Source organism: Erigeron canadensis, chromosome 1, assembly GCF_010389155.1.
Source record: "Erigeron canadensis isolate Cc75 chromosome 1, C_canadensis_v1, whole genome shotgun sequence".
Classification (NCBI taxonomy): domain Eukaryota; kingdom Viridiplantae; phylum Streptophyta; class Magnoliopsida; order Asterales; family Asteraceae; genus Erigeron; species Erigeron canadensis.
The window spans coordinates 28,441,117-28,513,205 of NC_057761.1; the positions used below are offsets into that span (position 1 = coordinate 28,441,117).

Below are 72,089 nucleotides of genomic sequence, written 5' to 3' on the forward strand. Positions count from 1 at the left end.
GAGCCAAACGGTAAGGAGCCTTAGCAATGGGGTTAGCCCCCGAAATGAGATCAATAGAAAACTCAACTTGCCGTTCAGGAGGAATGCCTGGCAAGTCTTCGGGAAAAACATCGGCGAAATCATTAACAATAGGAATGTCTTGGATTATCAAGGGTTTCTTCTCAACATCAACGATGTGAGCAAGGTAAGCATGGCACCCATGCGATATGTAACGCTTGGCACGAGCAAAAGTGCACACGTGTATTGAACGCTCTTTCCTATCACCATAAACTACCAAGTTTTCACCCTTAAAGGTCTTCAAATATATCGCTTTTTCATCACACGCGATCTTGGCGTTGCAAGAGCTCAACCAATCCATGCCCAAAATTATGTCAAACTCTCCCATTGGGAAAGGAATTAGATTAGCTTGAAAGAGTTCCGACGAAATTTTGATCTCACACCCCTCATACACATCCTTCACTAATTCTATCCTACCATTACCAACCTCAACTTGCAAAGTACTTTCTAAACATGATTTAGACACGGGAATAACGTGAATTACTCTAGTTGCAACAAATGATCTATTCGCTCCCGAATCAAAGAGAATACGCATAGGCACATTATATACAAGGAATGTACCTGTGACAACATCATCGGTGTTTCTTGCTTGCTCCACGGAAAGTTGAAAGGACCTTCCCCTTTTATTCCCATGGGTTTGAGCACTCTTCCTCTCCGCCTCCCTTCTTCTTTCTTCTAACCTCTCCTCCTCTGTCAATTTTGGGCATGAGCTTCTCATGTGGCCCTCTTCAAAGCACTTAAAGCATATAATAGGTCTTTGAGGTTTAGACCTACATTCCCGGCTTGTGTGCCCCGGCTTCCCACAAGTGTAACAGCCCTTGTCCGCCGCTCTACAAACCCTCGGATGATTCTTCTTGCATTGGCGACAAAATGGGACATTTCTTTTATTGGGGTGGTTCCCGGGACTGCCCTCTTGTCTAGGCCGCTTGCTTGGAGAATTTACATCTTCATACCTTCTTTTCAAAACACCTTCATCAACTCTTGACACCTCAATCTCATGATCCCGAGCCACATCCGCCAACATGGAGAAAGACTCCATTTGGCGCAAACTAATTTTCTCCCGGAGATTCTTCCTCAGCTTCAAGTAAAATTGCTCTTTGAGCAACTGGTCGTTTTCAAGGAATTCTTGACAAAATTGAGCCTTGTCCAAGAATTGAGCTCGGAATTCATTCAAGGTCATGTTGCCTTGACAATCATTGAGGAATTCACTCCTCAATTTGGTTACCTCTGCCTCCGACCGAAATTCTTTGAAGAACATATCTTTAAATTCGGGCCACTCAACATCATCTAGTGCCCCCTTCTTAATAGCCAACAATCCATCCCACCACCTCTTTCCACTATTCCTCAACATACCAACCGCAAAGATCACCTTCAAATGTGAGGGACATTGGCTAGTACGGAATGCCCCTTCAATTTCTGAGATCCACCGAGTACAAACAATAGGATCCCGATCACCGTGACACTCGGGTGGGTGACATACCTCAAAATCCCGAAAAGTGAACTTTTTCTTGTAGGCTCTTTCCCCCGTAAATTCCACCTCCTTTTCATCTTCGGTTTTCTTGCCTTTATCTTTGGCATCACGCTTCTCAAATTCCTGTTGCACATTGATTGCAACTTCTTCTTTAATCATTTGAGCGATGTGATCATTCACCGCTCCCTCCAAGGTTTGATTCAATCTATTGAGTAAGATAGGAGTATATTTTTCTAATGCTCTCCCTATTTGATCCGATATATCCATGCTAGCCTCATCAAATACGGGCTCCTCCTCTTCATTGTGCTCGATTTCTTCATGACGGTGTTGCTCTTCCATGCTATAATAAGAAAAAAAACAGAACTAATTTAAGCACACGACCTATTTCTCCTCACGAGCTATGGTCGAAACCTATAACTTTATACTAGACCGTTCCAAAGTTTGATGCGGTTGGTTTATAAATTTGTTAGTACTTCAATCACAATAAGGCCGACTTCTTATTGTGCTTTAATACTAGCAAGTTCATAAGCTAACATCATCAAACACATATTCGGGTCCCATATAAAATTTCTAATACCTAAGGTTGAGTCTCAACTACGGTTTAAGTCTAGGCACTCTCCATATGAGGAAATACCTAAATCCCTTAAACCTTGGCTTTGATACCACTTGTAACGACACGACTCGATAACTCGAAAACACAAAAGTTTTTTTTTTTTTTTTTTATATATATGCCCCACTGCGCCGCAGTGAGGTCGAGTGCTCCCACTGCGCCGCAGTGGAAATTCTCGGGCCAAAACTGGAAGAACCCCCACCGCGCCGCAGTGGGCTTGGCAAACTCCCACTGCGCCGCAGTGGGAAGAAAAGAAATTTTGGCAGTGGGATTCCACTGTGCCGCAGTGGGCTCGGCACGCTCCCACTGCGCCTCAGTGGCCCACAACCCAACAACATCAAACTTTGCCCACTTTAAGACTTAACCAAAACCCTTGAACCACAACCAAAATTATAAGAAATTACATTCCAGAATTGAAAGTAAGAGAGTTAACCCGAAAACATTCATATTTGTCAAATTAGTTTGATCCATGATCAACCACGCAACCATATGGGTCGATTACCCATTTGACATGCTACAACCAAACCAACTATCCTTATCAACTACAAAAGACATGAACATGACCATTTACAAAACATATCAAAATATGGCCAATAACAACCAAAATGTACCATGAGCCAATGTCAAGAGGGACAACTAGGTTTCTAACCAAATCATCGTCATTCGCCGGGAATGACCTAATTACCTTCAAGACGTCCAAAGATCGCTTCAAACTCTAAATCAACTATCTTCAAACAACACTCACTAGTTCCTTCCTCCGGAACTACCTATATAAGAGGGTAAACATCTAAAATATAAGCAAAGGCTTAGTGAATATACTTGCATACATTTACGAATACGAAGGAGGGCATAGTACAAGGACTTTCACATGTAACCTATGGCATCGTCATGTCACATTTACATATTCACCTTGCACACAAACAATACATATATGGATCCATATAAGCTAAACGATCATAACAAATCATATCTATCGGGATTCTTAGGCCCCGGAGGTTCTTAGGCCTCATATCACATCAACTATCGGGATTCTTAGGCCCCGGAGGTTCTTAGGCCTCATAAACAATGCCCCACATGGGCTTAACGCCGAACCAATTACCATGCTTGGAACATTCACAACTTGACTAGTTCAACCTAGCCATTCACAATCACTAGCCTTTTCTAAACCCAAAACCCAACCCATTTGTCATTGAGTTACTTTCATCTTTAACTATAACATTAGGTAGTTCAACCTACTATTTTCATTCACACAACAATAACTAGTAATGTTCATCTTTTCTTACAACTCAATTCATCACATGAATTTATCAATTTCATAATCAAACACATCTTATAACTCAATGACAACTAGGTTAACTAAGGAATTAGAGAAAATGAACCTTACTTCATTTTCTCGCAAAATCCCCCAATTTGGTTCATCCATGAACCCTAATTTCAGAAGGAAGATAAAACTAAATTAAGGGAATTCAATACCTCAAGATTCAAAGAGCTAAATCAAGACTATAGGCTACAATTCCTTTTTCTCCCCTTTTTCCTCTTGATTTTCAGCCACCACCCAAAATCACCAAAACCCTAGCTTGTAAATTCCTAATATAGGTGGAGATGATTAATGATTTTGTTCTTGATGAACTACTCTTTGATTTTGAAAGAATATGAGAAGGAATGCATGAAGGGAAGAAGAAAATGAGAGTGGAAGTATGATTCATACTCAAAAGAAGATGTCTGGCACTTCCTATGGGTGCCACGACCCACTCTTCAATTTGGTGGGTGTTTTACCCGTCATCCGCTAAAGTTCCAACTAAATTAATCCCATATCCAAAAATAAAATACTATGAAGTTAATTTAATGTCAAAACTAAGAGAAGGGGTTAATTTCTTTTACCTTAAAATATTTGGGGTGTTACAACATATTTGGAGTCTCAATCATTGCTAGATGCGTTAATATCTTATATTTTGTATAAATCATCAATATAACATTAAACTTTACCAAAGAATTTCAATTGGATACATCATTGTAGTTTTTTAGAAAAAAAATTTTATGTTATAAATAATTAAAAAATATTTACAGTCAATACGAATTTTCTTATCGTGAAGGTATAATACTTAGTGAATTTATCGACTATAATTTTAGCGCGGACCCGGTTAAGACAACGTAAGCTAGATCTCCTGTTGCGAGCAATTGATCTACACCTTAAAAAGAAAAAAGATGGTTACTGAATATAGGGTTTGTTTGAGAACGTGTTAATAAAAGTTTTTCTTAGGTTTAGCTTCTTTTTTAATAGCAGTTTAAGGTTATAGGCTTATAGCTATGTTTGGTCTACCATTTGTTTAGAGCTGATTTAAACAATAAGCTCCAAAAGTAAGCAACTTGGAGTAGCTAATATGCTAAAATTAAATATGCTTGTATAAATAGTCATAAAAAGTTTCAATATTTTATTGTCCGTTTGTGGTCAAATGTAAATTTGAAACAGGACTCCCGAAAACCCAACGCAATTCACGGTTGTAAGTTTATGGCGGATTGGAAATTTACGTTCTTGGACCGTGTCACCGTGAAGTTATGAATTGCTGAATATATCCATTTTGTATTTGATGTTAGGATTTAAATTGGGTATTTATGACCTCCTTTGTTCGCAAGTACCTGACACCTTTCAAAAAATTATATATAGTTGAGTGTAATATGTTTATGTATTTGTATGGTGGCGTATAAGTGTATAGTATTTGAATGAGTAATGGTATTCGTATTATGTATTTTGATACATTTACTATTACTGTGTATTAGTCAGTTGTATAGTATGCATAAATTATTGTATCTTATAGTAAATTTAACAAAGTTGTTGGTATTAATATCACTAACTTAGCTATTTGAATATGTACACAGTACACGTATATTATAATCTACACATGCGTATAAAAAGAAATTTATCAATTTTTTGGGTCGTTACGTATTAAGTATATGTAATGATCACACAACGTGTTTTCACTAGAGGAACTTCGATAAATATAAAGCCCATACATCCAGTTTCTTGAATATTCAATTTGTTTTAAACATTTTTAGTATAATAAGCTATATATAAAAATTTAAAGAGAAAATTACATTTTTGGTACCTTAAATTGGCAGTTTTTGCACTTATAGTCTCCAACTCAAAAAATTGTAGTTTTCATACCTAAAGTTTTGTGTTTTTTTCAGTTTTGGTACCACGTACAGACGGCGTTAATTTTTTCTGTTGACACTCTCACGTGACATACACTTGAGGGGTATTTTAGTCTTTTGACCCCCCATCTTTTTGAGAAAATTACACTTTTGATACCTCAAATTGTCAATTTTTTCCACTTTTGGTACCTCAAGTAGACAACATTTTTTTATTATACTCTCCAATTTTCATCTCACACATTAGCATCTATCAAACAACACACACTAAAAAATCAACACACATTGCGATCATCCATATATCCATGTATACCTATATCTCTATACCATACCAAATCCAATACATAAACATGCGTAAATAAATTCAAATCTCTTATATGAATCATACACCACCAGAAAGGGTTACCGACTATCTCCTTCCCCACCAGGCACCACGACCTCCACCTTAGCTAGATATTCCGATCTAATCTCGTTTGTAGCAAATATATTCATCTGTAACAGATTCCGTTTAGATCTTGTTTGTTCCAGATTCCAATCAAATTTTTTTTGTAGCATATTCCGATCGAAGAATAGGGTAATTTAGGGATGAGAGGGTTTTCAATAATATGAAGAAAAGAGATCGATGGTGGGTGCGTATTCCGGCGACATGAGTTTTTTTCCGGCCATCGATCCACCAATGCATTCAGTTCTTCCACCATCACCCGTAATTACACCAACAACATATAATATTTCAAGAATGGATACACACCATTGGGTGTTTTTTTAAGAGCCGTAAAAAAAAATAAAAAAATCATGTGTGTTGATTTTTGAGTGTGTGTTGTTTGATAGATGATAATATGTGAGATGGAAATTGGAGAGTGTATTAAATATATGTTTGTCAAAAGTGAAAAAATTGACAACTTAAGGTACCGAAAGTGAAAAAATTGACAACTTGAGGTATCAAAAGTGTAAATTTCTCAAAAAGAAGGGGCCAAAAGATTAAAATACCCCTCACGTGTTTGTCACGTGAAAGCGTTAACGGCAAAAATTAACGCCGTATGAACGTGGTACCAAAACTCAAAAAAAACAAAACTTTAGGTATGAACTTTGCAATTTTTTGAGTTAGAGACTAAAAGTGCAAAAGTTGCCAACTTGAGGTACCAAAAGTGTAATTTTCTCAAATTTAAATATTAAGCAAAAAATTATGATTAAAAAACTACGACATATGCTGATTTTCATAACTCAAACTGACCTTGCTGTGTATATACATCTAAAACATGCGATTCATTTTCATATGTACACTAAAAACTGAAAATAAAATAATAATAATAATATTAACATATTTACTAATCCTCCTGAGGAGAAGTTTGGTTTCAAACCCCGGTTCGAACAGGAGGAGTACGCCATGCTAATGTGCCTTGGATGATCCACATCTCAGGGTAATAAAATAATAATAATAATATTAACATATTTACTAAGTTTAACAGTATAACTGTATAAGTATTAAACAAATAAGTTGAAATATGTATAGTTTGGTTTGGTTTGGTTACAATATACGGAAGCATCTAGATTGGTGTGAGAACTTCTAGAATTTTACTTTCTTCATTTTGACTCTTAAGTTTCTTAATGATTTAAATTCCAAACTTTATGGTTTCTTTGTCATGAATTTTCATTATAAATAGGGATCAAAATCATGTTAGTAAGTAGTTTTATGATGATATGAAAGTTTTTATTTTCCTCCCTATCACAAGTGTGTGTTAGTGTGTAAAATTTCCTAATTATCAGTATTCTATCGAATCAACGATTATTAGAAGAATTGTTTCTGATATTTTTAAGAATCAACAAGTTTTAATTATTTAACCATTTTTCTGCGTCATAACCAAAAACCAAAAAAAAAATTATTCGTTCGGTTTTTTGGTTTGTGCTTTATCGGGGTTTTTTTTTTGGTAATTTGGTTTGATTATGACATAATAGTGTGCATTAAATAGTTAAGTTTCTGCACGGAGAGCCGTGAAAAAGCCCGCCTATTATTAAACCCATGATCAAAAATAGGCCTTAAAATTTTGGCCCAATCCATTGAATATCATTTACAAATTACAATTCCGGTTCAAACTTTCCTAGAAAATATTCTTTACCTTTCATTTTTTTTCCCTTTCAGATGCATTTAGACACAAACCCAAAAACAAACACTATATATATATCAAGGATAAAAGAGCTTAGCAAATAAGAGCTCATTCCATGTATCTTGAAGCCCAGGTAAACACCAATGCACACAATCGGCGTAGCTCTTGGGGTTGGCTATTTGTTCGGGTGTCAATGGAATATATTGTTTCTTATAGATCGAAGTGTGGGCATCTTTTCGGTAAAGTGAGAGTTGTGTGATATTTAGTAATGTTACCGGAAAATTTGATTTCCTGAATTCGTCTCCGAGTATTCCCATCATGCTTTTGCTTGAGTCTGTTCCCCAATAGTATGGATCCGCAATCATTTTGGTTTGGTTGTAACAATTGTCACCTGCTTCGGCTCCCCAATCTTGGCTCCTACACAAATTTTAGCATTAAGAAACCATTGGGAATGAAGTTTTCATGTAAAATCTTTGTCTAAAAAGAAAAATGCAATCGCATCCTTGTTTTTGTAATCGAAGAAATGTAGAAACAAACAACAATTCTTTCTATAGAGTAATTTTACAACTTGTGTAATGTATTATTTATGCTCGTTATATAAAACATTAAACTATGAGGAAAATTTATTTTATATTATTTTATTTTTTTAACAATGAATAAGTAGTTGATAGTTAGCAGTTAGCATTCAATACACCACATTAACATCTAAGTAGGCGGTATGCGGAGCTCGAACCACGCATGTCTGAGATGAAACTCAGGATTTTCGAAAAACACTCTTAATAATTCACTTCTATAAATGTAAGAACTGAGATTCGATATGCAATTTTTTGTTTTTATATAGAGGGAGAAGGAAAAGAAAACTAACTTTAGATGGAGAGGAGACGTGCTAGTGAAGAATAGACGTGTTTTTTTAGGATCCATATTTTTTTTTGCCCATCTTAACATACTCTTAATCCCCATTCTATAAGCATCCTCCGTCGACATTTCTACTATCTCTTTCTCTTTGTCATCAAACGATCCTTTCCTACATTCACAAAATTAACTTATTACGGTTTTATCCAATTCAAAATTAACTTCTGCTTCAGAAAAAGATTAGTAATTACAAAATCTTCATATCGTGGCCAGTCATCCACCATAGGTAAGTATTGAAGACCATTATATCAGCTCCTTTCCAATGCTTCCCATGCTTGTTAATGGATCCTTTTCGTACAACTTTATCAATAACACGATGTATGATTGGATCATCGGAGTTTGATTCAAGCAAAAATGGAGCCCAATAGAATTCAATCGTAGCATTGTAATCCTACAAATAACAATGAATAATCATGATAAATGTCATATTTTAAAGTAGTTAAACCCGCCAAACATTGAGAGTTTAATCCATCTCTACGTGTATTCGGTGTTACCTTCATTGTAAAAACGGACAAGGAACCCAAAGTTTCCATGGATTTAGCATTGTCAGGGATGAGCGAATGGAGAAGGCACACCATCGATACATATTGGCCCCGATTTAAGGAGTCCCCAACGAACATCATCTTCTTATTTCGTAAATTTTCCAACATTAGCGATGCATTGAAGCTGGGTCATGAATCGTCATAAAATCAAATAATTAAGATAACAGGCCCATGCGATGCATGAGTTTCTTAGTTTGTTATCATAAAAACGCGATGTAATTTTATTGTTTCTTCTAGCTTAGAACCATTGATCGTCGTTATTATTCTCTCTTTTTTTTTTTTTTATTTAAAAATTTTAAGACTGTCTGAAATGAGACGATATCGTCTAAAAGTTGCCCTAAGTTGCTCTCTATATTAACTTAGCAAAAAAAAAAAAGCCCATTCTCATCCAAAATATTTCATCTTCTTTTTTCTTGTTTGTTTGAGTCAAACGGCCAGGTGGGAGCATGGTTGTAAAACTCGTCCGATACAGCCGGGTCTTGAGAATCAACTTGTGTATCGGCCTTCTGGCGATACGAGTTTGTGAGACTCGGACTGAAAATCGGCCAAGGTGTAAGACTCGGGTCAACTTGGTCAAAAATCGGCCGGATCGGTCAAGACTCGGCTGGATCGGATCGGTCAACCAAAGTCAAACCTTTTTTTTTTTAATTTTTGTTATATGTAATTTCAAAAACTTTTATTTTATACATAAAAAACTCACTATCCACCGATCCGATTTTAAAAAAATCATGTCTTCCCCCTCGCTAATCCAATCGCCTGGTTCCCAAGTTCCGCAACCTTGGCGGGGATACAACACAATTGACCAACTTTCAAGGGGGCTACTTCCAAAAAGTCTCACTCCATCATTTTGAGGGGACTTCCTTTTAGGCGAGGGGACCACATAGGAGTTGTTTCTTTAAGGGGTTGTTTAACTTCAAACAGTTTAAATTTGTTTATATATGTTAACAAAGGCTAGTTATTGTAAAACGTATAAGTTTAAAAATAAAATAAATATTATATTGCATCATGATAAAATTTATACATGAATAATTTCATGATATTTGTTTTATTTAAACTATAACCATCTAGTATCAATCATCGTAAACGTGTACACTATGAAAAGTATGCAAATTGGATAATTAACATACGGAACCAAAATACATTTTGTAAGAGATATCTTATGTTTGTCATACTCTTAAAGGACATAACTTATGTTTGTCATACTTTAGAAGGTTCAAACAGAAAATAACGAGTAATACAGAAAAGAGACCGATGATCGATCATTTCATAATATTTTATTTAACGAGCAAAAAAATTAAAAATAACAAACATGAGTCCTAATAAAAACATATATCTACAGAACAACCTTTCTATATATATAAACTTTAAATTATTCTTAGGGAGATTTTACCTTGGTAGAGAACAACCATGGGGTTGCCATCTCCAAAATTGGTAGTCCTGGTCAGGTCGGCCGTGCTCCTGACACGTAAACTGTGGCAGTATGTACGGACATTCCGATTCTTGATACAACGGCCGATTCAATGGATCCCAAACCCACTGTCCACTGAAATAATCACATCCATTCTCCCTCTCTTCGATTTTTGTAAATGGTAGCTTCTTGTAATGCTTCTCTAGTTATCACCAAATATATAATGAACCCCAAAAACTTAATAAATTAGAAGGGAAAAAAAAAACTAAACAATTAATTGTAACTTAATTAACTAACTACTTGATTGAAAAATCATTAATATATGTGCCACACAGCCACAGTGACATTTTCTTAGGGGAAGTGATATTCATATGATTGAATTATTAGCTATCTACAACAAACGTATAATTAACTATAATGCACAGAATACAACTGAATAATGCAGGTATTGTTGTAGATGTCTAATTTTTGTTGTAGCACTATCATTTCCCTTTTCTTAGCAAAGTTTATTGGTTTTTTGTTATACGAAACATACGAATGTCAACATGTTGTTATGGACGTGAAAGAACATATTTGCCTGTCCATGACATGTAATTGGAGACGTAAACTAACACACACTTTTCGCATTAGATATGTTGCAAATGCATTTATACCTTTCAAATGCTGACAAAAACTTGGTTTTTTTCTTAGAGATGCATAACTTTGAGAAGAAGAAATTAAACATACTTGGAGTTGAAAGTGGTTGATTTGGGCTAATATCAAGATCACATTGTCTGAGGATGCAATTGAGGTCGTCTCGACCATAGAGAGTAGTGACGATAAATAGAAAGAAGGCTAACGAAGTAAAAAGATATGGAGATAACCGAGCTTTTCTTACAAGATCGGAGGTTGGAGAAGATGAAGATGTAGGAGGTGGCTTCATATTACCTTCTTTTTCTTGAATTATAGATTGTGATCGATGTCTAAATTTTATTGGTGATTAACTCTTGGTATCATGAAACAAATGCATGTTTAAATGATAGATGTTGCATGTCCTTAACAATATATACAAACCACATCTTTTAATAATACTGTAGTAGTTATGACAATGATATATATAGTGGATTAAGTTTTGTTTGTTAATTTATATCAATTTTCTTCATTTAAAATCAAAAAGGACCCATAGTTCATTTGTCATACTTCAATAATTCGTGTAAATTGTAAAGTGTAAAGCGATTATTTATAGCTTTATAGGTATATTTGACAAAAGTAATCAAACTGAAGTTGTTGTTGGAAAGCAGGTTCATGACTAAAGTTAAGGCTTAATTTTATTTTATTTTTCAATATTCCTTTTAAAGGATAAGAGTTTTTTGAGTCTAAAGCTTACATTCGCAATATAGTATATCTAAAATGAGACTAGTTTTTTTTGTAAGTGCTATTTCTTTTTAAGTAAAATTGTTGCCGATTAAACAATAGTACTACTTACTAAATTTCATGTACAAATCAATCCAACCTCTTGATATCAAAACATTAGTCCTTCAAGATTGATCTTGTGTACGTAATTAAGTTGGTGTTGGATATTCAATAATAATTAATCGTATTAGTTGAATAATGATATCTTTATGAATCACAGCTTGTTTGGCATAGATAATTGATGGTGAATGGCGAGCTAAATTTAAATGCTTCCCCTTTAGAGTAGTATAAAGAAACTGCTCATTGCCACCTTATACAGGTTTTAAGCCCAATACATCGACGGTATATGAGGAGGTTATGATGTATGCAGCCTACCAAGGTAGAGATGTTGCTTCCAAGTTCTACCTAAATGATAGAAAGGACTTTCAGCCTTTTGCATAGGATGATAATTGAACCCTTGACCTCGATCTGTCACCAGAGATCAGAATGTTGACCTCTCTAAAACGGAGTAGTATTACTTCAAAATCTTACTCTGTATTATTTTCATTCTTTTTGCTATAGAGCAGAATGGTTGGATTATTTCGACTTAATTAAGTATCATATATATTATATTAATGTTGGTGTTAATAAATAATTATGTGTTAGTTGGATAATGATTTCTTAATGATCACATTTTATCTGTCATTTGATATTAGTTGGCCAAAGGCCTCGGTAGCTATTGAAGTATACTAACTGGAAAGAATATATAATAATGGATGATCATTCGTTCGGTCATAACTTCATAACTTTGAATTAAAGTGCATCCTCATTGAACAAACTTATACGGCTGATGGGTCAAAAAATCTTTGAACCAAACAACCCCTTAAAAATTTTGAACCAAACGGCCCTTAAAAAATGCTATTGTTTGGAGTCCAGCTATTTTTCTTGGACTTTTTAAATTCGACTACACAAAAGTACCTTCAAATTAAGACATCAATAATATGTGCAACAAAGAATATGAATGAATTTTATACTAATTTGGCTTATCAAGGAGAAAAGAGCTTTGCAAATAAGAGCTCATTCCATGTATCTTGAAGCCCAGGCAAACACCAATGTGTACAATCTGCATAGCTAACTGGGTTGGCTATTTGTTCAGGTGTCAAAGGGCTCCATTGCTTCTTGTAGATTGACGTATGGGCATCTTTTCGGTATAGAGAGAGTTGTGTGATATTTAGAAATGTTATGGGAAAGTTCTGTTTCGTGAACACGTCTACGATTACTTTCATTATGCTTTTACTTGAGTCTGAACCCCAGTAGTTTGGATCCTCAATTGGTCGTGTTTGGTTGTAGCAATTCTCATTTGGTTTTCCTCCCCATTCAATGCCCCTGTACATAAAACCAAATAACATTCAGAATACAATTTCAATACTAATTTCTTTTATCAAAATTTAAAGTGAATTTTTTTTTTTACATTTAATCTAGGGAAAAAAAAAAAAAAAACTAACTTTTGATGAGATGGAGACATGCTGGTGAAGAAGACCTTTGTTTTCTTAGGATCCATATTCTTCTTTGTCCATTTCAACATGCTGTTCATTGCCATTCTATAAGCATCCTCTGTCGACATTTGTACTATTTTTTTCTCTTTGTCGTTAAACGATCCATGCCTGCAGTTTCCCCCAAAACAGTTATTGACTAACCGTAAATACTAATAGATCACATGACTTTGTGCTAATGATCACTACTTTTACAAGACTAATGAAAGCTGATTTAAGTCTAAGAGTAGTTAAAGAGAAAGAAAATTACAGGATCTTGAAGTCAACGCCTGTCATCCACCATAGGTAAGTATTGAAAACAATAATATCAACCCCTTGCCAGTGTTTTCCATGCTTGTTAATGGAACCTTTTCGTACAACCCTATCTGAAATACGATGTACGACAGCATCATCTGAGTTTGATTCAAGTAAAAACGGCGCCCAGTAGAATTCTATGGTTGCATTGTAATCCTATAATTAATAAGAAACTCAATCTTTAACCGACCATATAAATCACAAATATTGAAATCCTTGATACTAGTTAACATTTTCGTTAAATGATGAGGCCAATTCTGGTGTAATGATGTTTACCTTGGCAGTAAAGACGGTGAGAGACCCAAAAGTTTCCATGGATTTAGCATGATCGGGAATGAGGGAATGGAGAAGGCACACCATCGATACATATTGACCCCGATTTAAGGAATCTCCAACGTACATCATCCTTTTATTTCTTAATGTTTCCAGCATCAGTGATGCATTGAATCTGTATCATTAATAGTTGTCACAGATACAAGTATAAGCACATAGTATTAATTTGTATTTGCATAATTTAAGTACTATATACTCGTATAATATAATTTGAAAAGATTTTACAAACATCTCAAAAAGTACCAATCATTCTAATGGCATGATTAACGACCTAATCTGTTGTTACAGCTTAATTTGGGGCTCGATAAACTACGGGGACAATTCCTGATAATCAAACTTTTGATGCAAGCTAAGTTCAGTTAAGCCTAAAAATAAGGTTACATAAGTTTGTAGCATTTTATTTATTTGAGAATGGGCCGCCTATATGGCTATATCTCATTCAAAACTACCAATGGTGAGGAAGATTTTACCATTTACTAGGGCCTTTACTTTTTAATGACCCAACCAATTTTAAACTGAATGGAATTGGCCTTTCTTTCCATGCCCCATTTAGCTATACCAAAGACGACCACTATTGGGCTTAAAGGACTTAAACAATTGACCCAGGCCAAGTTCATTTGTTATTTGTGCACTTTGTGGTTCGTCACAGGCCTCTGAAACCTTTAATTAACTTTTATATTATTCATTCATATTATGTATTTTAAATTCATGTCTTTTTTAATTAGGATAATGTTTTTTTTTTATCAAATGTATTTTTATTTTAATAATATTAATGGAATGTGTTATTTTCTCTATTTCTATTTCCATCTACTTTATCCATCTTATTTATTAAAATATATTGTATTTTTATCTATATTTAAATGGTAAGTGACGGGTCATGAGGATAATAATAATTATCATTATTATTAGTTATAATGATTATTTTATTTTGGACTAATTATGGACGACTGAAGTATCATAATGACACCAATGAAACCACCTGATCATATTTCTACTAGGCAATAATATTTATATACCAATTCAAAAAAAACTCAACAAATTTTAAAAAAATCTCATGAAAAAAATGGTGCATTTAATAAGTGCTAACTAGTGCCTCTGGGACATTAGTTATGGTGCATTTAATAAAGTCAAATTTTCCTTAAATTATCAAAAATTACATTAAATAAAGTCAAATTTTCCTTAAATTATCAAAAATTACATTAAAGAAAGTCAAATTTTCCTTATTTATATATTTTATGGGATTTGCTAACTAGTGCCCCTGGGGCATTAGTTATGGTGCATTTAATAAAGTCAAATTTTCCTTAAATATTTAATTAGTTATTTATGATTCATAAAAAAATGGTAATTATCAAGTTAAATTAATGAACATTTAATGTAATTTTTGATAATTTAAGAAAATTTTAACTTCATTAAATGCACCATAACTAGTGTCCTAGGGTACTAGTTAGCAAATCTCATTATTATATTATATATTTTATTAAAGGAAATGTTTATAAATAGTAAAAGGAAATGCTTGTGAATAGTTTAAAGCTTAATGTACAATTATGATACTTTTTAAAATTTTAATTAAAAACTCAATGTACAATCATTGAACTTTTTAAACTTTCAATCCTTATAACTAGTAAAGTACAAGCTTATACTTTCAGTTATTGTTTTCTTATCCAACCATTCCAACCATTCCACCTTTTAACTAGAAAAGATAAAAATAAGTAAATGTCAATACGGACAAAAAGACAATAAAAAACAATCTTAAGATCTATTTTAGTAAACAAAGAATAAAATGCAATCTTAAGATCTATTTTTAGTAAATTAGTTAAGAGCGTTGCTTTGACAATCTTTAAACTTTTCATTCCCATCATCTATTAATTCTTTTTGTTTGTCAAATTATGGACTAATTGGCTGGTGGCTCTTTGTGGTGGGATAAAGGATAAGACCTACAAACTATAGGGTTTTCGTATCATATAAACTAGGAAATTTAACATCTCAATGTATTGTTTTTATTCTTTTAAATTTTCAATCCTTTTAACTTCTTCAAACAATACACTTTCAGTTATTGTTTTCTTATCCAACCATTCCACCTTAGTTTTGAGGTGACTAATTAACGATAACTCGCTAAGTTACCGTAGTGTCCTAGTTATAAAATGAACGAAAGATTCTATAAGATACGTAAATTCGAAACAACCCTTATAAACATACGAGTTGTAAAAAGTTCGAAGACAGTTGCTACTTGCTAATTATAACATATCGATTATTAACCCGAACACATAGGTTGTAGGAAGATTAATTTGACGTGGTCCTTATGACATATTGGCCCCCGTGTATATGATGTAATTACTTTATACTTTGCTGAATCCCAAAAAAAATTTTTATTTTATATGATTTAAATTTTAAACTAACAGTAACAAATTTTTAAAAAAATTTATGGATATAAAACACAAATAATTCTCAAAGTGCCTCACACATCCTTGCACGTTTTTTCCCAACGAAATATACCATATATCCTAATAATAATTTTCAAAATGTTGACTATACGGATTATATTCAATTCAGATATTCTCCAAGGACAACTAAGCAAAATAATTATAATTAGTAACAGTAAAATAAAAATTAACGGAAACGGATTAGCAAATAGATTTACCTAGGTAAAGAACAACCATGTGGCTGCCATCTCCAAAACTGATAATCCCGGTCCGGCCGGTCATGTTCCTGACACGTCAGCTGCGGTTGAATATATGGACATTCCGGTTCTTGATACAACGGCCGGTTCATTGGATCCCATACCCATTTTCCACTAAATATGTCACACACATTTTCTGTATGTTGCAACTCCTTGTAATTACCGTTCTCTAATAACAAAAACAAAAATAAAGTTTTAATAATTCGTAAACTTTTTCGACGATTTCAAGGAGAGAAAACTTACCGGTGGTTAATGGCAATGGGTTGGTGTTCGGGATGATATCGCGTCTGAAAAGAGACGCGATATCTTGAACGTAAAAAAAGATAGCAAAGAAGAAAATGAGTAACAATATGGAAAGATAATGTGAGAGTGAAGTTGTTTTATTGGAAATGGGAGGAGATGATGAAGATAACTTCATAGTCGTTTTCTTTGATTTGGATCGTAGTTGAATGAGCGTTGTATGTTTATTAATTGAATGTGTATATATACAAATACGAGATTGTATAAACCAAAGTTTGTAAGTATATATAATAATGATGATAATAGCGACAGTCGTTGAATTTGTTATTAATTAATTTATTAAATAATGAATAAATGACTTCAATGTTTTTTTTTTTTTTTTTATGGAAATGGAATATATATGCGTTTCATTGTTTTTGCTGAAAAAGGACAAAAAAAGATAAAAATAAAAAGGGGAGTGGGTTAAAAAGTTAAAGTATTAACTTGAACATGATCAGGTGAGAACGATGGTTTTTCTAATTAACTATCGGTCAACTTAGCACTTTTCATTAAATTTAATGAAACAAAGATCTTGGGAGTATCATATTGATAGAAGTTGTACAAAGTTGTACTCTTTTTTTAGGATTATAGTGAGATAATGGTTAGTTAATTGTATAATTATATATTTTGTCAGAGATTGTCCTCTGATATAGTTTTTTTTTTTAATATAGTTATTTGTTATATCTAAAACTTGAACTAAATATCATTGGTAATAATCTGTAGTTAATAGCTTATAATAAGAAATTTTGTTATTTTAAAATAATATAAGTATATCTAAGATTAGGATATTAGGATTATGTCATAGTAATGTAAATGTTCTAAAAAAAAAATATTTGAAAGAAAGATTAAAAAAAATAGTTAGCTTAACAACATTAGTGTATGTGGTTATATTTCAGTACATGTACTGACACCCATGTTTAGCGCAGAGCTAGATATAGAACTTTAATATTCATTTCTTAGTAAATTGATTATTTAGTTTACGACACAAGAAAGAGATTTTAATCAGCTTCAAACAAATAAAGGGGTAAATATCATCTCAATAGCTAATTAAATGTGGTGGTTTACTTCTTTATAATGGTTCAAATTGATAAACTAGTTTTTTTTTTTTTTTATAATTGTGAAATTAAAGTCATTCTATTATTGAGAAAAAAGAGTTACTTCCTCATTTTCTTTTGATGAGTTTCCTTATTTCTAACTATTTTATAAATAATCATAAATCACCTAACTTTATTACTTAGCTTAGTTTATGTCATATTGAGACTAAAGCTCTTTATCTTAAATCATGTCATTTTACTTGTTAATTACATTCTCCAATACGGATTGTTAAACCGGCCCATGGACCATGGTAAGTAAGAGCTTTCAAAAATTTGGCCCAATCAATTGAATCTCATTTACAAGTCCAGTTCAAACTTCCCATGGAAATATTCTTTACCTCTCATATTTTTCCCCCTTTTTGAGATGCATTTATACAATTATACATAATCTCAATTTCAAACAAACACTATATATCAAGGATAAAAGAGCTTGGCAAATAAGAGCTCATTCCATGTATCTTGAAGCCCAGGCAAACACCAATGCACACAATCGGCATAGCTCGTGGGATTGGCTATTTGTTCGGGTGTCAATGGACTCCATTGTTTCTTATAGATCGAAGTATGGGCATCTTTTCGGTAAAGTGAGAGTTGTGTGATATTTAGAAACGTTACGGGAAACCTTGATTTCCTGAATACGTCTCCAAGTACTCCCATTATGCTTTTCCTACAATCGGTTCCCCAATACTTTGGATCCGCAATCATTTCTGTTTGGTTGTAACAGTTTCCACCTGCTTCGGCTCCCCAATCTTGACTCCTACACATATTTCACCATAAAGAAACCATTGAGAATAATGTCTTTATACAAAATCTTAGTCTAAAAGTAAAATACAATTGAAAGTACATAATAAACACATATCCATGTTTTTGTAATTGAAAAAACACAAAAAATTATGAGGAAACTAAGCATGAACATTTTATTTTAGTTTATATGTTGAGAAAGAGGGAAAAAACGAACTTTTGATGAGAAGGAGACATGCTCGTGAAGAAAAGTCTTGTTTTCTTAGGATCCATATTTTTCCTTGCCCATCTTAACATACTCTTGATCCCCATTCTATAAGCATCCTCCGTCGACACTTCTACTATCTCTTTCTCTTCATCATCAAACGATCCTTGCCTACATTCACAAAATATAGCTTTTAATTACTTGTAACTATGAACTTTTGCTTAGAAGCTTGTCGTGATATATATTCTAGCCAAGAAATATATATGCTTAAGTAGTTCAAACAAAAAGAGTAAGTAAAATGCGGTAATTACAAGATTTTCATATCAAGGCCAGTCATCCACCAAAGGTAAGTATTGAAAACCATAATATCAACTCCTTTCCAATGCTTTCCGTGTTTGTTAATGGATCCTCTTCTTACAACTCTATCAGAAACACGATGTATGATAGCATCATCCGAGTTTGATTCAAGCAAAAAAGGAGCCCAATAGAATTCAATTGTTGCATTATAATCCTACAACAATGAATAACCATGATAATTCAGTTGACATTATTTTAAGTAATTAGACCCGTTGAGAGTTTAATATATCGATCTCAACAAGCAAAAAATGTTACCTTCATTGTAAAAACAGTCAAAGAACCAAAAGTTTCCATGGATTTAGCATTGTCAGGGATGAGCGAATGGAGAAGACACACCATCGATACATATTGGCCCCTATTTAAAGAGTCTCCAACGAACATCATCTTCTTATTTCGTAATGTTTCCAACATAAGTGATGCATTGAAGCTGGGTCAACATTGTCACAAAATTAAACTTCTTTGTTAGAATGTTAAACTAAACTGGCTAGAATATCATACCATCAGCTTTAATTTGTTAGTTGTATCTTAGTTATCCTAGTTTCTAATATGCAAATACCAAAAATGCACACTACTACATATAACACATATAACAACTACCTTGCAGATAAAATACATATACAATAACTTAAAAAAGTGCATTCAACAAGTATATATAGGAGGTCTAGAATTAAATTAAATTGATCGAACATTTGATCTACAATACATGGCAAGCCTGTCACTATTCACCACTTTATGTTTTTCCGAGTGTAGTACTTATACTTAATTAAATATTTATATATTTATATATGGGAGAAAAGGATTACATAGTTGACTTACTATTATATTATATTAATAACTGGTAAATAATTTTGTGGATGTCAGTCAGATTCAAGAGTTGGTAGAACCGTTGATCTAACCCCAATTGAAATATTGATTTTAACATTAGTATATAATAACTAGTATTTGTATGAAATAAAGATCACGAGGTCTTTTGTTTATCTATTTGGAAAATGATATTTGTACCATCATTTTTTTATTAATTTACAACAATATACAAGTATAAATTTGATACTTAATGATACAAATATCACTTCCCATCTATTTATTTGCCTGCTCATTATCGGATGTATTTTCATTTATGTTTTCGGAAGATTAAAACTAACAGAGATGTAATGTTTGGTGGTAATTAGATCATGATTTGTTGTACGTACAGAATTGTCAGCAGCATAAAACAAATTAAACTAACTACATTCCCTTTTACAATATTAATTAATTTGATAGACCTGAACATACTTAGAAAAATTGAATATTGAGTAACATATAGTAAAATTCATAAATGAAATTCAAAGACAACAAACAAGTAACATAGATGATAAAATATATTTTACAGGCAATAAAAATAACAGAATACAGAAAATTCACCGATGATCTTATAAGAATGATATAAACAAACATGTCCTAAAACATTTAATTTACAGTATATATCTACAAAATAATTACATTTCTATATATATAAACTTTAAGTTATTCTAAAAAAGACTAACCTTGGAAGAGAACAACCATGAGGTTGCCATCTCCAGAACTGATAGTCCCGGTCAGGACGGCCGTGTTCCTGACACGTCAGTTGTGGCTGTATGTACGGACATTCTGATTCTTGATACAATGGCCTGTTCAGTGGATCCCAAACCCACTGTCCACTAAAATAATCACACCCATTCTCCCTCACTTCGCTTTTTGTAAATGGTAGCTTCTTGTAATGCTTCTCTAGTTATCACCAAATATTTAATGAACCAAAATATAATGTAAGGAACTAGAAATGCATACTGGTCCATGACATACGTCTGTTTTGTCATGGACTAGTATGTTATTTTACGTCCATAACATGTTGACATCTGTTTTGTGGCGCATATTTTTTCTATCAAGTTACTACTTAACAATTCGTTTTGTATATATAACGAAACCAATTGAAAAACTAGAAAAACATACCGCTCCATGACATATTGTTTGAGACTACGTACGTAGATTAAAGATTATTCAGACTTATAACAATGATTATTTTTTGTATTGTATCACAAAAAAAAAAAAAAAAAAAAAAAAAAAAAAAAAAAAAAAACCTTTAAGAAATGTCGTTTCGAACATAAGTAACTAGCTATACAGGCTAATCTAATTGGTTTTGTCATACAATGTAGACGTATGTCAACATGTTATGGACGTAAAAGAACATATTGGTCCATGACATTTTAGACACATAAAGTAACACACTATTAGCATTTGTTATTAAGCCTCTCCTATATGAGAGACCAATTCAATGAAATTAGCACCATCTTTGCATTGCAAAATGCAAATGTACATCTTTCAAATGTTGACAAAAACTTGTGTTTTTTTTTTTTTTTTGTCTCTTAAAGATCGATGCATTGTGAGAATTAAGAAGAAGAAACATACTTGGAGTTGAAGGTGGTTGAATTTGGCTAATATCAAGATCAAGTTGTCCGAGGATGCAACCGAGGTCTTGACCATAGAGGATGGTGACAAATAGAACGAAGGCTAACAAAGTGAAAAGATAGGGAGATAACCGAGCTTTTCTTATAAGATTGGAGGTTGAAGATGATGAAGAAGGTGGAGGTGGCTTCATATTACCCCCTTTTTTTTTTCTTGAATTATAGAGTGTATACAATGTCTAATTCTATTTGTTGGCCGGTTGAAATTTGGTATAATGAAACAGATGCGTGTTTATAACTTTATAATATGTTGCATGCCTTTCAATAACAATCACAACAATAACAGTAGTAATGATACAAATCACATTTTTTTAATAATATATAGTAGTTGTTATAATGACGATGATGCTTTGGATATAGGTTTTGTTTGATAATTATGTTTAGGTTGTATTTCAACTTTCTTAATCTAAGGTCAAATAGGACCCATTATTCATTTCTCATACTATTTAGTGAGAGAATTGTTGTGCGATTATGGGTATAAATGACAATTGGATGCTCGTGTTTAAAGCTTAATTAATTTTAGGATGAAGACTCTTTTTTTTTCCAACTATCTTTTTAGATGCTTTTATTTTATAAACTTTTAAATATTTGCGGACTGAAGTTACATCCCTAATATCATATATCTAAACGAGACTATTTTTTTAGTAATAGTTTTCTTTTGTCGAAGTACATTGCTTTTATTTTTATCGACAACTAATTATTTGCAAGTAAAATTATTGTTGCCAATTAAATTAAACATTATTATTAAATGTCATTCATAAATCAATCCCAACCTCTTGGTACATATCAAATATATTACTCCTTTCTAATCTTATGTAAGTTGGTGTTGATATTCAATAATAAAATTATATTAGTTGGATAATACAATATCTTGATGATCACAGCTTGTTCGTCAAAGATAATTGATGGTGAATGGCGACCTAAATGTAAATACTTCCCCTCTCTAATAGTATTATTTTCTTACTTTGAAACTAAGATTAGCTAATATCACTTCAAAAATCTTATTATTTTCATTCTTTTGTTTTCTAAAGCAGAAAAAGCACTAGCTGTTGAATTGTTTCAACTTAAGTATCATATTTTACTAAAGTTGTTAATAATTAATTATGTGTTAGTTGAATAATTATTTCATGATGATAACATCTTGTCTGTCATAACTCATAAGAACTAATGGAAAAAGGACTACTTAAATTTTAATACTTACCCCTTGGAAATATATTACATGTAATGTAATTTTTTTTAAAAAAATTACCTGACAAAAGATTATTACTAGTATTTATTTAGAAATAAAAACCAAAAAAAAAAAGAGTTTTCTTCCTTAAAATGACACCTCTTTATACCCGCCCTTGACGGGATTGTATATCGTTATTGTTGTATATCTGTTGGCAAATAGAGTTGAAAAAATGGAGGAAAATAAAGTAAAACATATAAAAATATTTATATGATGGAGGGTGAAGTGATGGTTAATGAGATGCTATCATGGAAGCTTGGCTTTTAAGCTAAGGTTGTCCGAAAGATGATCAATCATTTTCTCTCCTTTTTATTTGGCTTAAAATGGGAAATTATCTTTCTAGAATGAAAATGGATAATTCATCATGTGATCTATTGAAAATATGAGACACAAGTCTATGTTATTTTGGATTTCATAATTAATAATATTGTAAAGTATCTTAAAAAAGTATAAACCCATGCGTCTTGTTTTTAGTAGACGAGCATGGTACCCGCACAATGCGACGGCGAGTTGGCGATAACAGTGGCGGCGGCATCTATTGGTGTAGGTAAAACGTAAAAGTATTTGATTTAAAAGGGTTAATAGATATCTTTTATAAAATAATTGACTAATAGTGTAATTTAATATTAAGGGTTTATAGTGATTTAATTCATTAAGGGTATTATAGTCAATTCGCATGTCCCATTTATGTAAACTTTCAACATTGGAGTTATAATTTCTAGTATAGAATATTTGTTATACCTTCATGTCATCAGATTTTACTACTATAAAACTGTGTTGAATTTTCACTATCTCCTTTTTGGTTATGCTTGGATTGCAAAATGGAGGATGGTTTGGAGTTTTTCCATCGTTTTCATATGATGGCTTCGTCATAGATTATGATTCAAGTTTATTTGATGTCGTCTTCCAAGCACGCTTAATTAACTAACTGTAGCTAATAGAATTAGCAAGGCACATCATAAATTTATAATATAATAATTATTATAATTTTGTTGGAAGAAAGATATGCAAATGAAAGATTGAGTTTGTTAAAGTGGGTATTAGGTGATACTCAGGTGAAATGTCAACCTCATTTGTTTGGTGCTAACAAATGGAGAGGTTGGGCGTGAGTTGACATTGCCCCATCAATCATGGATGCTTAAATTGTATATATATGCATATATGATATGGGTATCACATATTCACATTAGTTTTAAGCCTAATGTCATTATTATGCTTACTGCTTATAGTTTTATATTTCTAACAATTACCTATATGCTAAATGACAAAATGAATTTCATAAGCATTTCATAAGACTGAATATTATAGTCTAATAACCCAAATTGTATATTTTGAAATATGGATTTTGACTCTCACTCACCTCCATTATTATGCATATACTCTTGGCACGATTGGATATTGATGGTGTTGTTACTTCTCACACCCTCAAAATTATGTGTTTAGACTTTAGGAGGGTTCCAAACACAGAAAAGGGTGTAAAGAGTGGCGCATATCAAACCAATTTCCAAGTCTGTAGTCCTGTTCACACTTGTTCCTTCTAAAATTAAACTTTGCTATATATTTTCTCTAACCAAAAGATCAATTATTCAAATATCTTGAAGAAAATAAAACCTGAATAACGTGCAGTATTCCCAAACGATAGCCATTGCGTCATTCACCAACCAAAAGATTCAGGATTTCAGGGGGATCAAATTTCTTTTTCCTTGGGAAAAATAGAGACTGGATCATTTGCCGTACATTAAAGCAAATTAGAACAACTAATAAGTCACCGAAGGGTAAAAACCATCATCAATATAATTATCATAAAAAAAGAAAAATATAACAGCAATCTCGCTTTTACACTATTACAGAATTTGCCTAAACTAAATTACGTCTTCAGATAAACAGTTTTGGCAATACGACAATAATCATGAGCCTGAAAGATAAATATGAATCAAGACATGGAATCAAAACTTATGATACAATAGAGCCTCAATAGTGCGTCTCAGCATATGTCTCGAGATCAACAGTTTAACTATGTTCTCTCGTGGATAAAAATAAGCATACAAATTGCCTGTAACTCTTGTCAATGTAGGAATTTCCTCCAACCATGTGAAAGAAATTGAAGGACCAACAATATTTCGAAAGTCAAAAGGCAACAGGTGAGTACGAGCTTCTGTAACTTTGTGAGGGTCCTCTAAATCTTCTAACCAATGACATTGATAAGTTCTGCAAGGATTAATGTTGCATTTTTTTACTGATGAGTTGGAAAGGAAAAAGGAACGCTTAGTACAGTTAAACTATAAATACATAATGGATGTGTAGTTTGAACTTTAAGCTACTACTCAAGTATCTTATGATCGTTATATACTTATATCCCTCATGACAAGGTAAGAGAAATCTGGTAGCCCATATAACAGTACTACCAATATGATTTCAAGGTTACCAGGAGAAACCGAGAAAATATGTGATTTAGGATTAAAAAGTTGTCAAAAAGTTTAATGTTGCATGCATATTGGGACAACCCATAAAGGAAAAGTTGTATTTAGTTTAGGAGGAATAGTCTACATGCAAGCTTATATATGGACCATGGTCACCTTCATTTTTGTCATATATATTAATTTCATTCTGTCCAAGGGTATGACTATCACAAATACTAGAAGTATTGCGATTGCCAGATGGGAGGGTTCGGTAATGGGTGCAGTTAAAATTTTAGTACTGGTCGGATTGGGTTAGCCCAAAAATACATTCCTGTCCATTTTTAGATAATGAACTAACACTTTATTACAATAAAACATAGCAGTAATCTAAATCTCTGAATTTAAAATGTCCGTTTGAGATGAAAAAAAATCCAGTGAAACCCAAATGAGTCAAAATTATCGATCTAACAGATAAACAAACACAATGTACAATTAAGGACAAAGATTAATTAAACAATACCCGAACTCTATGAGGCAAGCTGGCCCAAAGTTCCAAGTTTGGGATAATCTGAAAACATAAACAGAAAGTGAGCACAAGGTAGTCCCAACTAAAAGATTCAATGTTTCATGGCAAGGTTCAAAAACATACATCTATACCACGGATGCCAAGGTAGAAGAAGCGATAAGCAGCTCCAGCTACTAGGTAACCTCCAAAGAGACACAAACATCTGAAGACAAAAAAAATAATCAGAAAAGGATAATACATGTCTCCGTTGTATCATTTGCAATCTGATCATACATGATTAAGAGGGTGCTAAACCAGCCCACTCCATTGCCTTGGGTAGCTGCCACATTGGCACAGCCAGCTGGATGTGTTATTTGAGTAGCCTGCAGAATATGTCATTAAGTAACAAGCTGCAAAAAGTTCCAGATATATGCTTGAAAAAACCATGTAATGCTAATGCATCATAAAAACAAATATAGGCTGAAACTTAGGATTTCAAAACACTCACAAAGTTACAATCCCCGGCCTTCTCGAGTGTCTTAGGTCCCTGCATAAATCAATCAATATAAGATTTTCTTTTATCGTTCTAGATATATGGCAATGGATAAAAATGAGAAGGGAACATTTCTCACTTGAACTTGCTTTGAGTCACAGATAACAGAAACGGAGAGCGAACAATTCATTTCTGGCAATTGATGCCACATTTTAATGACAACGCCCATGCCTGGAGACTCTTTATCTACCATGTTTATTGCCCAAAAAAAAGAGTAAATACAAATGTCAGAAGGAAAAGAAAAGTATAAATAAAAGCTATTATCGTATCAATAACAAGCTATTTGCTGAAGGGAATTACCAATGAGATTTGTGCTGATGCTTTGGGTGCGCCCAATAGTTGTACATACAGGATACCCCCCTGCATATGTTCCATAAAACTTCATGAGATATTAGAGGCTATTCGCCTTTTCTTGACTAAAGTATACACATTAAGGGGCTTCTCCATTGAATTAAAAAAAGAAAAAAAATCAATACAAGGATATATCTCTTCCCTCTGTTCTAACAAGTACAGAATTATGCTTAAGTTTCTAGTTCCCCAAATATTTGAACTTGAAGCTTTAATTATAAAATTATACATAGCAGAAAAAATTGTGCACATAAACATTTACTTTAGACTATACCTAATGTCTTATTGGACATAAGTGCACTGCAACCCATCCCACATCGAGATGATCCCCCACAATCCTGTAAAAATGAAATTCAAAGAATCATCGTGAAACCTTTACAACCCTTGAGATGTGAAGTTACTATACATATTCTTTCGGGGATGTCTTAAGTCACAAAGGGTCAGTTCAAAAAAGTGCTTGTATTATTCTTTATTGCTATTGCACTACAAGATTTCATGATTTAATATCTCCTCATAACCAGTCCTCTAGAGATTAGGCATAACAAAACACTAGAAGTAAAATGTGTCTTCCTCTATTAAAAAACTAAGAATCTAAGTTGAATTTGAAAGATCTTACTTCCTTCATTAGGTGTCATGTATATATCCATCTCAAGTGATGTGGAAATGAATTCTCCTGAAACGAATCCTGTTTCACCATGATTTATAGGGCAGAAAAAAGTGCTTATTGGGTACTAAAATGTTTGATCCAAATAACCACAGCTCCTTATAAACATAATGATATCACAATTAACCACAGTAGCTTGAATGAAACTCACCAAGCAATCAAAACATCTTGGTGGGTCATGGTTGAAAATCAATCCATCACAAAGCTGCCCGCAATTAAAAAACAAAACAGAGACAAGAAGTCAGCATTGATCGACATGGATCATGGGCTCATGGCAATGAAAGAAAGAATCGACAATATCTATCTCTGTATGATTTTAAAAGAAAATGATGCACAAAAGTCATGTTAAATAAACACTACCAATAAAATAAAACCGAAGCACTAAATTGCATATTCTGAAATAGCGTAATCTTGTAATGTGTGATAACGCTTAAAATAAAAGCAGAAGTTCATTGGAAAATAAAATAGAACCTGTTAAGGGACAACCTGAAACCAAACCACTGTCCCATTAGACGACACCTTGTAAAATCTGATTCAAATTAGTTAAAGATGGTTAGCCATGTGCAAAACATCCATATCATTGTTTCATCTTGTAAGCATTTATCAGTACCTCTATTTCATTCTTATAAGTTTAAATTTAAATCAATCAATTTTGACAACCGTGACCCAACCCCACAAAAAAAGGTACCATGAAATTCTAAACATTTTATTCAAATATGATAGCTGAAAGGCTCATATAAGAAAAATTTACAACTTAAAAAGCTTGGACGGCATTTTTATTCAAGAAAAGTGGTTAAATCACCCCAATGTAGTCCATAATAAGACTTTACTCACCCGTTTGACCCTACTGGGACATGAACCCACAACCTTCAGTTAGTGGACTATATCGATACAGCTAACCTAAAAGCCCGCTGGTGTTCGTTGATCCCATTTTCTTGTATTTCGGTCATACTACAAATCCATCTACCGAATATATTAACAACATTATAAGGCTGACTACAGTTTAACAAGAATACACTAATGACCAAGGTTGTAAATATCGGTTTCGGTATCGTATCGGCCGACCCCCGATATGCGATATATCGGATATGTCGGGGATATATCGGATACCCTAAATTGTAAAGGAATTCATCTAAATATATATATATATATATATATATACTAACAATATATACAATTTGACATAACTTTACATACCTTTAATCATAATTGCTATGTTATGAAGCAAATTTTACATACCTTTTAAACTTAAAGTCAGAAACCCTATTTTTGGTTTATAAAAAGAAAAAAAAAGTCAACTTTTTTGACCGATATTGACCGACACTTGACCGAAACGATAAGTTCAGCCGATAACCCATATATCGTATCAGTTGAAGGCCGATATCCGATATATCACCGATATATCGGCCGATATTTGCAACCATGCTAATGACATTGTCATCAATAGGGACAGGGTTAACTTGGTCCATTCGAGCTATTATCAAGCTCAATCCCGAGCACAGGCCCTACATTCAAGTTTGAAATACTTCACGAGTCGAACTCAAGCTTTTAATGGGTTGGCTTGGGTGGTTATCGAGCTTTTCGAGCTTTTGAAGCTCGTTATGTTTAGTAGAAAGCTGAAGCATTTGATCTTCAGTTACTAATGCCTACTATTATATTATACTTTAAAATTTATGTTAATATGAGACTTGGATTTAGAAATGTTAGGGAAATAGGGACCGTATGGTTAAAAACTCACAAATACTACGGGATTTGATCGAAAGGAACTTGTTATTTCCTATGTTAATGGGTTTTTTTTTTGAACGGCATTCTATTCCACTCCTACTCCTAAATTACACATATGCCTAAAAACCAGGACTCTCGAAAAACCACTATTAATCCACCCCATAAATGTGATAAGTGGGACTCGAACCCCATAAATTACACATATTGGCAATGTCTATAACTTATTTAAATCAAATATAATCTAATATAATGAATTATAATAAAAAATAATTAAATATAAAAAGATTACCCGTCTTCACTGACGACTCCATGAGGAAAAGAATCCGTAGCAGAAGCTAAGCTGTAACTATAAACTTTGTTCGCTTTTGTTATGCTGTATTCACATATCGCACTTACGTAATGACTTGCGTTCAGTGTGTATACAATCCATATAATTATATGAAAAAAATTGTGTAATTGCATTTCAATTGATGATTTTAATTCAATTTGAGTTGTAATTTGGAGGAGATCATGAATTAGGGCTACTTCCTCTCGTGATGTATGTATCAATCTATGTTTCAGTGTGTGTATGGTTGCAGCTGTGTTTCAATCGGTATGAATCTATCTATGCAGATGAGCCCAATGTTCAAGCCCAACTAGATCTTTTTAGTTGGGTTTATAAATTTATACTGTGATAGTCGCATTACTCACATAAAGAGAAGTTTGTTAGTACCAGATTTCTTTTTGTAGATTTACAACAATTGTGTTGGTTTTTGGTGGAACCGGCCCCGAACCGGTTCTCGTCAACCAAACAAGATTCGGGTTTGACCAGGTTGGAAGAACCCGAACCGATAAGAACCAAACCCTATAGGTTTCGAATCGGTTCACTTACGAAATATACTAATTTTAATTAGTGCAAATTTCAAAACTGGTACGTTGGGATATGTTCATCGAATATAATGGCATATATCTAAATCTACGAGAGATAGTGTTTGCGTGTTGTGGTGGTGAGATGGTGGAGGTGATAGGTCAAGTTATAAAATATAATAGCCAAATGTCTTAATCGTACGTGCTCCGCTCTCGGATTTAAAAATTCGTTGAAAGTATATCGAATGACATCTCTAATAAAAAAGCATGAAATTTTAAGCACCCATACATTTTTTTATAATTTATCGGTATACGATTTTTGAGATAAAAGATTTTGAATGAATTAGAGGAATAAAATGATTTATGGATGAGAGGAAAAAATGAGTGGTTGAGATTTAAGGAGAAAGAGAAAAATAAATGGTGGAGATTTAATTGAGATTTAAAAAACGATAAATTCGGTAGAGATGTTTAAATTAGTTAATAAAGAAAAAAAGTAATTTAGGTAGTTCAATTACTTAATTGAGATTTGAAAAAAGAGCAAAATGTTTTCTAAGATAGAATTAAATACTATCTTTACTACATTATAAAGCATTTGTTCTCTCCGTTTTTTCAACTTTAAGTAAGTGAAAACCCCAAAATACCCCTATTACTTATTCATAATACCTTATAAGAAATCTCAACTACTCATTTTTTTTCTCTGACCTCAAATCTCAACCACTTATTTTTCTCTCTCTTCCATAAATTATTTTATTCCTCTAATTAATTTAAAATCTTTTATTTCAAAAACCGTGCATCGATAAATTATAAAAATTATATGGGTATTCTTAAATTTCATATTCTTTCATTAGAGATGTCATTTAATATACTTTCGACAGATTTTTAAATCCAAGGACGGACCACGCACGTTCAAGGCATTTGGCTATCACAGTTTATGACTTATCACCTCCTATGACCTATCATACTCTATGACCTATCATCGCCACCATCTCACCGCCGCAACTCACAGGTACTTTGTCTCGTATTATGAAGCAAATATCCCATGTCTAACATTTTAAGTTTCAACATTTACTTTCCCAAAATGTCCAATCTATATATTATATATTTACCTAAAATAACTATAATACATTTTCTCTCTACTCAAATATCAACCACTCATTTTCTTTCTCTCTCCTCCATAAATCATTTTATTTCTCTAATTCATTCAAAATCTTGTATCTCAAAATCCGTACATCGATAAATTATAAAAATTATATGGGTGTTCTTAAAATTTCATGCTTTTGCATTAGAGAGATCATTAGATATACTTTCGACAAATTTTTAAATTCAAGGACGGAGTCCGTCAGGTAGATTACCCCATCACCGCCATCGCCACCACTGCCATCAGGGGCGGTACCACATGGGGGGCAAATGCCCCCCTCAAGATTTAGATTTTGTCATGTATTTTCAAAGTTTTCATCGATTCTAAAAAATTGCTTGTAGTTTTTTAACATTTTGACCAATTTTATATTTATATTTCACGGATTTTTTACTTTTGCCCCAATTGAAAAAAATTTCGGGCATCACCTCCATCATCGTTGTAACGCGCAGGTAACTTTTTCTAGTATTAACTCATAAAAAGGGAATGGATCCTAAAATACTATATAATGTTTTATTACAATATCATTTATAAAAGTTGGATTAAGAAACATCAAATATCAAGCAGAAAAATCGATAATAAAAGACTCCACGAAACGTGTAAGGGTTAGGACTTTAACATTAGACTGAGTGGTGTGAGGCTTCTCCCCACGCGTTCCCCACCCAAAACGCGGCCCGAACGCCTTCCACATGGCCCCGAGATCGCGTTCCAGCTAGTCAAAAGGGGATGACCGGACCAAAACAAACGCCTACTATTTGCAATTGTTTTTTGAGCCTTCCTCTTCCCCATGCAACCAACGGCTCCTTTGACTAACTTTTTCCTTCTTTTTTTTTTTTTTAACCATTAATCCTCTTTTTTCCTATATAAACCCACCATTTTCTTCCACACTCTAAGCCATATCTCATTAAAAAAAACACATATTATTCTTTAGATTTCCATGGATCTCAACAATCCATTGTCGTCAAGCGAGAGTTCGACCGATGGCTCATCCGATAGTTCGAGCGGTTCATCCGAGCTAGACTCGGCCATATCAAAGGCGGCCATGTTGGCCGTGAATACTATGTTGGACGCGGTTCGCGGCGATGATGATGACGATGAAGAAGATGAAGTTGTAAGACCGCGGTTTAAGAGACGGGTTACTATTGTGCGTAGGCGTCAAGAAGACGAAGCTCGACTCATGCGTAACTATTTTGTTGACGAACCGATTTACAATGCAAAGATGTTTAGGAGGCATTATCGTATGAGTAAGCGGTTATTTCCTCAGATATGTGATGATTTAGCAACCGAGTATCCATTTTTCCAACAAAGATATGATGGGTCGGGGAAGCTTGGTTTCTCAACCAAGTTAAAGTGTACATCGGCGCTCCGTCAATTGGCTTATGGCACTAGTGTTGACGCATCTGACGAAAACTTTGGCATATCAGAAAGGACCTCACGTGACACACTAGAACACTTTTGTAATGGTACAAATTTGTTACTCATAACGTTTTATAATTTTAGCTGGTTTAATTTTATATATAGTATATATATAGTTTATATATAATTTATATATTTTTTATAACGTAGTTATACTTTTATTATAGTTTAGATAGTTTAATTTTATATATAGTTTACAGATTATAACGTAGTTGTAATTGTATATAAATAGGCATAAGGGAACTATATGGTAGTACTTACTTACGTAGACCGACTTGGAGTGATCTCCAACGGATGTACGAGGTCCATGAACAACGTCATGGTTTCCCGGGAATGATTAGGAGCATTGATTGTATGCATTGGACATGGGATATGTGTCCTAACGCATGGCGTGACACTCATACTCGAGGTGATATCGGGAAACTGTCGTTGATGCTTCAGGCAGTTGCGTCTTATGATTTGTGGATTTGGAATGCGTACTTTGGGATGCAGGGGTCCAACAACGACATTAATGTTTTTGAAGCCTCGCCTGTTCTTGAGGAGCTTATATCCGGTTTGGCTCCTACAGGTTAGTTTTAAAGTACAATATGTAAATTCGTTCTTTTGATTATATTAAGTGTACTATCTATAATTGGTTCATTTATTATTATTTTGTAGCTTCTTTTTATGCAAATGACAACTTTTACAAGACCGGATACTATTTGGGAGATGGCATTTACCCGGAGTATGCAATTTTCATCAAGACTCTTACTGACCCAATTGACAACAAAAGAAAGTTGTTTAAGAAGAAACAGGAATCAGCAAGAAAGGATATTGAAAGAACGTTTGGTGTACTCAAGAAGAGGTGGAAGGTTATTAGTAATCCTGAACGGTATTGGGACAAAGAAAATATGCAATCCGTGATCTACGCTTGTATCATCCTACATAACATGATTTTACAGGACGAGGACAAAGCTTTCTGTTAAGACTACGACCCGGAAGACCCGTCTTTGGACCCGGAGTACTGGACACAAGAAACACCCATGGAGCAACGGATCGAGAACTTGCATGCTATCAAAAGTAGAGAAACCCACAACATGCTCATGGTGGATTTAGTGGATCAAGTATGGACGACCCGTTTGCGACAAGATGAACCTGTGCCCGACCTTAATGAATACGTTTGCGATGATGAGGATTAGTCTTTTATATTTATGTAATGGAACTTAATTTGTATTTTATATGTATGAAATTTTTTTTCAACGTTTTTGGTAATATGTAGTTTATAAAATTTTGATATAATAATAATAATAATGATGATGATAATAATAATAATAATAATAATAATAGTAATAATAATTAACTAATCATTACTTCATGACACATGGCCAAAGACCCCCAATAACCCAAGATGCCTCACATCTCTATTTTTTAAGAAAGCCCACCATTATGACATGGAGTCATGTGGCCAAAGACCCCCCTCCATGGAAAGGCCTCATACCATTTAGTCTTAAGGTTGTGCATTAAACATCTACTCCACCAATGCGTTGTATGAGTGAGTCGGTTCAGAAAACTAGAAAAGTATAAAGAGAGGACTTTAAGAAACATCAAAAGATATATTCATACCATTCGACTCTCATCTCAGTCAAACCTTTATCATCCCTAGTTGACAACCCCACAACACCTTTTACTCGTTACAAATCCATCCTCTTGAATCATAAATCACCATAACAATTAGGAGCTCTTAACTTAAACAAAATCACACACTAAATACTTTGTGACATAAAATAAATTTCGACTTATTATCGTAAGGAAATTACCAACAACTCACACGCTCAGGAACCTTAAGTTTTTGGGTAACACAAGACTAAACTCCTAAAGTTTTTTGAAACAATCATATTTCAAGTGTGTTTTGTCAAACAAGTTTTCGAAAAAAAAAATTATAGAAACGGGTAAACCGGTATTAGAAATATCGGTTTCAAATATTTGGCTCGAAACCGGTATTTGCATTACCGGCTTCAGAAAAAGGACACTTGAAGCCGGTAATTGCATTACCGGTTGGACTTCGTACAGTGATGTGACAGCAAATCTTGACTTAAACAGTATTAAGCTTATCAAGCCTGGAACCGGTAATTGTAATACCGGTTTCGGAGAAACCCTAACACATGTCGCTACTTGGTGAAACCCTAATTCATCATGTAAACATAATTCAATATTTATCTATATATAGTATGTGATGTATCTTGTAGCATTATCAGTATTTCAAAAAAATATTTTCAGATAACATTTTAAACACTTTCATAGTTATATTTTCAAACAAAAAATGGCATCTTCATCATTCAACCCAATTGTAGTTCAGTTAATATGGGATGATTGTGTATCATTCGTAAATGGGATCCTTCAAAATGTAGATCTATCAAAAAGAAGAAGTTTTCCTGTTTTTCACGTAATGACTTATTCTGAAATTTGTGATATTACTTACAGTTGTTTTGGTGTTTCAAAACAAGAGTTCAAACTGCAATTATATTTATGGTATGAATTTAAGGGTGTTCCTTTTAGAAGTTTAATTACGGATAATAATACTTTGGCAATGATTTATCATCTGGGTGAAGCTTGACTCAAAGCCAATGTTTTTTTCAAGGGAGTAACCAGCCACAAGATAACGAAAGATGATGAAGATAACGAAGATGATGAAGACAATGACAATGATGAAGACAATGACGATGATGAAGACGGTGACAATGAATACGATGAACATGTTCAAGATAATGAAATTGACCCAATGGGTGATGGATCAAGTGACGAGGCACCTTATACAAGGGATGATACCATCGACGGATATAGCGTTGATGGGGATGTATCTGGAGATTACGAAGAAGAAGGGGCTCATGCACAAGGTCCTTTGGAGCATGAACAACATCTTAATCTTGTCGATGATAATGAAGATCGTCTAATGCCATTCAATGAAGTTCAAGAAGATGTGGTATTTTGGTCGAAAAAAAGAAATGTGATAGAAAAAGAAATGTTTTTTCAAAGCAAGGCGGAACTTGTATACGCTGTTAGGCTTTGGAACATAAAAGAAAACAGAGAACTTATTGTTATGGATACGAGACCAACATTTTGGAAAGCACAGTGCATGACTAGGGGGAAGAATTATAGTGGTGTTATGTACCGGGTCCCGTGTAGTTGGATCTAGCAGAAACAGATTATGATTGTTTCAGATCACAAAGTGGGTGGAGAGTCACAATTGCTATGGAGAAGTGATATCTAACAACAACCGATGTATGACAACAAGTATGATTGCTTTGAAATTTTGTCACATGTGCGGGAGGATTTAACTTATAAAGTCAGACACATCCAGGAAAAACAACTTTCAATGTCGATGTGGGTTACGCCAAGGCGTGGAATGTAAGAAGGATAGCAATTGAAAGGTTGTATGGAACTTGGCCGAGTAACTTTGATGCATTGCCCAAGTATGTTGCTGAATTACAACGTGCTAACCCAGTCACTATTGTGGAATGGCTCCATTCTCCAACCAGTTCAAGCCATATACATACATTCAAGTTTGTATTTTCGGCATTTGGACCGGCAATTAGGGCATTCCAACGTTGTATTCCAGTGATCTTTGTCATTGACACTCATTTGAAAGGCAGCTACAAGGGTAAGTTCTAACTGTAGTGACGAAGAACGCCAACAGACAACTATTGTCGATCGCTTTTGCCTTGGTTGATGAAAAGTCTAATGAAAGTTGGGGATGGTTTCTAAATCCCTTTGAATAGCATGTCTGATCGTAGCGGTAGGGTGACTTGTGTATCATTTCAGACCGTCACCAAGGCATACTTAATGCAGTAAACCAAATTGACGGGTGGCATCATCGGTATTGTTTGAGGCATGTTTGTAGCAATGTGAACTTGTACTTTAAGAACAGGAGAATCAAAAATCTGGCTTGGGTTATCGGTTCCACATCCCAATCATCCAAGTATACTTAGGCGGTGAATCAAGTCAAAGGTGAAAATGATGTTGTTTGGCCATATTTGAGAAACATTGGTTTGGATAAGTGGACTCTAAGGCACGACTCGGGGATTCGTCGTTGGGGTAACTTAACGACAAACATTATCGAGTGCGAAAACAATATCCTTGGTAAGGCTCGAATGCTACCTATTAGAGCTTTAATTGAGACCACTTTTACTTGGACAAGAGACCATTTTGTCAGCCAATACCTGAAGGCTAGTAGTTGGAACCCACCACTAGCTCGCAAAATGTGGGAGGTTTATCGGATGCGTGAAAGAGCCTCAACAAGCCATAGGGTGAAAGTGTATGATGACCGAACAAGAAATTACACGGTCATAACAAACCAAAGAAATGCACAAGGCGAGTATACATGCAATGTTGTCATGGCAGAGAATAAGAAAAAATGCTCTTGTGGAGCTTGGCAGCATCAAAGGTTTCCATGTTCTCATGCCATTGCTGTTTGCGGATATAGACAAGAGAGAGCTGCTAATCTTCCTAGTAAGAGGTACACAACTAGAACGTGGATAAATCAGTATAATGTTGCACTTGCTCCCCTTCGAGACGTGAATTACTGGGCACAAACAGATTGGCAGATCCAAGGAGACCCCAAAAAACTGGTCACGCAAAGAGGTAGGAGACGCACCAGACGGTACCGGAACGAGATGGATGAGAGTTCTACCAGCAGATCTTCAACCTCAAGACAACAAGCTAGATGTGGCGTTTGCGGCGGATTGGGCCATAACAGGAAGGCATGCCCTGAACTTTGAATATGACAATAATGTTGTCGCTTATCTATTTCCGTTATTGTGTGTTGTTTTTGTGTGTTGTTTTAATCCGTTTATTTCCTGAATTCCTAGGCGTTATAATGTAAGATGATGTTGTTTTAATATGTTTTTTATGCAACTATCAATATGAAATTTATGTTTGTTTTTTCTTATTAGGTGTCCTTTTGTCACTTATTTTCAAACAAAACAACATTAAAAACATTATAAAACGAAAACGATTACATAAAAAACATACAAAACAACATTAAAAACTAATTAAACAACTTATTTTATTTAAAACGAAAGCGATTACATAAATCCTGACAATTAAAGGTTGCAATCGTTACGGTGAACCGAATAATATGGCGAACCAAATCAGGAATTTGAAGAGGACATGTCACTGTCACAATCATTACGGTGAATGTATTCACCGGGCTCATAGTCAGGTGAGGCTGCAGCTTCGGGGTCTTCTATTACGTCACGTATCTGCTGTCTATTTTCTTTGGATTAATCACTGTGTTACGTTCTGCAATTTCGGCCTCGTAGGTTGACTTTCTTTGTTTTAAACCATCCATTATACCTGCCACACCCGATTGAACCTTGTAATCAACAGCCATGTGAGACTCAATGGAGTTCCAAGCTCCAGCCCTAGTGATATTTGGGTATGCACCAGTCACCGCTACCAGAAGATGCTTCACTTGCCATTTGTGTTTACCTGTTTTTTTTAGTGTTTTTGGAGTTTTTATATATTATTTTTGAGAGTTGTTCTTATTCTGCTCGTAACATATATCGTTATATATATAAACATATATATATATACACATATATATTGGTTTGTGTAATCCTTCATTATTGAGTCTGCTAGCTTTTGTCGTGAAGCTCGAAACCGGTAATTCAAATAGCGGTTTCACAGTCACTTGTCACGTCTTACTGTTCCAGTCAAAGATGCTCTGCAAGTTTTCAGCTCAAACTGAAACAGGTAATGCAATTACCGGCTTCAAGTGTCCTTTTTCTGAAACCGGTAATGCAAATACCGGTTTCGAGCCAAATATTTGAAACCGGTATTTGAAATATCGGTTTACCCACATCTATAAAAAAAAATTGAAAATTTGTTTAACAAAACACCCTTAAAAAACGACTGTTTCAAAAAAACTTTCCTTAGCTATAACTCTATACTAAACAACACATGTTGTTTCCTTTCTAATATGAGGTAAAATTTAATATTAACAAAATTATTCAATCACTAATGCCAATGACGAACCATAGGACGACACACTAATAAAACTTATGGTTCGTCACACTAATAAAACTTTAGATATATTTGATACTTTTGGGTCAATCTTTAAATAGGTGATGATTAATTGATTGATTATCACATTGATATATGACACCACTTGTACATTGTAAAAGACTGATGATTCCTTTGTGAAAAGTTATGATGGTACACAACTACACACGCTAGAGCTTGAATGGGTTAGCTTTAGCAACCACGTGTTATGTTTATATTTGACACACAAAAAGCTTGTAAATACTTTAGTTTGTAGTTTCTATAATTTGTTCGTAAATATTCTGAAAGTTAAAGAAAGGTAAGCACTAGTATATTTATGTAAAAAGTTAAAATAGTTTTTAGAAAAATGTCGACACTTAAGAAATATTAAATTACTCGGAACCCTTTTACATAATTGTATTTCATGTTTTAACTTTTCGATTTCTCTCTGACAAGGTTTGAACGAAAGTGGTAACATGGAGAAAACCACAAAAAACATAACTTATTTGAATGGCTAGATTTCTTTTGTCATTTATATAATTTTATGATTAAGATATTTATAGGTTTCAACTTAAGTAATTTGCCAAACACTTTTAAACAGAAATATATCCCAATACAAAGTCTTAACAAACATTCGAGGCTTTTGCCTATAACGGCTAAAAGAATCCAATTTCATTGCGAAATTTTCAACTTTCCTATGTAACTTTCTAAGTGTTAACGTTTATTTCTCTTCTAGTCTAAAATCTTCATTGTCTACTAATGACTTCACATGTATAATCTGGGATTTACTATCATGATTTACTGATAAAAGCTGTTGATTGGCCCTTTTGCTATTGTTTATATACATATGAGAAAAGTGGGTATTGGTGGTGTTATGCACTCAATTTGGGTGAAAAATCCTTCACATATCAATATTTTAATATTTTGAATAAATGTTTGGTTCCTCATAATTTTTATGGTTTAAAAAAAAGGTATGTGAGGGGTTTTTTTTATCCAACTTAGGTGCCTAACAGCCTCATATTCTCTTCCCATATATATATAAGAGAAAAGTGAATGTGAGGCTGTTATGCACCCAACTTGGGTGAAAAACCCCTTACATACAAATATTTTTTAATATTATGAATAAATGTTTGGCCCTCCATGGTTTAAAAAAATGTATGTGAGAGATTTTTCACCCAACTTAAGTGTCTAACAGCCTCATATTCCCATCTCCATATATATATACATATATATATATATGTATATGTTGATAGAGGAAAAGTTATTTAAAAACTTACAAATAAATAAGAACTCGAGAACAATTTTGGGCCACATATTTTTTTTCACATTTCTTTCTCTTCTATTAAATAAGAAAATTCATCCTAATTATTCAAAATGTTTTATCTCACAAACCGTAAATCGTCAGATAAAAAAAAGTATGGGTAGTCTTAAAATTTTGTTATCTTTCATTAGAGATGCAATTCGATATACTTTTGACGACTTTTTAATTTTCAATTTCTCCCCTTGTACTTGTGTGCCTTCACATGTGTAGGATCTTTGTTTTCACATTTAAACTAGTAAATAACCATCTGTACACAACAATTAAGGTTAAAGGCGGAGCCCGTCAATCCATGGCTGAGCCATGGTGGCCAACAGTGGAGCATGTCGGTCAATGGCGGAGCCATAGCGGCTAAGGGCGTAGCCCGTTAGGTAGATCACCATCACCAACCACCCCCTATAACCTATTACTGTAACACCCCAAATATTTTAAGGTAAAAGAAATTGACCTCTTTTTATAGTTTTGGCATTAAATTAATTTTCTAGTATTTTATTTTTGAATATGGGGTTAATTTAGTTAGAACTTTAGCGGATAGCGGGTATTTTAATACCGAAAAGTCATATGAGGCGTGGCAAGCCAGGAGGGTGCCAGCCACCTTTTCCTTTGACTCACACTTCCACTTTGGCTCTCTTTCATTCTACATGCAATCCTCTTTCATTTCTTTTTCAAAATCAAGCTAAATTCCTTCGATTCAAGGATAAGAACAATCATATTAATCATCACCATCAAGTAATTTTTATTCAAGAATTCAAAGTTAGGGTTAGTGGTGGTGGCCGAAAATTGGGAGAAAAAGGAGGAAGGAATTGTGAATCTAAAACCCCAAGTAATTGTCTTTCTTGTTGAGGTAAGGAAATTCCCCAAATTAGCTTTATCCTTCTTTTGAATTTAGGGTTCATGAAGGAACCAAATTGGGGGTTTTGCTAGAAATTGAATTATGATTAATTTTTCCCAATTTCTTAGTTAACCTAGTTGTCATTGAGTTATATGATATGTTGTTTATAAAAATAATGAGTGCATGTGATAAATTTTAGTTCTTGAGAAAAGATGAGTTTTGACTAGTTATGGAATTATTGATGAAAATGGTAGGTTGAACTACCTAGTGTGTTTGTTAAAGAAAATGAAACTCAATGACAAATGGGTTGGGTTTTGGGTCTAGAAATGCTAGTGATTGAGTATGACTAGGTTGAGCTAGTCATACTTGTGAATCTAAGCTTATGAATTTTTACAATATGATCATAGGTTGAAGCTTGCTTGTGCTTGTTCGTTTAGCGTTATTGTCTTTGTTGCGGAGGAGGTGAGTATATTTGTATACCTTTATGTTTATGTTGGGTCAATTGACCACCATGTTGAAGTATTTGTCCATGTGTGGATAGACCACCATGTTGAAGTTATTTGTCCATGTGTGGAAAGACCACCATGTTGAAGTTATTTGTCCATGTGTGGAAAGACCACCATGTTGAAGTTATTTGTCCATGTGTGGAAAGACCACCATGTTGAAGTTGTTAGTCCATGTATGGTAATTGATTGGCTTATATGGATCCATATATGTGTTGTTAGTGTGCAAGGTGAACATGTAAATGTGTCATGACGATGCCATAGGTTACATGTAATAGTCCTTGTACTTGCCCTCCTTCGTAATCGTAAATGTATGCAAGTATATTCACTAAGCCTTTGCTTATATTTTAGTTGTTTACCCTTTTTATAGGTAGTTCCGGAAGAAGGAACTAGGATTGTTGATTTGAAAGTGTTGATTTAGAGCTTGAAGTGGTTGAAGTAAAGATTTGCAAGATTTGAAGGTATTTAGGTCATTCATGGATGAATGACAAGCTTTTGGGTTTAGAGGCTTAGTTATCCCTCTCTTTTTGGCTCTTGGTACATTTTGGTTGATGGTCATATTTTGTTATATTATGTAAAAGATCAGGTGTAAAGCTTTTTAGAAAAGATGTAAAGTTGCACTTTGGGCGAAAATTGCGTCAAAATGGGTAACATGACCCGTTTACTTGTAGAAACTTAGTTTGTATAAATGGATGGTATGGAGACTTTTGGAAATGTAGTGTTAGTTGATTTATGTCAAAACTAAGTTGCTAATAAGTTGTCGGAAGCTCGGTTTTGAGAAAAAGGGGTCGGAAGTTGTTCAATGTGTCAAAAGTACGAAACCTGAAGAGGACGGCCTTTGTGCAGAGGACGGCTCTTGCGGACGGCCTCTGCAGGACACAAGAGTCGTGCTCCTCTGTAATTTTTACACTTTTTTTACCGAGGCTTCGTTTGATCTTTTCGGGTCCTGAAACTCGCATCGTAGTCTATTAACATCATTTTAAGAACATTCCAAGTGTCTTTTCTTGACTTGGAACATTTTGATTTTTTGCGAAAATTGGCCGTATTTTTCTAAGTATAATTTAACTAATTTGCGTTTCTTTTCTTTTATGTTCATACTTTTGAGACTAAATTGAGTCGAGGCATTTCAAGTTGGTATCAGAGCCAAGGTTTAAGGGATTTAGGTTTACCCTCGTTTAGAGAGTGTCTAGACTTAAACCTTAGTTGAGACTCGACCTTAGGTATCCGAAACTTTATATGGGACCGAAAGATGTCTTTGATGATGCTAGTTTATCGACTTGTTAGTATTTGAAGCACAATAAGAAGTCGGCCTTATTGTGGTTGGAATACTAACGGATTTATAAACTAACGGCATCAAACCTTGAACTGTTTCGTATAAAGTTATATGGTTGGCTTTAGTTTGAGTGTGTGAAGATAGATTATGAATTAAATCAGTTTATCTAAATCTTATTATAGTATGGCCGATCAACATAACAACGAAGATGAACACCATCAACAAAACGAAGAAAAAGAGCCTATATTTAATGAAGATAGCATGGATATCTCAGACCAAATTGGGAGAGTGCTTGAAAAGTATACTCCGGTTTTGCTCAAAAGGCTAAATCAAACATTGGAAGGGGCGGTAAATGATCATATTGCCCAAATGATCAAGAAAGAAGTTGTAATTAATGTGCAACGGGAGTTCGAGAAGCGTGATGCCAAAGATAAAGGCAAGAAAACTGAAGATGAAAAGGAAGTAGAAGTGACCGGGGAAAGAACTTACAAGAAGAAATTCACCTTCCGAGACTTTGAAGTGTGCCACCCACCGAAGTATCACGGTGACCGTGATCCCATCGTGTGCACCCGGTGGATATCCGAGATCGAGGGGGCATTCCGTACTAGTCAATGTCCCTCTCATTTGAAAGTGGTATTCGCGGTTGGGATGTTAAGAAATAGTGGAAAGAGGTGGTTTGGATAACGTAGAGTGGCCCGAGTTTAAAGAAATGTTCTTCAAGGAGTTTCGGTCGGAAGCCGAAGTAACAAAGTTGGGAAGCGAATTTCTCAACGATTGTCAAGGTACCATGAGCTTGAACGAATTCCGAGCCCAATTCTTGGACAAGGCTCAATTTTGTCCGGAATTTCTAGAGAATAATCAATTGCTCAAAGAGCAATTTTACTTGAAGTTGAAAAAGAGCCTACGAGAGAAGATTAGCTTACGCCAAATGGAGTCTTTCTCCATGTTGGCGGATGTGGCTAGGGACCACAAGATTGAGATGGCTAGGGTGGATGAAGGCGAGTTAAAAAGGAAGCACGAAGATGTGAATTCTCCCAACAAACGGTTCAAACAAGAGGGTAGTTCCGGTAACAACTCTCATAGAAGAAATATTCCCTTTTGCCGTCAATGCAAGAGGAATCACTCAGGGGCACGTAAGGCGACAGATAGAGGTTGTTATACTTGTGAAAAGCCGGGGCACACTAGTCGGGAGTGCCGGTCAAAGCCCCAAAAGCCCGTTTATTGTTTCAAATGTTTTGAAGAGGGCCACATGAGAAACTCGTGTCCTAAATTGACCGAGGAGGAAATACTTGAGGAAAGGAGGAAAGAAGCGGAAAGGAAGAATGCTCAAGCTCACGGAAATCCACGTGGAAGATCTTTTCAACTCACGGTGGAACAAGCAAGAAATACGGATGACATTGTCACAGGTACATTTCTTGTATATAATGTTCCTATGCGTATTCTTTTTGATTCGGGGGCAAATAGATCATTTGTTGCCACTAGGGTAATTCATGTTAGTCCCGTGCCTATGCGTATTCTCTTTTATAGGCAGTTCCGGAAGAAGGAACTAGGATTGTTGATTTGAAAGTGTTGATTTAGAGCTTGAAGTGGTTGAAGTAAAGATTTGCAAGATTTGAAGGTATTTAGGTCATTCATGGATGAATGACAAGCTTTTGGGTTTAGAGGCTTAGTTATCCCTCTCCTTTTGGCTCTTGGTACATTTTGGTTGATGGTCATATTTTGTTATATTATGTAAAAGATCAGGTGTAAAGCTTTTTAGAAAAGATGTAAAGTTGCACTTTGGGCGAAAATTGCGTCAAAATGGGTAACATGACCCGTTTACTTGTAGAAACTTAGTTTGTATAAATGGATGGTATGGAGACTTTTGGAAATGTAGTGTTAGTTGATTTATGTCAAAACTAAGTTGCTAATAAGTTGTCGGAAGCTCGGTTTTGAGAAAAAGGGGTCGGAAGTTGTTCAATGTGTCAAAAGTACGAAACCTGAAGAGGACGGCCTTTGTGCAGAGGACGGCTCTTGCGGACGGCCTCTGCAGGACACAAGAGTCGTGCTCCTCTGTAATTTTTACACTTTTTTTACCGAGGCTTCGTTTGATCTTTTCGGGTCCTGAAACTCGCATCGTAGTCTATTAACATCATTTTAAGAACATTCCAAGTGTCTTTTCTTGAATTGGAACATTTTGATTTTTTTTGCGAAAATTGGCCGTATTTTTCCAAGTATAATTTAACTAATTTGCGTTTCTTTTCTTTTATGTTCATACTTTTGGGACTAAATTGAGTCGAGGCGTTTCAATCACCCTCTATGACCTATCATACTATGACCTATCACACCCACCAGCTACCCTTTATGAATATACTTAAGGGCGAAACCCTTTCCGAATCATAATTTTCGTTCAACTTACACATGTGTAAGTTATGTGTAAGTATCAAAAAGAAAACAAAAATTAAAAATTCGTCAAAACTATATCCAATTGCAATCCTAATGAAAGAGGACGAAATTTTAAGACTACCCATACTTTTTGTTTCATTTAACGGTTTACGGTTTATGAGATAAAATATTTTGAATGATTTGGATGAATTTTCTTATATAACTGAAGAGAGAGAAAGGTGGGGAAAATATATGTTCCAGAATTGTTTTCGCGTTTCTTTTTTATTTGAGAGTTCTCAAAAGTTTATGATATATTATAGATTTTTCGTAGTTGTTTTAAATATGTGTTTGCGGTCATTTTGGTTGTTTAAGTTTAAACTGTTGAAATTAAATTAACGCAATCTTTATATATAATAAAGAAGGATTGTTTTTTAAAATATTTTTAGAAACAATTATGATGTGGCATGTATACAAATTTTTTTAAAATGTTTTTATTTTATTTATGATGTCATATCTAATTAATAAAATTTTAAAGATAAATAGCCAATTAAATATTTTCAAAATGTTTTATTTTATTTATGAGTTTACAAATTTATTCTTTCATTAGAAAACAAAATAAATACCTTTTTATATAATATCATAAATGTCTTTTTATGTTTTATTAATGCAATAGGTACTAAAATATATAATTATTGTGTTAATCAATTTAATATCTTCAAACTGAGTTATAATATATCAATAACAAAAGTTATATACATTTTTTAAGATTTTTATTGCTTTTAAAATTTTATTAAAAATGTCCGGGTTAAAACCGGAGTGATTAACTAATCATTAAAGAAAAATAAGGTTGATTTTTACATTATTAAATTACATACGATATAATCTACCTATACTTCAAAATAAAGTAAATCTCTTGTTTTTTCTTTAAAATTTTTAGCTTTTGAATTATGTTCTTACTCTAATAACTATTATTATCTATTAATCCATTGAATTTTTTAAAATACTCTTATCCCCTAACCTACCTTGATCTCACACACACACAACAAAAAGCACAAATATCCTCTACAGTCTTCCTCATCACACACTCACCCACGCATCTGCCCTCTTCACTCAGCCAACGACATATCATTTAACTGCCACTTTTTAGAGATGTCGCCATAACGCGCGGTTACCCTTCTATTACAACATAAAAAGAAGAAAATATTTTTTTTTAAATTTATTTTCACTCACGGTCAGATAAATCTAATATCTAATATATAACAATATTATCTTATAAAGCATTTTGCCCTTTTTTCAAATCTCAATTAAGTAATCGAACGACCTAAATTACCCTTCTTCCTTATTCACTAATTTAAACATCATCTACCTAATATACCTATAATACTCTAAAATCTTAACCATTCATTTTTTTTTCTCACCTCAAATCTTAACCACTCATTTTTTTTCCATCTCCTTCATAAATCATTTTATTCCTCTAATTCATTCAAAATTTTTTATCTCAAAAATCGTATATCGATAAATTATAAAAATTATATGGATGTTCTTAAAATTTCATACTCTTTCATTAGAGACATCATTCGATATACTTTCGACAAATTTTTAAATCCAATAACAAGACTATACAATTAAAATATTTGACTATCATGTTATATAACTTAGATTTATCACCCCTAGCATTATCCAGCAATATCTCTCGTTTAATAGTGTATCACACCAATGGCTTTGAATAATTGAGATTCCCCTTCCATTCCACTCATCACAAAAAAACAAATTTACTCCTATCAAAATATCAAAAAAATCCAGAGAGGCCACAAGCCAACCACACGCCACTCACATCCAACAGATCTCATCCCTCCACGTGTCACATAATCCAACGGTTCACAACCCACACTCACTCTATATATCTTCTTCATAATCTTCCCCTTTTATCACTCACTCACTCCACACTTCAAAACCCTTTTCTTCATTTTCTTCCACTTTAATTTAATTTTTATAATTATTATAAAAAATATATAATAATGCTTCTCAGAGTTCCACCCACTGTTTCTCTCTTGACCGGAGCTACAACCGCCGATGAGAAGCTGAACCGGCCGTCGTTCTCGCCGGTTTCTTACACTCCGACGCCGTCGCCGGTGGTATGTACGGCGGTGAAAGGTGGGTCATCTAACCACCGGCCGCTTTCTGGGGTTGTTTTTGAACCATTTGAAGAAGTGAAAAAAGAGCTTAATCTTGTTCCTTCAGCTCCTCAACATTCTCTTGCTAGACAAAAATATGCTGATGATTCTGAAGCTTCCATTAATGAACAAATTAAGTGAGTTTCTATATTTTATTTTAATTCAAGCTTTTAATTATTCTTTAATTTATTTTAATATATATTTTGTGTAGTAATTAGTGTATGTGTGTAGATTGATTGATTTATTTTTATATTATAGTGTCAAAGATTAGAAATTGAGGCTTAAAATAGTTGAAATTATGGGTAAAGTTAAAATTCCCACCAAGTGTTTGATATAAGTCCTAGCAGAACTTTAAATGAAAAAATTAGAGTATGTTTGGCACAGACTTTACACGAGTGTATGGAGGCTTGACTCTATATTTTTTATAAGCTCTAGCTAACAAACTTTGTTTGGGGCCCACAAATTATAAGAACTTTTGGAGAAAATAACCAACTAATCAATAAGCTATTTGAAATTGGTTTGAAAAATAGTGAGCTTAAGAAAAGGTAAATGATATAAATACCCTTTAATAATTGTACTTGTTGGAGTTTTATTTGTTGTCTTATATTTACAAAGAAAAGTAATCTGTACACTTGCTTTTAGCCGTACACCACCAAACACGCTTCATAGTATTGTACATTACAACACTCTGAAACACATTTATTTGTGTACGGCTAAAAAAGAGGTTGGTGGTGTACGGATCATCAGCCACTTACAAACTCCAGCTGGCTACTAGAGTTGTTTTGTCTTCCAAACATAACCAGGATCTAGTTATACATACTTTTTGACCCTGTCTAAGCCAAAGTAATTGTTAACCAGACTAAAAGTAACTGCTTAGAAAAGTGTAAAATTTACACCATAATTTCTACCAACATTGTAGTTTTACCATTTATCATTTGTATAATGCTTGTTTGGTTTTTGTGATACTAGTTTATCTTAAGGATAATATGGCAAACTTGGCCATTTGTGTATGTCCTTCATATTTTTGGACGAACAAAATTAATATGATGGAAAATTATGTTGGGACGGAGGGAGTAGTTATCAATGAAGTAAAAAAGGGTTGTTCGGTTTATTTAAGAATTTTCTATTGATTTAATTGGGATGAAAAGTTATGTACGTTTGTGCTTGCATCTGATGATTTTCAATTTTTGATTTTCTTTCAGTGTTGAGTACAATGTTTCATATGTGTACCATGCTATGTATGCATATTTCGACAGGGACAATGTTGCTCTCAAGGGCTTAGCCAAGTAAGTTACTACTTACTACTACTACCATCTTATATTTGCTATATGATACATAATGACGCTGATGATGAAATGAACTTGGTTTAACTTCGTTTATTTATTTATGCATAAATTTATAGGTTCTTTAAGGAGTCAAGTGAAGAAGAAAGGGAGCATGCTGAGAAGTTCATGGAGTATCAGGTGTTTGATAACTTATCAGCAATTTGTAGCTTTCATTTTCCGTATATTTAAAATTTTTACATTGATACTTCATTACTTCCTGCGATGTTGATCAAAAGTGATGAATTATTTTATTTCAGAACAAACGAGGTGGGAAGGTGAAGTTGCAATCTATTATCATGCCATTGTCTGAATTTGATCATGAAGAGAAGGGAGATGCATTGTATGGTAAGTTTGGTAAATCATTTTTTGTGCGTCAGTGAAATTCGCTTGATCAACTGCTTTTGTGAATTTATGTTATGGTTAGACAGCCGGTAACCTTATTTTATTGCTTTTGGTCCCAGCTATGGAGCTTGCATTGTCGTTGGAGAAGTTGACAAATGAGAAACTGTTGAACCTTCATGAGGTGCGACATACTTATTGCTTTTATTTGTTTATTGAGAATGTTGCTTAGGTTTTAAATTAACCTTATCACCAACTAGATTCAACTTTCTGATATGCAAAATTGTAATGGAAACAGGTAGCCAACAGGAACAATGATGTGCACTTAGCTGATTTTGTAGAAAGCGAGTTTCTTGGTGAACAGGTGAGAATATCAAATATGACTTGAAGTTTTTGCATTTATCCGGTTTTGTATTGTTGGTTAATAGTGATACTCAAATCTGTTTTTTTCCTGTAATAAAAGGTTGAAGCCATCAAGAAGATATCTGAGTATGTTGCTCAGCTAAGAAGAGTTGGCAAAGGACATGGTAAAAATCTCAAAAACTCATGGTTTAAAGTCTCTTATATCAATGTTGAGTTTGTTTTAATATTAAAAGTCATCTATTGTGGTTCAATGGAATGAATTAGGAGATACACAGTGCATTAAAAATTATACCACATTTTGTCTCAGTGTTGGCTGACTTCACTGCTGTTTAGCTAATGTCAAAGACCATAAACCCAACCTACTTATGAATAACTACGTGATTCCATCTCACCACCTAGATAGGAATGATACATGTAATCTTTGGAGTGCTTGGCATTTTGATCTAATGTAATCTGACTATCTGTTGTAACCTCTATCATAGTTACTAAAAATGGCAACTTAATTCAAATTTCAGGTGTCTGGCACTTCAATCAGATGCTCTTGAATTAAGGTGGTGGTGCTTGATGGAGGAATCTGTGATGTAGCTTCTACTGTTACTGTCCTTTCTGGAAGATGTGTTCTAGTTTAATAGGAATAGAGATAGTGTGTTTCTAATAACTCTTTTGTGACTTATTATGCTAGTCGTCTGCTATCTATTTATTACCTACTATATGAGGGATGCAAAAACTTGTCGGCTTACATTGTGCCTTTGTTTTTCATATTATGAAATAGGCCCGGGACTCATTTTCTGGTGTTTACTTGGTTGTTTATTGTAATGTTATATGCTAATCAGGGGAGAAAAACCAATATCCATAACTCATTTTATCATATGGCACACCACTTGTGACACCCCCTTTGCCTGAAGTAATGACTAATGAGCTAGTGTAATACTTCAAATCATAACTACCTAATGCAACAATGGTTTAAAGGATTTTTTTTTCACATATGGACATATGGTTAATACCTTTATATCACTAAATTACTATTACATTACATGACAACTTAGTAAAATATTTGAAAGTTCTTGCCAATAAGGTGAGACATGAGGGTTTTTTCTAGCATTTAACCGGTTTTCAGTGAGACTTCCACCGCCAGTCATGCCCTCGGATTGACTATGCTGGTGACATGGTCGATCTCTACCGGATAATAAAGAGGTAATGCCGCTAAGTCCAATCACCATTGCTGTTAAAAAAAAATTGTAAGAAAAATTGATATAAAGATGAACTGAAATTGATCTCAGAAGGAAGCTACTATAATAGAATGAAGAAAACTATCCGAAAAAAATATTAAACTCATTGATGAAACTAGTAGGTCAATAACATTATATGTAGAACCGGTGTACCCGACTACCCGAGTACCTGACCTCAGGGAAAGCTACTCTGGCAAGCAAAAGGCCTACTTTGCCAAACCCAGCCTTTGGCCTAGTGTTAAACTTCTACTGCCACAGCAGCATACCAAGAGAAAGTCTGAAGGCCGGGTCCAGCTTTCCCAAACCCGGTCTTAGCCGTTTCACCAGTCACCCCTGCAACCGCAACCGGCAGAGTCAAGAATGGACATAGCTCAGGTTTCCCATAGCCAGGTATACCTATTTTCAAATGAACTTGTTGACCCGCCTGGTTCTACAAATGGGTTTCAAAAACACCCTTGGTTTCCAAAAGATTCGTGTTAAATTTCAGAGCATCTGTTCGACCAAGGGACCTAAGATTACAAAGTACAGGACATTGTTAACTACTTGAAGACATGGGCAGTAATAAGTTGCTGGGGATCTGTACATGAATTTTGCAGACTAAATGGATGCTAGATCATAGTGCATCTAATACAATACAATACAAATCGTAATACAGAAGTTGGTCTTTTCATCTTTCTACGACAAACAGATGACCTTTTTTTTCATTCTTTTGTGCCACTGTTACAAACTTGAATTGTTAGATTTCCGATGGATGGAAATATGTAATGCAAGAGATAGAAATCGAGCAGGCAACAAGATTGATCTTTCAGAACTTGAATGGTTAGGAAACCATTCCTTGTAGACATTACATCAAGTACTTGGAAGGCCTTATGTTGAAACTAGGATCTGTTTATTTCAACAAGCATCCCAAAAACCAATTCCACAATTCATAATTATAGATTATATATAAACCAAACCATTTATAAACCAATTAGCCCTAAAAATCTAACGTGAAAACCATCATTCACCAAAATACTAAACACACAATCCAAACACAAAATTAACAAAGCTTTCAATTAGATTCAACAAAGAAACACTAATATACTAATCTAATTAACTAATTTCTACAACCAGATAGCCATAAAATGAGTTCATCAACAGAAACCAAAAACTCATAGAAACAATTCTAAGCTCTTTCGCCACGGATCCTACGAGCAAGCTGCATATCTTTAGGCATGATAGTGACTCTCTTAGCATGAATTGCACACAGATTTGTATCTTCAAAAAGTCCGACAAGATACGCCTCGGAAGCTTCCTGAAGAGCGGCAACAGCAGAGCTCTGGAACCGAAGATCGGTTTTGAAATCCTGAGCGATTTCCCTAACAAGTCTCTGAAACGGAAGCTTCCTGATTAAAAGCTCGGTGCTCTTTTGGTACTTTCTAATTTCACGGAGAGCGACGGTTCCAGGTCTGAATCTGTGTGGCTTCTTGACTCCGCCGGTTGCCGGTGCGGACTTCCTGGCGGCCTTTGTTGCCAGCTGCTTCCTTGGTGCCTTTCCTCCTGTCGATTTACGAGCGGTTTGTTTTGTTCTTGCCATTTTTGATTTGATTAAAAAACGAGAGAGATAGAGATAGGGGGAATTTATGAAATTTTCAAAGATTTGTAAATAAGTGATTTGAGAAGGCGGTTGTTTGGGGTTTTAAATAGAATTTTTCAGGGGGAGGGAAATTGGAATTTTTTGGAGGTTGAAATGTTGAATGTGTGTTTGTTCATATTCTTGTAAACCGTTGGATTATCATTATATGGTCGATCAGGATTATAATGTGATGCGGATTGAAATCCGGGTGACATCTTTTACACCAATGGTTAGCTTTCAATTTATTTATTTATTCTAACATGTACTTAATTAATAATCCCATATCTTTCAAAATAAAAATATATATTATACTTTAAACTAGTAAAAATCGGCATGCGGTTCAACTTTCCCATTGAAACAATGCATTATTTTACTATAATTTCGTGCCTAATTAAAAATAATTATTTCATTGATAAGTTTGTTTCTGTTAGATAGTGTATACGTCATAACACAGAATTATACTACCGCTTACATATGAGCTTACGGAGTCCCACACAATCATCATTTAGATACCCGGATATATGTATATTGTATACATATATGTAGAATCACCAAATATAATAAATAAATATATAATCAAAGATTTGATATCTATTTTTTTATTTGATATCTTAGATATGATTCCATAAGATCATGATATCTAGAATGAAGATTTGCTAAATCTTGATAGATTTGCAACTTGCATTGCCTAGCCGAGCTCCTATATAAAATGAGTGTTGTAAGTCTTATAACATACACATATAATTCTCTTTAGTATCTCATGTTTGCTAAAAAGAAAATACACAAGGAAAGTTTCTCCATATGTCACGTACGGCTAGGTGAAGCAAATAACTAAACTAGGAGTTTAGTAATTTTAATTTGGTGATTAAGGTCTAGCAGCCTCCTGGTATTGTTTGAAGTGTTCGTGTGGATCAACTGTAGAGATATTCATATTATTGAATATTGTTTTTGTCACACAAGATTTCATCTATTTGGAAGGTATAATTTCTAGTCCATTTATTATGACAACTATCATAGTGTAATTGGATCCTGAAGGAAATATTAATCGTGTGCAAGTTTTATAAATAATACATGTTTGTATTTTTAGTCTTCCGTTGCGTATATATTAATTTTAAAAAGTACACACGAGGGCTAATCTTTTCAACAGTGGTACCAGAGCCACTTTTACACCTTTTAGTTGTCATGTGATTTTATTTTTGATCTAGCTTTGTGGCGTATTGGTATTTAATAAAACCTTTTGGTTTTTAGAATCAACTTGATTGATTCAGATTTAACCTCATGGCGCACAAATAAGATCGAGAAATAAATCACCTTTATAAATTTTTGAATTTATTAATTATGGCTTGATTATTTAAATTTATCCATGATTATACCCATGCATTGTAATCATGGACAAGCCATATATAACTTTTAATAATGTAGTTATTAAATTTTACAAAAAGGGTTTTGGCTTAAAAGATAGACTTGGAGTCAAGTTAACAACAATGGACTATTACACAAAATCTCACTTGGTTCTTGAATTAAGTGGGAGTTTTCTTTTGGACTAAGTTATAAGTGTTTGATGCATGGATATGTTTTTATAATTGTTGATTATAATATGCTAAAATGTTTTTGATGGAAACATTAAATAAAAACATAAAATGAGTTTAAAGTTTAAAATTGATGATTTTAAAAGTTAAACTTCAGATAGTTTTCTTTTGAAACTATATATATAATAATTGGTTAAAATGAGTTTTAACAAATAGTGTAACAAATTGTTTGTATATTAAATATTCGTGAACACAAAATTTTAAAATATACCCGTCAAACTTAAGTCATGCCATCCAATGAGCTTGTGAACACTCCTCGTTATTTTTTGGTTACGGTAAGACCTAATCGAATTATAGCCACGAGGTGGAATTTTAGTTTCGAGTGAGACTAGGCTAAATTTCCACAGCTTACAAATTGGACGACTTAATCGAGTTCACGGTGAGACCTGAATCCGAGGCAAGGATGGGATAAACATGCCAGTAGATAATAGTAGTTTGTTGAACTACACATATCTCCAGGTCCCATAAAGATCTAAGAGTTGCACTTGTAATGCAATTGGTACTCGCTACCTACCAATAGAATCCATGATTGCTAGTTGATCAACAGATGTAGTTTTGGAACCCCTATGTAGATCTTAGGCTTTTGTAAATTAACTGTTTATAATATTTAAACTTGGGTAGTTAATTTACTAAAGTTCTTATATCGAAAATACTAAAATAGACCTTACTTCTAATGTAGATGGCAAACAATCAAAACGTAAACCAAAATTCACTCCGTTCTTTGTTGGAAAAGGAGAAACTTAATGGTACTAACTTCCTAGACTGGTATCGCAATTTAAGGATTGTCCTCAAGTATGAAGGGAAGGTGAAAACCATTGATGAACCCTTGCCCGATCCTCCTGCCGAGACAGATTTTGTTGCTCAGCAAGATGCTTATCAAAAATTGTTTGATGAGCAAGAGAAGATAGCTTTAATAATGCTTGCAAGTATGACTCCTGAACTCCAGAAGGAAATGGAAGATCGCACAACATATGATATGATCACTGAGCTGAAAAATATGTTTCAGAAACAGGCAAATCAAGAGTTGTATGAAACTCACAAGCTTCTTCACACATGCAAAATGGAGGAGGGTCAGTCAATGAGCTCTCATGCTTTGAAGATGAAGAGCTACATTGACAGGTTGGAAAAGCTTGGAACTCATATGCCGACTCTTTTGGCTGTGAACACCATTTTAGCTTCACTACCAAAGTCTTATGATAACTTTGTCATGAACTATAACATGCAAGGTTGGAATAAGTCTCTGTCAGAATTGCATTCGATGCTCAAAGCTGCTGAACAGAATATTCCATCCAAAGCCTCCAATCCAGGCATCCTTATGATTAGGGATGGAAGGGTTAAAAGGAATAAGTCGAAAACTTATGGGAAGGGAAAAGGCAAAGGAGTTGCCAGGAATAAGATTCCACCGCCTCCCAAGAAAGAAAACCCAGTAAAAGATGCCGAATGTTTCCATTGTGGAAAGGTTGGCCATTGGAGAAGGAACTGTCCTGTCTACCTATCTGAGCTGAAAAAGGGTAAAGCTGGTGAGACTAGCAAATCAGGTATATTTCATATACAACTATATACTTTTTCTAGTGATTCCTGGATTTTTGATACTGGTTGTGGCACTCACATTTGTAACAATATCCAGGGAATGAGAAGAAGTAATAAACTGAAGAAAGGGACACTAGACTTGCGAGTGGGCAATGGGAATTGAGCAGCTGTTGAAGCTATTGGCACCTATGAGCTTACTCTTCCAAGTGGCCTTATTGTTTTATTGGAACAATGTCATTATGCTCCTAGTATTACGAGCAATGTAATTTCAGTTTCACTTTTGAAAAATGATGGCTATGAACTTGCATTTACGCATTTTGGCATTTCAGTTTCTAAGAATAATGTTTTCTATTTTAATGCTTGTCCACGTGATGGTATTTTTGAAATTGATATGTGTGGTGCCATTTCAAATAATAATTATGTATATACCTGTACTGCCAAACGATTCAAGCAAGACTTGAATAAAACCTATCTATGGCATTGTCGTCTAGGTCATATAAACAAGCAACGCATTTCAAAACTCCAATCCGATGGACTTTTGGAATCAACTGGCTCTGAGTCATTTGATGTATGCGAATCTTGTTTATGTGGAAAGATGACAAAGGCTCCTTTCTCTGGTTTAGGTGAAAGAGCTAAAGATCTTTTAGGACTAATACATACTGATGTATGTGGCCCTTTTAGAACTATGTCTAGAAATGGTGAATCTTACTTCGTTACATTTACTGATGATTATAGTAGATATGGTTATGTTTACTTGTTGAAACATAAACTTGAAGTTTTTGAAACGTTCAAAATATTCCAAAACGAAGTAGAGAATCAGCTTGGAAAGACCATTAAAGCCCTTCGCTCTAATCGAGGTGGTGAATATATGAGTCAATAGTTTTTGGACCACTTAAAGAATCGTGGGATTGTCTCACAATCCACTCCGCCATACACACCACAACATAATGGGGTGTCTGAGCGGAGAAATCAGACTTTACTTGATATGGTTCGCTCTATGATGAGTCTGACTACTCTATCATTGTCTTTTTGGGGATATGCATTAGAGTCTGCTGCACGCATACTCAATATGGTTCCGACCAAGAAGGTAGAAAAGACACTACATGAACTGTGGCATGGGAAAAGTCCCAAGTTGTCTTACTTGAAAGTCTGGGGTTGTGAAGCTTACGTAAAGTGTGACACTTTAAACAAATTAAAACCCAGAAGTATCAAGTGTAACTTTGTGGGATACCCAAAAGAAACAATGGGTTACTATTTTTACTACAAAGCTGGAAACAAAGTGTTTCCTGCTCGGTTTGCTGAGTTCTTGGAAAGAGATCTTCTCTTACAAGAAGTTAGTGGGAGTAAAGTAGATCTTGAAGAAGTTCAAGAACCACAAAGTGACATACCTTCTGCAAGCACTAGCTATCCAGATGTTGAAACTGAGCACACAGTTGGTGAGCCAGAACATGTTGCACCTGTACTTCGTAGATCTAATAGAACTTCTCATCAGCCTGCGAGGTATAATTATTTAATTAATTCAGATGAAAATGATATAGGGGATTATGATGAACCCTCTACTTATCGTCAAGCCATATCAGATCCTGAATCTGATAAATGGCAAGATGCTATGAATGCAGAGATGCAGTCCATGAAGGATAATCAAGTATGGGACTTGATTGATCTTCCACCCAATTGTAAGACAGTAGGGTGTAAATAGGTCTTCAAGAAGAAGATTGAGATAGATGGTAATGTAAACACTTTTAAGGCTCGGTTGGTAGCAAAAGGATACACTCAGACTCAAGGAATTGATTATGAGGAAACTTTTTCACCAGTCGCAAGCATTAAATCGATTAGGATACTTATTGCCATAGCTGCTTTTCATGATTATGAAATATGGCAAATGGATGTCAAAACTGCGTTTCTGAATGGCCACCTAAGTGAGGACGTATATATGGTTCAACCAGAAGGTTTTGTTAATCCAAAGCATCCTAATAAAGTATGCAAGCTTCATAAATCAATTTATGGATTAAAACAAGCATCAAGGACTTGGAATCTTAAGTATCTTGTATATTGATGATGTTCTACTCATTGGAAACGATATTCCAACTTTGCAAGATGTTAAGTCTTGGCTTGGAAAATATTTTGCCATGAAAGATCTTGGAGAAGCTACTTACATTCTTGGAATCAGGATCTATATAAATAGATCCAAACGGCTTATTGGTTTGAGTCAAAGTACATACATTGACAAAATCTTACGAAGATTTAACATGCAAAACTCCAAGCGTGGAGGATTGCCTGTGCAAAGAGGCATAAACTTGAGCAAGTCTCAAAGTCCTATCGCACCTGATGAGATAAGACGAATGAAAGGTATCCTATATGCTTCAGCTATAGGATCCATCATGTATGCCATGTTATGTACTAGACCTGATGTCTCGTTAGCCTTGAGTTTGATGAGCCGATATCAACAGAATCCAGGTGAAGAGCATTGGATTGCTGTTAAGAGCATTCTTAAGTATCTGCAAAGAACTAAAGATATGTTCTTGGTTTACGGTGGTTTGGAAGAAGAGTTGAGTATTAAATGTTATACGGATGCTAGTTTCAAAATTGATCGAGATGACTCTCGATCCCAATCTGGTTATGTCTTTGTCATGAATGGCGGGGCAGTTGATTGGAAAAGCTCAAAGCAGAGCACAGTTGCACAATCTACAACAGAAGCTGAATACATTGTTGCCTCAAAAGCTGCTTAGGAAGCTGTCTGGATTAGGAAATTTGTTGCTGAACTTGGGGTAGTACCCAGCATTGAATCTCCTATGGAAATGTACTATGATAATTCAAGTACTATTATACTTGCGAGAGAATCACGTGTACGTAAAGGTAGTCGGCACATTCTTCGAAAGTTTGACTACATTCGTGAAGTCATTGAGAGAAATGAGATTAATATTCTTAAGGTTCACACAGATGATAATGTGGCTGACCCGTTCATGTAGCCAATGACACACAACAAGCATGATGATCATACTAGTAGTATTGGACTTTGCTATGCTACTGATCTTTTTCATTTGTGATTTAGTATTTGGATATTTTAAAACAATAAACAGTTTTATTTCAATGAATTGATATACATGGTATGGTCGTTTTCATTTATAATACTGTGTTTTATATTAGCATGTTTAATCCATGAATAATTGTTGATTATTCAAAATTTTCATAGTCGGTCATGTTATGGGAGTAACATGAATTAAGACTAATGTGAAGTTTTGATTTTATTCACTGATGGTGAATAGTTAACTTGTTGTGGCCAAAATTCACATGTATTCATTGTTGATGAATATTGGAATGACCCAATCACGAGATGTCACTACATGGATCGACGTAAACAGTGAATCTCGAAGGGATTATGTCTTTGTGTCCTTAGACCTGAGATTTGTATGTTGGTTGCTGGTTGTATGACATGTTATGCTTTGATATGGTTAAACGCTATCCTGAATAAGGTAGTTATAAAGGTCATCATTGGGTATGATGTGAAGTGCATGATGTACGCATAAAATCAAGATGTAATTTATTCCTCTATGTGAGAGTACCATACCACTGGGCCCCTCGATGAAAATGAATGGATATATACACGGCCGTGTCCAAGCTGTATTGATTGTTGATCAATTATAACTTGGTGATCGCATTCAACTTTTCTATATCGGGAAACATAATTGTTGACTAATGAGAATAACTAGATCCATGTCTCATGTCAACAAGGTATCTGAAATAAAGGGACAATAGACACTTAATCATTAAATCATTATTTTAATAATGATCGTTCGTTTATCTGAAACAAACACTCGTGTGTTTTCGGGGGCATTGATGTGTTGCTAGACACCAATCATTGTCTGTGTAATTTTCTAAATGTTATGCCATACACAAGTGGGAGTTTGTTAGATAGTGTGTACGTCATAACACAAAATTATACTACCGCTTACACATGAGCCTACGGGGTCACACACAATGATCATTTAGATACCCGGATATATGTATATTGTATACATATATGTAAAATCACCAAATATAATAAATAAATATATAATCAAAGATTTGATATCTATTTTTTGATTTGATATCTTAGATATGATTCCATAAGATCATGATATCTAGAATGAAGATTTGCTAAATCTTGATAGATTTGCAACTTGCATTGCCTAACCGAGATCCTATATAAAATGAGTGTTGTAAGTCTTATAACACACACATATAATTCTCTTTAGTATCTCTTGTTTGCTAAAAAGAAAATACACAAGGAAAGTTTCTCCATATGTCACGTACGGCTAGGTGAAGCAAATAACTAAACTAGGAGTTTAGTAATTTTAATTTGGTGATTAAGGTCTAGCAGCCTCCTGGTATTGTTTGAAGTGTTTGTGTGGATCAATGGTAGAGATATTCATATTATTGAATATTGTTTTTGTCACACAAGATTTCATCTATTTGGAAGGTATAATTTCTAGTCCATTTATTATGACAACTATCATAGTGTAATTGGATCCTGAAGGAAATATTAATCGTGTGCAAGTTTTATAAATAATACATGTTTGTATTTTTAGTCTTCCGTTGCATATATATTAATTTTAAAAAGTACACACGAGAACTAATCTTTTCAACAGTTTCAAATATATATTTATTTAAGAGCAAAACCACGTTATTACTAGAGCCGTCAATATTAACCCATATGTATATCAATGGGCAGATTTGGGTGAATCTTCATAAAGTTTGGGTGGCATTGACTATCTTAGCGGGTTGAAATGGATAAATAGAAAACACACACTTAAAAACCCCGGGTCCAATTGGGCGATGTTTACTAACCTACTGGGTATGTTTGGGTGGCTACTGCTACTGCTTGCTACCATAATATGTATGATGATGATATACAGAGAGAAAGTTGGGGCGGTTCGGGAGGGGGAAGATCACGTGTTGAAGGAGAAATTAGCATCACTGTGCTTCCATCGATCGATCATCATAAGATTAATTATTGTAATTATTAAATTAATCAACGTTAATTATTATTATTATTATTAAATAATAATCAATAATTATTTTATTATTATCATTATAGAGCAGAGAGAGATGTAGTAGGAGTGTATGAGTAGTTTTCAAATTTGTATGTATAGTGATGAACTGATGATCGATTATCTCTTTCACACGCAGCTCGAGGTTTTTGTTATTTTTTTCTTTTGTACACCTGTCACCCAACCTCCATTGAACTAGTAATACTTGTAAGAAATAATATAAATTTGACACATAAGCTTTTATTTTAAAAAATATATAGAAATAATCTTCTTTTATTTATAAAAAAGATAGTAAGTTATATTTTAAACCATAATAAAATAAAATTGAATATTAATAATGTCGTAACACTCTATATCTATAATATATAATAATAATAATAATAATAACAACAACAATAATAATAATAATAATAATAATAATGTCGAGTTTATAAATTATCAACGATAGTGTTGAGAAGGCGGAGTTTAGCTTAGGTGAGTGACAACTTTGAGAATGTCAACCTTTAACATTGATCTGCAATTTTGGAGCATGTGGTGACGGAAAAATTGCGCTTTATTAAACAACATAAAATAAATTATCGAAATTAATGATATATAAATTAGCTTCTAAATATGCATGACTACTGTAATTACTATTATAAAGAATTTGAAAAAAATATAACGTTTTTACATACAACTATATTATCAATGTACTGTACATTTACCCAAACAAAGAAAAAACCCTTTTTACAACCTTTTTTTTTTCTATTTTATTAAAAATAAAACAACTTAAAATTTTTACTCTGCCAATAAAGATGTTTATCTCTAAAATAATGTTTCCAACCAAGTGATCAAGTATTTCCAAAGAAGAGACCTATGACAACAAGGTCAATGTTTGTATGTATTTTTTATTTATTAATATTTTGTAGGAACAAAATTACAAAATACCATTAAAAACCTTTACATTGTACCAAAATTGGAGTGGGGACTCCATTTATGGTTATATTTCACAAATTTTGCAAAGTTATTACAGAATAAGAATCCTTGGTGCTAAATTTTTTTAAAAATAAATAAAAATCCTTGGATGAATTTCATTTTTGATTTAGAGTCGTTAGATCAAATTTAATTATTTTATTTTTCTTAAATGACAATATTAATACTTATACTTTTATGATTAGCTAATATATATATATATATAATAGAATAATATTTAATATTATTTTTTTAATATATTATTATACTAATAGCTAATATATATCCTAACTAGATTAATACTCGCGTAATACGCAGAAAATATATATAATTAATGACATGTTAAATTTTTATAATATACATATAAGTTGACAAATATTTAACCAGGTAACAATTAAACCACTAGAAAATATGAAGTTACATTACTCGTCGATTAGATTCCGTTTAACAGTGACCAGACAGTTCGCTTTTAGGCATGAAGTTCACTTTTGTAACAAACTGTGTTATTTAACCACAGTTTTGATAAATGGATACATCATCTATTAGAAGTCTCAATAAGTAAGATTTTCGTTTATTTGGATGTCTTCCATTCATCCGAATATGTCTGCATTGTCATTACACTTGTGTTATAACGTTTTGCTCGAATAATTTAGTTATAGGATAAAGGCACGGGTGTGTAACCAACTATAACCAAAAGGTTATGTAATGTACCCATCTACTCGACTTGCTATGTAATGTAACCAACTTTGTTTTTTGGTTATGTAATGTAAGGAACCGGCTAGGAAACAAGTTGCAGGTTACCACTTTCAATTTTATTCCCTTTTTGTTAAAAAAATTGTCACTTGTTACAGATATTAAGAATATAATTTTTTTTTAATATCTATATATACACAATCTCTCTCTATATATACATTACCATGACGGCAAAAATTATTTTATCATCCAAGCACAAATTTCCAGCCCTCCTATCTTCATTGCAATGCTCATTGAGGCCAATTGAGGGGTTGGTTCCCTTGGTCGCACCAAGTTGTTGCTGTTCATGGTCAGCCGCCAGAATGGAGATGGATGGTGGAGGTTGCACGGCTGCAGAAGAATACTCCACCCCCTCCAAATCTTTTTTCGAGTTACTGCTACTTCCCTCCTATGTTACGGTTACCTTAGTCACACCATGAGGATTGTCCTCGAGGCCGAAACTCCAGTCAACAGTGGCGGCAGCCGGCAGAACAGTAGCGGTGGCAAAGTTAGGGTTTAGCGGGTTTAATGGGGGAAATCCTCCATACGGTCATCAGATTGGAAGTTAGATCTCATAAAATATTTGGAAGTTACCTTAGTCACTCGATTGCTAGCCCCATTCAAGATGTTATTAAAGATCAGTTATGAGTGAAAATAAGACAAGATTCTAAAATAGTTATTGGCTTAATGGTGACAATCTTGCAACTCGGTTTAGAAGGTTGTATGCCTTGATACCATCTAAAGAATCAAGAATGTGTCATGCATGATATTTTTTTATGATATGACATGGAAATCGAATGACATCGAGATATTTGTGATGACATGAATAAACAATAACTTTTGTCATTAAATAATTTATTAAATCAGTAATACTTAATGAACAACATAATAAATATTTGTGAAATTATTAAGGTCAAAAAAACAAATGTTAATAAAGTGAAATTGAATATTTTAATTCGTTAATTATTACTTAAGAATATTATATTTTTGATATATATAAGTGTAAAATTATATTTACCCGCGTATTACGCGGGACAATAATCTAGTTAGGAAAATATATAAATTAGAAAAACACCATATATATAATTAAAAGATTAAATTCACATCCTTTTATATACTTCAAACTTAGAACACGTTTATATTTCATTTTCATGAAAATTAATAATGGTTTTAATAAACAATAAAAATTATTAAAACAAGTATATTATTAAGCCCATTTTTAAAATGACCCGTTTCAATCCGGGTCCATTTCGACCCGGACCCATTTTGACCCGTTTTCTAAGTTACCCGTTTTGACCCGTCACCCAACCCGATCCGACCCGTACATTTTGCCACCTCTAATTATTATGTTCGGTTACTTCTACGCATCACGGGGGTTTTCATTGTATGACGACGAAAAAGTTGAAATATATTAGTTAGAAACTCAAAAGAAAAAAAATGTGTAAAAAACCAATAAATAACCCGTGTTTGAAAACCCGAACAAAATACAATATGATAAAATCAGAATAATGGTTAGTGATGTATGGTGAACGAATAGTAACTTGCCACGTAGGTAGTTACTATTCATCGTTGTTACTGTTCATAATTGAATCCCTATTAATATAAGGATATAATTGATCATAATAACAATAAAGAGATGCGCATGCAATACGACCAAGATGGTAGCCACAATTATTGGTAGTGGTGCCGAGTAGTATAGATTCTTGATATAAGAGGGTGTAATGTAGGTATTTTATAAATATTGTAAATTGATTAATTAAAGGTATTTTGTAAAACATAACTTTTAGTTGGTAAAAATGTAAATAGTTTAGGACATTTTTGGGTTATCAAAATTTTAGTTGAAAAATGAGGGGTGAGATGAATGCTAATATGATACTAAAACAAATATCTGTGCGATGTGACGAGTGGTGGTGGCGGCGTGGATATATATGATAAAAGTGATTGGTGAAAAGGGAGTGATATAATTATTTTAAAAGTTGAAGGATGTATTTCATAAATAATTTTATTAATGGTTTTATAGGTATTTTAGGTGAAGATGTTAAAATTAGAAGAAAAAAAAGGGTAATGGGTTGGAACCTTAGCCCCAATACTACAATTGGATACCCATCGACCCACCCCGTATGAGTCATATGATGCCGGTAAAATACCTCCATCCTAATCCCCACATAATCTAAGCACCCCAAAGGATCAAACTTGCGTATTTAAACTTCACATATGGGTCTAGGCTTCATTAGTAACGAGTACCTTAAAGGAATTACTTTTTGTTCCCAGCAGGTATCGAACCTGAGACCTTAAGGTCATCAAGTGTTTGTTTTACCACTAAGCTAATTCCTTGTTGATAAGATGTTAAAATTAGTAAATAAAAGAAAAGTGTATTTTAGGTTATTAACTACTTAGTTGAAATAACTAGAGGGGAAAATATTTTATACTGTAGTAGATATATTATAGATTATAGATAGATAATGATATATCATGTAGTTTAAAATTGATGGTGTATGGACAATAACTTTTAGGGTTAAGTCACTGGATGAATAATGTATTTTTCATCATTTACATGGTTGTCCATTGAACTGGATTATTGATATGTATCACCTATATACTTTTCAATTTTTTACATGGTTGACCAACTGCTGACCTAATGACCTGCTATAACAGTTTAATCTCTATTTACATGGTTGCTCATTGAACTTGATGACTAATGTACTTTCTCTCATTTACATGGTTGCCCGTTGAACTAAATTATTAATATACATCACCCACATACTATTCTAATTTTTATATGGTTAACCAAATGTTGACATGATGAGCTACACTAACTAGTTAATCTCTATTTTTATTTTTTCAAAAATTTATTAATTTTTGCTTCATCCTCTTCATTAATTTTCAGTAAAAACTTATTATATAACTATATTATAATAGTATATAATAACTATACAAGCATATAGTAGATATTTATATACTTTTAATAATATCATAATAATATAATTGTACTAGCAATATAAATTAGTCTATGATCTGAAACCTTGAAAGCTTTAATAACCCAGCAATCAACTCAATCCGTTATGACCCGTACTTTAAGATTTTACTTTTCCTTTTGATCAATAATAACCCGTCTGAAAATATTTTAAAGTCCAATATCACCTAAATTTCTGAACTGACAACCCAGTATGACCCAGTTTATGGACATTTGGGTCAATTTGAAACGAAAGAACATGGTTACCAGAATTTTTACTGGAATTTCGCCTGGAAAATTGTTGAAGATGATGAAGATAATTTCTGGAAAAATAAAAAGTAAATATAAAGTTTAACCTGTTATTGTAGGTCATCAGGTCAACATTTGGTCAACCAAGTAAAAAATAGAAAAGTATGTTGGTGATATATACTAACAATCCAGTTCAATGGGCAACCATGTAAATGAGGGAAAGTACATTAGTCATCCAGTTCAATGAACAACCATGTAAATAGAGTTAACCTATTATAGCAGGTCATCAGGTCAGCACTTGGTCAACCATATAAAAAAATTGAAAAGTATATGGGTGATACGCATCAATAATACAGTTCAATAGACAACCATGTAAATGAGGGAAACTACATTGTTCATCCAGTGACTTAACCCTAACTTTTACGTACTATTTTAAAATGAAAACAGAACTATCTAAATCAAACCATCACAAATAATCGTGCACATATATCAGGTTTTGGCCGACCCGACCTGACCCGAGTCTAAATTGGAATTTGTTCCACATAACTAAAAACGAGGTTTAACCACCGAAAAGTTTGAACCCGGTTTTTGTCAAACTCACACTGGTTTTACCCATTCTTCTTGTCCAAAACCAAACCGCACCCAATAAAAACCAGGTCAGTACCAGGTTTGAAAACCTGAAAACCCAAATTAGTTTCAAACCGTTGATTTTTTAAAAATCCGAACCAATTTTTTGAGTTGAAACGCCCAACTTCTTTTTTTTATACTTGAAACGCCCAACTTCTTTTTATATATATAAAAATATTGTTTAACAACATAAACATATGCGTTCTTATGAATACATGCGTGTACAATAGGTCCCAGACTCTTGAACAAACTAAAAATGGTCAACCGACCCTAGCTGCAGTCTTTCAACAACTTATAAGTTATATATAAATCAGATATAGACTTTAAAACAAGGACCATTAGAAAATAGACTTCTTCCCCTTTCCGTGGATAACTCATATGTTATAAACGAAGTTACCGTTTGAAAGTTATAACCATTTTAAATTCAATTGATTTACAAGAAAACTGCTTCAACGGGCAGTTTTGTGACGTATATTAGACACACTTAACCACATCCGTATTGCACAAACCCTATACCATTCGAAAGAGCTATAACCACACTTTCAAAATCTGTTTTTAGTTTCATCCAAAACAAAAGACACACAAAGTTACAGCCCTTCTAAAATAGCCCAGATGCATCTAAAGTTGCTGGGGGAAAAAACAGCAAGTGCTGAACAGAAGAAAAAAACCAGCACTCAGTGGCTGTTTTACGACCCAGTTTGAACCACTTTTCTTTGGACAAAACTAAACATATCTTATACCATTTCGAAGCCCTCCAAGTCTACTTTCCAACCTCGTAAACCACTTTGACCAAAACTGAACCATCTTAAAGATACAGGCCTTCAAAGTTGACCCTAAAGTCATTTTTAACATTTGGAAAGTTATACCTAAGAAAGAGAGGTGCACGATCTCGTGAATTACTTCTGAATAAATTCAGAAATCATATGTAAGAACTATAGCATTTCGTAATTTATTGGAAAATCTACTTTGATTCTCTATCAACCAATAATTTAGTATTCCTTTTTCACTTTTGTTACGAACCTTCACATAAGCTTAATGCACGAAAACAATAAGAAATTAGCTCAAGAAGTACTAAAAAAGGTGCTAACGGCAGTGGGACTCCTGCGGGTAATAAGAAGCTTAAAAATGCCCCAAAATGGACAATGACTCCCAAATCGATCAAAACTCAACTTTAAAACACCAAAACTTACAGAATTAGGTAAAATACTATATGTGACTTGATTGAGCCTTTCGTTCCGGAATCTGAGTTCAAACGGGCCAAATGGCCAATGGTACTAACCTAGACGCAATATGACTTTAACTAACCAAAGTTAATACCAAATGACTACACATAAACCTACTAAAGTGCAGATCTCTTTTGTACCATAATTTATAATACATTCAACTCAAAATATCCTTTTTGACCCATACAAAAACTTAATTAGGTTATTCCACCCAATGACGTGCAAAATGGGTAAACCTAAGACTTTAACATACATAAACTACATGACCATATTACATGGCCTTAAACTTACATGAAAATCTTGTAGAAGTGTTCTAACTACCATAGTTTACAACAATACTCCAACTTGTTATTGACCAACAAGGTTAATCAAAATAGGGACAACCCGTTCCATCACATACCAACTCAAAATAAAGGGCGGTTTACTTCAAGTGATTCATCAACTCGGCAATTTAGAGAAACTTACAACTTATAAATCTCAAGTAAATCCACACTAAGCTTTCTTGCCTCCTTTTCTTTTTCTTTGATCTTTCTTAACACCCGACCCGTTTGCACCTATTAAAATAAGACAACTAAAGGAATAAGCACAAAGCTTAGTGAGTAATATAAGCATCAAACAAACAACTTAACATCTTAACTATGGCAAACATAGGGATTTACAACTCTTATCTTGCAACGGATCCGTGCATATGCAACACATAACAACTTAGCACATAACAACTGAAATCTAGTGATAAAGCTAGAATATCCCTATGATGCAAACAACTATAACAATTAGTCACAACACATGTAACATAACTATCATATGACTATATGACAACTTGTTTGTCCCATGACTATATGACACCTCGGGGTCATAAAGTCATCGAACTTGTCTAATCCCCATATTACTCACCTTTTACGAACAATAGCAATGATCACCAAAAATGCTTCCAACTTGTCACCTATACACATTAGCACATACAATCATCAATATAAACACATTAACAACTTTTCTCAATCAATTTTACTCCACATGACCAGTTTGACTTGTAAAGTCAAACAGTCACATGTTACTACTAGTTTATTTACCGTCCATTTTATTGATTCTTTAGCTACCTTATACTTTATTCATGTTAATAACATCATAACCAACTTCCTAACACCACTTTATCCATGTTGGACTCATTTGATCAGTTTAACTTTTAAGGTCAAACTTCACTATATAACTACTAACAATAGCTAATTCAACTTATGTAATTTCTACCAAAACGAATCTTCAATTTAGGATTAATACATCTAAATGAACTTGTTCAACCCACTACAACCATGGGTTAACAACCTTTTATTCAATTTCATCTTTTACATAATCATAATCACTAACTAAAATCATCCTTTTCAAAAATCTTCTTTAAAATCAAAAATAATGGTTCCTTCATGTTTAGCAACATCATAATAGCAAAACCCCTGAATTAATTTGATTAATTCAATCACTTTAATCAAAAATCACTAAAAACCATAACTTTTAATTTAATAATTCAAGAACACATACTTACCTTTGATTATGGATTCAATTAACACTTGAAATAGAATTAAAGAGGTTGATTGAGACTTGATTTACTTTAAATAAAACCAACCACTGAACCTAAGTATACCCATACCAAACACTCGTAGACCTCCAATATATATCAAAGCTGCCGTGGGGATTTGAACTTGGGACAAAGATGTCACCAAGGAACGCACCAACCACTGGACCAACTTGTGATATATAGAAACATCTTAGTTAAGCATTCATCTGGTAAGTAAGAGTAAAGGTAAAAAGAGTAAATCGCCTATCAAAATTTCATGTTATTTAACAAGGTGAGCCATTTTTATAAGGTTTAGTAAACAGTTTAAAGGACGACTCGCCTTGTATGTGGCGAGGAGAAATCATTTCGGGGAGTGTTGGGCTAACATACTTTTTATTGATTAGTAGTTGAGAAAATGATAGATTTCATTAAAAATCTTTCTAATGCTATAACTAAATATTAAGCGTAATTTATTGATTTTTTCTTCTAATTTTCTTTCTATTTTATTTTTGTACCAAATAGTCAAATACCATCTTTACGTTATTAAAAAGATTTTTTATAGAAATTTTTATTAAAAGGATATATCATTTTCGTTATTAATTACTCTTTCCGTCCTAATTTAAATGTCCTATTTTAACTTTTGAAGTCTTTATTTCATAACTTTGACCGTAAATTATTTCGTGTGTTATACCATAATTGATGTAAAATATATTAATAGATTGAGCTTTATGTATATTTTTTAATAATATAACTTTTATCAAATATTATATTATATAAATAAAAATACTTTGACCTAGAGAAAAAAAGACTGAACAAGTCGTGTGCACACGGAGAGTAATTAATTAAAGTAAAGTTGTTATACGTGTAGTAGTTCAGGAAAAACTTGTAAAGAAAGAAAGGCAGAAAGCCAAAAACAACACTCTCTAATCTCACCTCTACTGTGTGTGTAAAATGGCGAAAATATGTCTGATTCGAATTATTATATTTTGTATTCTATTTACCACTTTATTCGCTAAAGAAGAAGGATCATTTGATGTTCGTGAACATCTATCCACCGTCACCAGGTAATCAATATTTTATTTATTTTCCAATTTTTATAAATTTGTTATTTGCTCATTTACGAATAAGCTTACTGAAAGTTTTATCGATATATACAAGGTTTTTTATGTTTTTTTAGGAATTAATTATATGTCTATTGCTTTTTTGATATTTGATACTTATATTTGATCAAGGCATTATTATCCTGACAAAAATGCATCCATTTTGCAACAAAATTAAGCAATAATTCCGGAAAAAACTGTTTATCTGCTTTGCTTAATTCTTTTAATTAAGCTAATAAGCACTTTTAAATAAACAATTTGGCCTATATATGTTTCAGTAGGTATATGAAGATGAACATGTGTTAAAATTTGTTAGAGTTGTACAATGTTAAGATGCTATTTCTAAACATAATTATTGCCGGAGATAATTGCGAACGGCTGATTTGTAACTTTAGGATGTGGTTTATTTTTGGTTTTCAGATACCCTGTCTCGAAAGACATTAAAGCAAACGCCTACGTTCCATGGACCATTCCTGATCAGTGTACTCCTATCCACCTAAATCTTGTGGTATGCCCATTCTCTATCTTTACCCGCGATTGAAAGCATGCTTTAGGTGCTGTTTTTGACATACATAATGCGGGTTTTTCTTTTTGTTACTGAAAGTTTTGAGATATTGCAGGCAAGGCATGGAACACGTGCGCCTACCAAGAAAAGAAAGAAAGATTTGGAAACGTTATCGACACAATTAAAGACCCTTATGCAAAACGCGAAAGAAAAAGGTTCGTCTTTGGAGAAGCTTCCTTCTTGGTTATCCGGATGGAGTTCTCCTTGGAAGGGGAAGTCAGGCAAAGGTGGAGAACTGATAAGTCAAGGAGAAGATGAGATGTATCAACTTGGAATCAGAATCAGGGAACGGTTTCCGCAGCTTTTTAGTGATGAATATCACCCTGACGTATATCAGATAAGGGCAACCCAGGTTCGGTTTTTCCACAACATATAGCTGTATATAATTTGAATGTTGTTCTATTTTTAGTATGTGACTTAGAGATGGCAAATTCGACACACTTATGAATGGGCCAATTAGGTTTCCCTTGTATGTATAATAGGACAAAAGTGGTGAATTTTTTAAAATTGAGCTAAAAATGAAACTGTTTTAATGGGTGCTCAAGTTGTATTAGTAAAGCATACACATGCTAAATTGTTATATCCATAAAATTAGATTATAATTGAAATTGCTATAATTTGTAATCATATCTGATGTTTTGATAAATAAATATAAATATGTGTTTCAGTTCAACCGAACCTGACCTATCTCAACTCTTAAACTTTACTTTAATATATTCAATGGTTACTCGCACATACCACTTTTCAAAATGATGGAAGCTGGTTATATCCGATTCACTTCTTATAACTTGAATTTGGTACTTCCTGCTATAAACGCCAATTAATGTATTGTTTTACTTGTTGATGAAATAGATTCCACGGGCATCAGCTAGTGCTGTGGCATTTGGAATGGGGATGTTTAGTGGCAAAGGAAAACTTGGGGCAGGAAAGCATCGGGCTTTTGCAGTTCTGAGTGAAAGCCGTGCAAGTGATATAATGTTGAGATTCCACGATTGTTGTCAGAATTACAAGGTTTGTTATTAACATAAGTTTGGTTTGACCCTAATTATTGCATATTGCTGGCTTTGATGGTTCTAATCGCCTTTCCTTTTGGTGCAGGCTTATAGGAAACATCAGGAACCTGCAGTTTATAAGCTTAAAGAACCTGTATTTGATGAAATCACCCGTTCATTAGCAGCACGCTATGAGCTTAATTTCACTATAAAGGATACTACCACACTTTGGTTTTTGTGCAAGCAGGTATAACTGTGTGCTGGGTCTTAAGTGCATAAATTTTTTTTCCCTGTTCAATTATATATGTAACAGTATTTGCCTTCTATTCATATTGCAGGAGGCAGCTTTGCTGAACATAACTGATCAAGCTTGTGGTCTTTTCAGTAATGACGAGGTACATCTGTACTTATGTTTATGGAAAAAGTTACCTGAATGGGCTAAATGTGTAGATGCATTGTTAGCTGTCCTAGACAGATCTTCATGATTGTTATGATATGAAAGAATATGATGTTTTATTTATCAAATCATGTTTATTAAAAAGCTGATGTAACATGTGTATATGTAGATAAACTTATTAGAATGGACAGATGATCTGGAGATGTTCATAGTAAAGGGTTATGGTAACTCACTAAATTATCGAATGGGAGTGCCATTGCTGGAAGATGTCCTTTCGTCAATGGAGCAAGCCATTAAAGCAAAAGAAGGTATTTTGGTCATAATTTAAAATAAGTTTGCATTCTACTTTTAATTTCATGTGCAATCTTTAGATTCAAATTGACATCTCAATGTTCAAAAATTGGCGTATCAATAATTTCCGTCTAGGTTAGTTTAGAGGGAAAGCTTTTTAATGTATTATACTCTGAGAAGTGCTGTGAAAAAGAACACCCCTTTATATGATCTTTTAATTTGTGGTTTGACTTGCCCCCTTTCAGAAGGACACGCACCTGGTAGTTATGAGAAGGCAAGGTTACGGTTTGCTCATGCAGAGACATTGGTTCCCTTTTCATGTTTGATCGGACTCTTTCTTGAAGGATCTGGTGAGCGTTTTCACAGTTTATCAAGTAAAACAAACTGCACTTCATTATATTATGTGTATTTGCTAGACTCATTCATTTAGTAAATTTTATTTGCTTAATATAATCAGAGTTTGACCAAATACAAAGAGAAGAGCCCTTGAATTTCCCCCCAAAACCTCCTCTGAA

General features: G+C 33.7%; 7 protein-coding genes across 9 annotated transcripts in view; 2 read left to right on the forward strand and 5 right to left on the reverse strand.

Annotated features, from left to right (window-relative positions):
- Positions 1-7,461: 7,461 nt before the first annotated feature.
- LOC122586041 (protein trichome birefringence-like 33) lies at positions 7,462-11,171 on the reverse strand. The gene is made up of 6 exons (XM_043758154.1): positions 10,976-11,171; positions 10,232-10,451; positions 8,794-8,965; positions 8,491-8,690; positions 8,253-8,411; positions 7,462-7,804 (listed from the first exon to the last, which is right to left on the reverse strand). Exons 1-6 carry the CDS (start codon positions 11,169-11,171, stop codon positions 7,465-7,467), a joined length of 1,287 nt encoding a protein of 428 aa, XP_043614089.1. The 3' UTR covers positions 7,462-7,464.
- Positions 11,172-12,407: 1,236 nt separating this feature from the next.
- LOC122610584 (protein trichome birefringence-like 33) lies at positions 12,408-16,916 on the reverse strand. The gene is made up of 6 exons (XM_043783563.1): positions 16,721-16,916; positions 16,439-16,646; positions 13,744-13,915; positions 13,424-13,623; positions 13,126-13,284; positions 12,408-13,006 (listed from the first exon to the last, which is right to left on the reverse strand). Exons 1-6 carry the CDS (start codon positions 16,893-16,895, stop codon positions 12,667-12,669), a joined length of 1,254 nt encoding a protein of 417 aa, XP_043639498.1. The 5' UTR covers positions 16,896-16,916; the 3' UTR covers positions 12,408-12,666.
- A 1,186-nt stretch (positions 16,917-18,102) lies between these two features.
- LOC122584720 (protein trichome birefringence-like 33) lies at positions 18,103-21,885 on the reverse strand. 2 transcript variants are annotated; one of them, XM_043756769.1, is made up of 6 exons: positions 21,572-21,885; positions 20,674-20,893; positions 19,406-19,577; positions 19,105-19,304; positions 18,806-18,964; positions 18,103-18,604 (listed from the first exon to the last, which is right to left on the reverse strand). In XM_043756769.1, the coding sequence occupies exons 1-6, from the start codon at positions 21,759-21,761 to the stop codon at positions 18,265-18,267; spliced, it is 1,281 nt and encodes a 426-aa protein (XP_043612704.1). In that variant the 5' UTR covers positions 21,762-21,885; the 3' UTR covers positions 18,103-18,264. The 2 variants fall into 2 exon arrangements, with proteins under 2 accessions (XP_043612704.1, XP_043612705.1); XM_043756770.1 differs by having other exon boundaries at positions 20,674-20,888; positions 21,572-21,738.
- Positions 21,886-24,629: 2,744 nt separating this feature from the next.
- LOC122580958 (autophagy-related protein 27) lies at positions 24,630-29,647 on the reverse strand. Of its 2 annotated transcripts, none has more exons than XM_043753108.1 (11): positions 29,339-29,647; positions 27,811-27,853; positions 27,476-27,529; positions 26,935-26,998; positions 26,613-26,672; positions 26,392-26,498; positions 26,268-26,306; positions 26,054-26,142; positions 25,904-25,982; positions 25,775-25,822; positions 24,630-25,063 (listed from the first exon to the last, which is right to left on the reverse strand). In XM_043753108.1, the coding sequence occupies exons 1-11, from the start codon at positions 29,509-29,511 to the stop codon at positions 24,983-24,985; spliced, it is 837 nt and encodes a 278-aa protein (XP_043609043.1). In that variant the 5' UTR covers positions 29,512-29,647; the 3' UTR covers positions 24,630-24,982. The 2 variants fall into 2 exon arrangements, with proteins under 2 accessions (XP_043609043.1, XP_043609050.1); XM_043753115.1 differs by lacking the exon at positions 29,339-29,647 and adding an exon at positions 27,277-27,345 and having other exon boundaries at positions 27,796-27,853.
- Positions 29,648-46,683: 17,036 nt separating this feature from the next.
- On the forward strand, positions 46,684-49,753 carry LOC122580820 (ferritin-3, chloroplastic-like). The gene is made up of 8 exons (XM_043752981.1): positions 46,684-47,065; positions 48,131-48,214; positions 48,331-48,391; positions 48,511-48,598; positions 48,715-48,776; positions 48,891-48,956; positions 49,056-49,119; positions 49,471-49,753. Exons 1-8 carry the CDS (start codon positions 46,773-46,775, stop codon positions 49,503-49,505), a joined length of 753 nt encoding a protein of 250 aa, XP_043608916.1. The 5' UTR covers positions 46,684-46,772; the 3' UTR covers positions 49,506-49,753.
- Positions 49,754-51,214: 1,461 nt separating this feature from the next.
- On the reverse strand, positions 51,215-51,829 carry LOC122599804 (histone H3.2). Its single transcript, XM_043772393.1, has one exon. The coding sequence runs from the start codon at positions 51,758-51,760 to the stop codon at positions 51,350-51,352; it is 411 nt and encodes a 136-aa protein (XP_043628328.1). The 5' UTR covers positions 51,761-51,829; the 3' UTR covers positions 51,215-51,349.
- A 17,281-nt stretch (positions 51,830-69,110) lies between these two features.
- Positions 69,111-72,089, forward strand: part of LOC122605897 (multiple inositol polyphosphate phosphatase 1) — a 4,336-nt gene continuing 1,357 nt past the window's right edge. The window contains exons 1-9 of the mRNA XM_043778858.1: positions 69,111-69,293; positions 69,750-69,837; positions 69,950-70,246; positions 70,747-70,905; positions 70,993-71,133; positions 71,225-71,281; positions 71,453-71,591; positions 71,820-71,924; positions 72,032-72,089. The exon at positions 72,032-72,089 is cut by the window's right edge and continues 133 nt beyond it. Of these exons, the coding sequence (XP_043634793.1) occupies positions 69,181-69,293; positions 69,750-69,837; positions 69,950-70,246; positions 70,747-70,905; positions 70,993-71,133; positions 71,225-71,281; positions 71,453-71,591; positions 71,820-71,924; positions 72,032-72,089 (1,157 nt within the window). The 5' untranslated portion in view covers positions 69,111-69,180. The remainder of the gene's footprint in view (positions 69,294-69,749; positions 69,838-69,949; positions 70,247-70,746; positions 70,906-70,992; positions 71,134-71,224; positions 71,282-71,452; positions 71,592-71,819; positions 71,925-72,031) is intronic.

Bases quoted from the DNA above. Each gene is read 5' to 3' on its own strand.
- LOC122584720 (XM_043756769.1), bottom strand. From the start codon at position 21,761: ATGAAGCCACCTCCACCTTCTTCATCATCTTCAACCTCCAATCTTATA. The intron at 20,894-21,571 runs GTATGTTTCTTC...GGTGATAACTAG, and splicing joins TCAACCACCTTCAACTCCAA to AGAAGCATTACAAGAAGCTA. The intron at 19,578-20,673 runs GTTAGTCTTTTT...ATGTTGACCCAG, and splicing joins CATGGTTGTTCTCTTCCAAG to CTTCAATGCATCACTTATGT.
- LOC122580958 (XM_043753108.1), bottom strand. From the start codon at position 29,511: ATGCAATTACACAATTTTTTTCATATAATTATATGGATTGTATACACA. The intron at 26,999-27,475 runs GTGAGTTTCATT...TCATTTTTACAG, and splicing joins CAAGATGTTTTGATTGCTTG to GATTGTGGGGGATCATCTCG. The intron at 25,823-25,903 runs GTATGTTTTTGA...TTATGTTTTCAG, and splicing joins TTGGCATCCGTGGTATAGAT to ATTATCCCAAACTTGGAACT.
- LOC122586041 (XM_043758154.1), bottom strand. From the start codon at position 11,171: ATGAAGCCACCTCCTACATCTTCATCTTCTCCAACCTCCGATCTTGTA. The intron at 10,452-10,975 runs GTATGTTTAATT...GGTGATAACTAG, and splicing joins TCAACCACTTTCAACTCCAA to AGAAGCATTACAAGAAGCTA. The intron at 8,966-10,231 runs GTAAAATCTCCC...TTCATGACCCAG, and splicing joins CATGGTTGTTCTCTACCAAG to CTTCAATGCATCGCTAATGT.
- LOC122580820 (XM_043752981.1), top strand. From the start codon at position 46,773: ATGCTTCTCAGAGTTCCACCCACTGTTTCTCTCTTGACCGGAGCTACA. The intron at 48,215-48,330 runs GTAAGTTACTAC...ATAAATTTATAG, and splicing joins GCTCTCAAGGGCTTAGCCAA to GTTCTTTAAGGAGTCAAGTG. The intron at 48,777-48,890 runs GTGCGACATACT...TAATGGAAACAG, and splicing joins AACTGTTGAACCTTCATGAG to GTAGCCAACAGGAACAATGA.
- LOC122599804 (XM_043772393.1), bottom strand. From the start codon at position 51,760: ATGGCAAGAACAAAACAAACCGCTCGTAAATCGACAGGAGGAAAGGCA.
- LOC122610584 (XM_043783563.1), bottom strand. From the start codon at position 16,895: ATGAAGTTATCTTCATCATCTCCTCCCATTTCCAATAAAACAACTTCA. The intron at 13,916-16,438 runs GTAAATCTATTT...TTAATGATACAG, and splicing joins CATGGTTGTTCTTTACCTAG to ATTCAATGCATCACTGATGC. The intron at 13,624-13,743 runs GTAAACATCATT...TATTAATTATAG, and splicing joins TCACCGTCTTTACTGCCAAG to GATTACAATGCAACCATAGA.